This window comes from Cyanistes caeruleus, chromosome 4 (genome assembly GCF_971803275.1).
Source record: "Cyanistes caeruleus chromosome 4, bCyaCae1.hap1.1, whole genome shotgun sequence".
NCBI classification, from domain to species: Eukaryota; Metazoa; Chordata; class Aves; order Passeriformes; family Paridae; genus Cyanistes; species Cyanistes caeruleus.
In genome coordinates this window covers 8,780,108-8,852,196 of record NC_141704.1, presented here as the reverse complement: position 1 = coordinate 8,852,196, position 72,089 = coordinate 8,780,108, and the positions used below count along the sequence as shown (strand labels likewise).

General features: G+C 36.6%; 1 long non-coding RNA gene across 6 annotated transcripts; it reads right to left on the bottom strand.

The window, feature by feature from the left end:
* Nucleotides 1–12,750: 12,750 nt before the first annotated feature.
* On the bottom strand, nt 12,751–26,394 carry LOC111923231 (uncharacterized). 6 transcript variants are annotated; one of them, XR_015286093.1, is made up of 5 exons: nt 26,122–26,394; nt 25,362–25,498; nt 13,483–13,553; nt 13,203–13,271; nt 12,751–12,930 (listed from the first exon to the last, which is right to left on the bottom strand). It is a non-coding gene; the product is annotated as an uncharacterized LOC111923231 (long non-coding RNA). The 6 variants fall into 6 exon arrangements; XR_015286090.1 differs by having other exon boundaries at nt 12,751–12,879; XR_015286091.1 differs by having other exon boundaries at nt 12,751–12,879; nt 26,293–26,394.
* Between the last annotated feature and the right edge of the window lie 45,695 nt (nt 26,395–72,089).

Below are 72,089 nucleotides of genomic sequence, written 5' to 3'. Positions count from 1 at the left end.
GAGGTTATAAGGAGTGTATGAATATTGGCTTTTCTTCAAGTAATGGAAACATCCAAGGGGATATTGAAAGAAAGAGTTTGGGGAGACTGGTGTCAGTGAAAGCCATTTTGCCTTCTGAAACTGAATGTACTCTACTCCTGCTAAGACAGAGAGGAGACTTGTAACTGCTTAAAAGTGTCTAACAGCCAATATGCATTTCTCTTGATCCAATAGGATACAAAATTCTTAGTTATATTTATCAACATAAGTTGAGTATTCTGCTGGCTTTGAGTGTGGGGGTCTATTTTCTCCAGTGATACTTTTTGACATGAATAAGACATGCTGTTTTTTTCATCTGAATTGCGTTAAATAACTGAACAGTTACTTGTGGATGTTGGATTCGATATGGGGAAGTAAGTTATGGTCCATAATTTAATACACATAGTGGATTTGAAATGGTCTCTAAAGAAGCTCAGAGGAAAACTCATATACAAATGCTTATTGGTTTGCTTTAGATTTGTGTTTGTACAGAGAAACCAAGAAGCATACATAACAAGAACTTGGTGTTTCTCCAGCTATCTGAACTAGTATTTCATTTTAAATATTTCCATGTGTATATGAAGCTGAAATATCTTTTATGCAAACAACCATGATATAATTCTCTCTTTGAAATTACTAGGCACAATAAATAAAAAAAACCCACCAGAACAATAACATAGAGAATTTGACTTTAGAATATCAGGAAACAGACATATCTTCAGGGTGGTTAGCTGGTGGGAAGGTATGGCAGAGCACACACAGCAATGGCATGTGATATGTTTTCATTCCTCCCATAACATTTCAAGTCAGTAGAAGCCTAATTTGATGACCAGTCTCCATGAAATATGGTGATACAGTAAAATGACAAAAGTGCCAACCTGATTTACAGTGAGTCACACACATTCTTTAAAAATCTTTGGGTAAGGAGACATTCAGTCTGGCTTGAACTCCTTCAATCTTTTTGAAACTTAAACATTTACCACATATAGTACGTGGCCAGTATACTATACCGTAGCCAGATCTCAGAAATTATTACTGTTAATTATCTCTGACAAGTACACAAGACCAGATGCTCAACGTAAACACCACACAGACTAACGCTGATGCTATTGACCATCCCGCCTCCACATACCTCAGTGAAATTAGGTCAGTTTGCACAAGCTGGGCACCTTCATTTCTCCTCTGCAAAATGGATCAGGCAGCATACGTATTTCATTTTACATCCTGAGTTGTGGATCTGTCTCCAGGACATCTGACAACACTTGATAAGTTAAAGATTTGGTGAGTCACGGTTGTTACAGATTGAGTATCTTAAATCCTCCCTGCCTAGAAGAGGATTGAGAAATGCCATGGACACAATGCCCATCTGTAAAGAGTAATAAAGCCTCAGCTGTTTATGTGGAGATGGATGTTCCCAACCCAGTGTTGCTGATGGTTCCATTCTGCAAGATGTCAGCAAAGTACTTGATCACTTGTGATTTTCATGAACAAAGGACAACAGAATTTCTCATCTGCTAATATGCTTTGTCTTAAAAAGCCAATTTGCTTCAAAGTCATTGCTGCAAAGTTCTTTCACTCTGTAGATGAATCAGGCACACTGAAAAATTGAAATTCAGTTAGGATTTTTGAAGGATAGAGTCAAGGAGTAAAAGAAAATTTTGGGTTTAAGGTTAGAAAAATTCTGTCTTGGTGTTATTCCTATGTGACCAATGGAGATATAGTAGGGGTGAATTTTACTTGGCATGTTTAGCCAACACTTCATCAAAAACTAATTTTCCTACATCTAATCACCCAACCAGCCTCTTTCAGTTTTTATGGTTAAAAAAAAGGGAGCTGGTGTCACTGACATCATAGATTTTCTTCTATAGAAAAGGCAGGAAATTTCACCTCACTTCTAACTTGCTGTGCAATAATCACAAAGTGTCACTTTGTTTATTAACTGTATGTTGATGTACAATTGCAGTGTGAGAGTGACCCCACAGTCCAGTCATAGCAATCACTGGCAGGTTAGATTTGGCTTAAATAATGCCCCTTCCAGTGCTGAAAACAAGTGCAGCCCCATCCAATTGCCAAACTCAACACTCTGCTGCTAAAGACAAGCTGAATGTTGCACTGGTGTGACAAGGGGTAAGCCGGAGAACTTCTAAGTAAATAATATTAATTGTAAACAGAAAGGCATCTTAATGAGGGCTACAGGGTTTTGGTGGTTCCATAGCTTTTGCAAGGCCAGCTCTGGAAATAATATATAGTATTTACTTCAGAAATCAAAACAAGGGCTTGTTCTTATGGTTCTTTCTTACAATTATCATACTAGAAAAAATTATGAAGAAATAGTGACACAGGAAAAAAGTGTATTTTCTGCTGTGAAGATGCAGAAGGGCACAGCTGGGTACGAAGCACCAGAGAGAACCCTGAGTGTCAACATCTACACTCTTGCTGTTGCAGTCATTGACATGATGCAATTCTCTTGGAAACTTGGTAGGCTTCACATTAAAATTAGTTGGATTTTTGTCCCCTAATATTTGATTTTAATTTTTTTCATCATTCTGTTTGGTATTTTGTTTCAGTTGTTTCAATGGTAGATTCCAAGCACAGTGAAGTCAAGATACTACTAATTTTTCTTTCAGAGTGTCATGGAATAACTATTTCTAAAATCTGGTATTATAATTAATTCAATAGGTAAAAATACAAAATTAAAGCAAAGGAACTTCATCTTTACACTTATACAAAACATCTGCTCTGAAATTCCATGAAAATACTAAATTTCCTGTATTAAAATTGGTACTGACATTGGGAAATAGGAGCTAAAATAGTACAAGAGACAATTTCTAAGCATGTATCTATACTGTGTGAAATATGCTGTTCCCTGGAGCCCTGATTCCTCAGCTGGCTACTAAGCAAGACATTGCAGAGCACACCATGACTCTGCACTGTTCCAGACGGATGTGCTTCCTTTCCAAGGAAAGCATGGCAAGGAAGGAAGTACGCTTGAGTGTCATCTTCATATGGCTCTGATGTTTTAGACAGAGATCATATTAACTCTGTTTTCCCAGATTTTGTTAGTTTTGTTTTTCTTCCTAATACACAGTGGCATCTAAGCCACTTTTCAGATTAAAATTCACTTTTAAAAATAGCTTGGTCATGTGGGACCACACTCTGGCCATATTACTTAGTTTTTGATTACCCTTAAAAAATACAGTAATCAGATATGTTCTTAAGAGTTTAATGTCTGACAACAGAAAAGTTTCATATTCCTAAGGACCCCATTTTATGAATTCTTTGAATTTTATCCTCAGGTTTCTATTGTGTCTTTCTGAATAGTTCTTTGACAAAAGAAGTGTTAGCAACTGTATCTAAGGGTCTGAAGTAAAAATGGGATTCATTGCTGTATGTGGGGTTGTGGTATTTATACAACCACAAATATCTGAGTGAACAGAACCTTGATTTTAGAAGACTTAATTCTTTGTGTTTGTACTGTGTCTGGTTATTACATTGTAAAATGTAACCATAAATTGCACATGCCCTGAGAGTAGGGTGTGAAGCTTAGTATTTTATCTGCTTCAAGTCACAATTTTTTGCTTTCAAATTTATATTGTCACTACTATTGTCAATAACTACGTGATCCTCATGATTTACCTTTACAGTTTAGAAAACTTGTTAAAAGTCTGTCAGAGAACAGCTAAGTGATTTTTATAGACTTTAAGTTTTGGAATTTTTCGCTCTTTCACATTTTTAAGTGAAAGATTCCCTCCATTTTCTTAAGATTAATTTCCATTTCAAAATCTAGTCTTCTACAGCTAGCCACCCATCCTGTAAGTGTTTTAAGAAATCAGAACTAATTTCAAGGAAACACTGTACAAATATTGCAACAATGATTGTTCATTTATCCAGCTGGACTTTCAATATAAAATTCTAGATACATTGGCCTAAAGCTTTTGACCAAGCTTAAAGAAAAAAGTTCTACAAAAATCTTAAAAATTATCACTGTAAGAGAACTTTATTCCTCCAGGCTTATTAATTCAGCCTGGTCTTGAACTCCAGAATTCCTTCGACTGGTAGCATGCAAAACTCTTTCAGATGTTCCTCCCCATGAGGACCTTAGCTCTGGTTTTCAATCTGTCCCAGCAAAACTTACTTGAACCATACACCTGAACCCCTTCAGACCATCACGGGTCACTAGCCCTGGATTGATGGCAATTAACACATTCAGTTTCTCACTTGAGCAGCTACAAAAATATCTCTGTATTCCTTAGAGGTAACTGGTGGTAAATGCCTGAGAAACCTCAGGTCATTGCCATCACCATCTGCTTGCTGCTAGTGCGATGTCAGGGGCTCCAGCCTCTGTAACCTGCTTGAGGATCCTGCAGCTGGAGAATTCAGCTGGACCTGAGCTTGGCTGGGAAATAAGATGGGGAGCTAAGAAGGATAGATGGGGTAATAGGGCTGTATCGATTTTTAAGAGGCAAAACAGTTCAGAGAAGATGATAGAAGGGAATTGGTGTCTTGGGACAAGGTGGGGACAGGGCAGGAGATGACCTTTCTCTACCTGTGTGCACACAGCCCCAAAAATCTGACCAGACTCAGGTCCTTTGTTTGTCACTGGAAATGCCACGAGACCATGTATTATTCTCTGCTGTGCTGCTGCAGAATCCTGCATTCACATATCAGATGCAGCCCTTTCCTAAGAAAAGGGTGTGCTAACTAATCCTTCTCACTTGCTGCTACTGATCTCAGGCTACAAAGCTCATTCTCAAGAGAGAGAGAAACAGTTTCACCCGTTCTAATTCTCCTAAACTGTTTACTCCCTCAGGCAAAATAATCAGCTAGCACACCTGTGGAACATGAGTGTGGAGCTGGGGAAACCCAGCAGGAAGCTCCCTGCAGCCACGGCTGCCTGTGCTGCCACTGAAGTGTGCCCAGGGTGCAGTGGCACCTTAGGTGGGCATTGATCTCAGCCACTTTATGAGGTCTGTTACACAATTGAATCACTTGCTGCTGAACCCCATGGAGCAGAAATTGCTGCTTCCTAAGCTAATCCATTTGCAAATTAGCTTCCAATGGTGACAGATGACCTCACTGAAAACCAGTTTACCTAATTGCTAACACTCACTAAGGGAAGAGAAATCAATCTTTATATCTCTTTCTTTGCTCTATTTCTCTTAATATTTATCGCAGCTTCCTTTCACACTGCTCCAACAGGGAAGACAAGCTTTATGAGAAGACTAAGATTTCTTAATTGTCTATTCCAATTCAGAAGTCAAGAGGAATTGATGACTGCCACTGTTTCACTGACAGGGGAGTTGAGAATGCGTATGCATTTGTTTGAACAGCTTTCTTAATCATTACTCACCATCTATATCAGACCAAGATAAAGAGATTTCTGCATAAACAGACTGTTTCTTGATCATTGTGTCTTATTATAGACAGTTTATTTCCCAGTTTGTAATTGTGGAAAGGAAAGAATTGATTCTCATTTAACTGTTGTACAGCACAGCCAAAGCAATCACAGGTTGCCTCATATATCTGTTCTACCTGACTTTCATTATGAAAAGTGGAGGTTGTTTTGGTTTTTTTTCCAGTTTCCAAGGTAGGCTATATGTAGAGATGAATAAAGAATATCCTATAGAAGTACACTTCAAACTGAAGAAAATACAAAATCAATACAACTAAAATAAGCACATCCCATAAAAAAACCAAAAACAACTACTTGTAATAGTTCTTTTTTAAAAAATCTCCCTATATCTTATTGCAGGGACCATTTTCTGGTAAAAAATAGTATCTCAGTTTGAATCCTCCCTAATTTTGATGACATTGAATTCCGAGCATATACCTCTTCAAAGAAAAGTGACATATTTATATGTGATATATATTCTATGTGATAGTATAAATTACATAACAATGTACAATACAAATAAGCTCTGAGTACTGTGGAAAGTTTTCAATATTTTTATGGTATTATGAATCATGTAAAACTAAGAAAATGTGCTAAAAAATTGAAAATGGAAAAATTAGGCACTTAACAAAAATTCAGTAAAAAAAGTCATACAGACCTATCCAAGCTGTTCTTCAAAACAGTCAACACAAATTTAACAGCTACGAAATTCATCCTACACTGTCTCAAAATAGCAGGCAGGGAGAGAAGGATGTCTGTGCAGCTGAGTAAGGGACAGTCCAGATTTTCATTTTGCTATGTCAGCTGGCTGAGAAACAAATCTGCATTTCCTCCTGGGAAGATACAGATGTACTTTTTAAATAACAAAATAGCCAATATGTCTCTAAATATGATTATCATAACCACATATAACTTGTTGTACAACTACGCTCAGCTTCATAGGTAGGGCAGAAAGCCAGAAAATGTGGTGAACATATCCTCTTCCTCAACCCCTTGACCTATGGGTGTGATGTTTATCTTCATGCTGACATTCCTAAAAATCTATATTTCCCCCTTGAATCAAGCTACCATATATTGAGAACAGAATAGCAACTTATGTTCTTTTGGCATTTTAGAAACATTTTTTTGTTGCACACATTGCCTTGCTTTTGCTTTCCTTGTGGATGCCTCTGTCCTCATTGAGTCCACAGTTTATTTCTGACTGTGTGACTCTGCAGCCATTCCTGGTTACATGTTAGAAAGAATCCCAAGGAAACCTTGTGGCTTGTGGTTTCGAATGTCAGTTTTACTGTGTCCCTGAAGCTTAGACATGAATGACATGTTGACCTTTGAAGTAGCATTGTCCTGGGACATAGCTGAGATTTTCTATTAGAGTGAGGTTTGCCTTTAACAGAAGAGGAATGTTCAGATAGCCTGATTGGTACTTGGCCCCTGGCTAGGCTAAAAGTTTAGCTTCCCCTCTCAGGCCTAATTCCTAGCACAGGAATGCAAAGACAAAACGAAACACAATAGGGAGATAAATCTAGCAGAAGTTATTCCAAGCAACTTTATAGAAGCTGTGCTCTAAATTGGAACACATACTCCTTCCTTTGGCTATTTCATACATTTTTGACTGCACTTAATATATCATTAAAGCTCTATTATAACATTTAAATGGATTGGTAAGTGTGTTTTTCTTAGGGGAAATGTTTTGTGAGAGCTCCAAATTAATTGGATAATGTATAGCTTATTTGCTTTAGTGTTCTCTAATTAACATTCGTAAGGAGCTCATATTCCAAAATATCTGGACCCCCACTGGAACAACTAGAAGTGTTGTAGGAAAAGAAATGCACTGGTGACCTCATAGCAATTTTCAATATTCTTAAGTGTTGCTTCCAAATACTAAAATCTTTTGAAGTGATGTCTAGCTATTTTTCTATGGTATCTGGGGATAAACTCAATTCTTTATTTATCTAAGCAGGGGTTCTCCTTCAGTGAATTTCATAATATTGAGGAAGCTAATTGAATTAAGTAATTATAAAAGGTACTAGAGCAAACCCATGAAACCAAACTCATCTGCTATTCAGAATGCTCAATGTCATTGTAATTTTCCCATCTCTTTTCAAAAAGTCTTCAGAAATGAGATTTAGTCAATGTTCATGCAAATTTAGATTTGAAATAGGAACTTGAACAAAGTAAGCAAATGTGGTGCATGAACTCCTATAATGAAGTAAAAAGATACCATTCAAATACATTAAATACTTGTAACTGTTTTCTGAGAAGCACTAATGAATCTGATGGTGCACAATGACCTGAAATATTAAAGTCTTTTCCTATTAGCACTACTCTTCTTCCATTTCCCAAATCCTGGGAATAACAAATACCATACCTAAACCAAACATTGCACCACAGATATGTGACCTAAACAACCAGAAAAGTAGAAAGTGAATGTCAGCTGGAAGAAGGAGAAACAACATTTTATGGAATGGCAGCAGGATGAAAGGACCCCTAAACTACTCCCTGCAGAGCCACATTAGTCCAGAAACTCACTTTGCACAAATATCTCCTCAATTAAAAAGAAAGGAAAAAAAAATAGAAAAAGAAAAGATGTGGTTAATTTTGCCACTATCCATTTGAAAATTAGTAAAATGATGCAAAGGTGTGATATGTAAGAGGAGAGAGAAAACAATGATTTCTATCCATCTACATATTATTATCACATCTTTTTTTTTCTGAGCACAGGCAGTGGAGCCTTAGACTGCTAATTCTAGGAAATGATTTCTCAAGAGTTTGTCACTCATTAACCAAATTAAATCATCAAAAATCTCTGAAATGGAAGAAATCTCAGAAACAGAAGTCATTGACTCTTTAGTGTAAAAGAAACCTTCAACTTCCAGCATTTTCAATAAGCTGAAGGTTAGGGAACGGTGACTATGGCTTTGGTGTAAGAATTCTTCCCTTCTAATGGCAAAGAAAATACGAGCTTGCTTATAAAGCTAAACTTCACTGAAAGATAAAGGTCTGTCACTAAATACAGCAGCCCTGCTCATCAATGCATGGTACTATGGAGGACAGTGATTCTGTGACCCTTTCTTGCCTCAGCCTCAGTGCCCTCTAAATTAATGTTCTTTCCCAGCTCTTTCTCATGGGAAAGATAATGAGAAAACTGAATATTTGCAAAGGAGAACTGAAAATGCTACTTTCTCTGAAGGTAAAATAGCATGTGTTAGAGGACTGAGTTTTTAACATTAGGATTTTTTAATTAAAAATCTCCAAGCAGCAACTAGCTTTATTCTCTTCCATCACTGCAAATGGTACAAAAGCAGACCTAATTTATGCTAACTTTGAAGATATTTTACTATCTCATACTGATGAGAAATAAAGCTGAAAATCAGACATGTTATCATCTCAGTATAAACTGTCTACTAGAACAAAATATATTTTTGCTATGACTGCAAAACTTTCAAAAAAAGGCACATATCTGAAGGAATTTACAGAATGGATGTCAAGATTTTTTTCATTAGACATTATCTGACTATTGACAGATTTCATAATCACATCATGATTCTGACTGGGATCATGGAGTACAAGTCTGCCAAGAAAAAGATGCATCTGCATAAAACATGGATTATATATTATAACATTAGTAAAATGATAAATTATCTACTGCAGCTTTATAGGAAAATATGAATATGTAAAACTGAAAAAGTGCAACTTCTGCTTAGAACAGTTTGAAAAGAATTGTTTTTGCTGGAGTTCAATTTGTGTCTCTTAAAGTTCTTGGAATTAAGTGTAGTACTGTACTAAGCATAGCCAATGCATATGATGGTGAAATATCTATATTATCTTTTTTCTCATAAATTATCATGAACATACCAAGATGATATGCATACAAGAGAACAGAAGGAGAAACACAGTATCTACTATGCTGCTGTCATGAGTGACATTTTAATTGGCTCACAAGTGAATGGGGACTGCAGTATGTTTAGACTTAATTTCCACATGTACAGTACAGCCATTACAACTAGACTCTTCTACATCTGGGAATTAGTTTATAGCATTGCAACTGCTGCTCATCTGCTCTTCTGCTGTCTCTGCCATGAACATGAGTCTTGACAGAGAAACTGTGGCTGGATGAAATAGCTATCAGACATTAAAGCAGTCCCTTCAGTATACTAGCAGAGAGCACACCTCTGTAAGCAGAGGGAAGTCACAGTGTTTAGAATGGGAGCCAAGCAAAGCAGGGGTGGGGGACTGAATGCTCCTTGTTCTGGAAGGGGAAAGGCAGGGTGGGTGAAAGGTACAGTGGGCACAGTGGCACAAACACACACCTGGTTCCTGCTGGAACCCACCTCAGGAGGATTTACTGCTGTTCCATGAAACTTTCAGGATGCACACCCTGAACAAAGGCCATCTACATTACAGGTGGATGGGACTACTCCAGGAAAGTCCATTTCCTATCCAAAAATTATGATTTGCTAGAACATTTTTTTATTATTGCTTCTAATGAAAATGAATAGATTTGAGATTTGTGTTTGAAACTTTTCTCAGATAGATCCATCACAGACTATCCCAAAGGAGTACGCTTGCCTTGACTGTATTTTCACTTAGACAAAACATGAGGATAGAGAATTAATGTGTGTCATGGTCCAGTGAAGATAATTTTGTATAAATACACCATGACAATCAGAAAGACTGTATCTCTCCAAGGATGTAGAGTGCACAGAGTGACGTGCTTGGAGACACTTCATAAACAGGGTTTTACTTCACTGTCCTCTTCTTGAGGGATGACCATGAACCAAGAAAATGGATGAGATTTGAGCCATGGTCTCCCACATTCCCTGAGACACAGATAGTTGCCCACAGAAATTTCATTTTTATATCCCCATCAAGCCATCGGGTCTATTTTCCAATATTTAAGTATTTGCACAAGCCAAAACAATTACAATAAAAACAATGAAAAGAGACTGATTTTATCCTGGTTTTTATTGGAGACATGAGAGAAATAGAGTTTTGTTTTGCTTTTTAATCAGAGGTGATCTTCATTACAACTGAGCTATTTTAGAACATTAATATATCAGTGTTTTTAGGAAAATTAGGCCATAGGGGTTGAGGAATTTTTTTCCTACCCTGTTTTCCCTTTAAACAATTTGATTTAGCATGATGAAGGAAATAAAACAAACTTCTAAACCCTGAAATCTTTCAGAAGCCTGAGTTCTAGTTTTCCAGCCAGCCCTCATCCACATGGAGGCCAAATGCTCTTGTCATGTTATTAATTCAGTCTGCACAAGGGGTTGTGGTTCCCTTGCTAGAGGAGCTCTGCTATGAAATGTGGTGCCAGAAAATCTGACAAGTGCCTTCCCTCCCAGTACAGTATTTTGGAGAGAGGAAGCCCAGGGCAGAAGGCTCCCTGCGGGTTGCTGTGGGACGGTTTGCATAGCGCTTACACTTCTTTGTGATGTGGTTGCAAGGGGAGAAAGCTGGGACATTTCAACAGCCCTTCTCCCTCTCTGTCTCCTGCAGTTTGCACAGCAATGACAGAGAAAAACTAGCAAAAAAGAAGAAACCAGTGTTGTGGCTTTCCTGCCTTTTCTACCACCTTAGAATGAGGTCTAGCAACAAATCCTGGTAGATCATGCATTACAGCCAGTGTCTGGGAACACGTATAGGGAACGTTTTGGCAAGTACAATAAACCCAAATATTTCATGAGAATGAGTGCTTAGTTTCAGATGTTGTCTAAAACCACATTCAAAAATATGATATGTGTGGTTTTCTGTTATTGTTATTTTCATTCCCCCTTCACCCCCACCTCATTTTAAATACCTGAGAAGTATCTTTAATACTTCTTTCCCATTTCAGGTAAATATATTAACAGTCAGATTGAGGACCATGAGTGCAAGCATAAGATCTTGGGAAGATGATTGAAACCTTAATAAATTTGAAACCGTTTTCAATTAGTACACAGGAAATTTACTTTGTGAGCCATGACTTGTTTTATTAGTGCCCTGGAGGGCAATTTAGATTGGAAAAATCAGGACATCACCGTTTGCCAAAAAAAGAAAACAGATACTTAGCTTCCATCTATAGTCTGGGATGCAGCCATGAAAATGGGACTAAAATATTATTGAGAATCAAAAAATATCTATAAATTGGGGTCATTCTTAGTTCCAGAGTGTTGGAAATGACATTCATCCCATCCTAAAGTGTGTGGTTATCTTGGAAGTTTGCCACTTGCTAACATACTGCTTTTACTTTTAAATGAACCCAAAGTAAAACCTTCATACTACACTTTTAATAGGCTCAATTAAGAAATGGAAATAGTTGCTCAAGAAAGCAGGAACCCCATTAAAGTTTATCATACCTTTCAAACTTTAGTCATCTGTGTTTTCTGTGGGATTATGTCTTATACCCCACTTTTAATTTTTCTTCTCTGCTATTGTTCATCTTCTCAGCTGGCCAGAAATGAAATACTTATATCAAAGACAGAGAATAGAGAGAACTAAGTACAGGTTATGTATCAGCAGAAGCAATCCCTTCTAAAATTATGAATAGGGAGATCAACTTCTATTACTGCAAAATTTATTCTGTCAATTGTAGTCTGGCCAGTAAGGTGAAGGAGAGGATACACCCGATGAAACAACTCTTAATATGCCTTTGCCTGACGTACACAGACATTAGCTACAAAAATGTTCCTTGTGTATTAACCTGCCTTGACCTCATCCACCTGAATAAAGGCCTCTTGCAGTGTGGTCTATAATTTTTCAATACTTTTTAATCATATCCACGTCACTGCCTTTCACACTCCAACAAGCTCCTTCAAATGATGCCAAACTCAGATTCAGCAGCACTGGAGCATGGCTTAAACACTTAGGGCTAAATTATCATAACTCTTGCTTGGTTGTGTAAGGGAGGGAGAAATCTTCTCTCCCTTTTCCCCCCACTGTGAATGTAACTCCAGGGGTAAAGGACAGAAATAGGAGAAGACCTTTGTGTACCTTGCTCCATATGCAACAGCTGACATGGAGTGGGAAAAAAAATTCTCCAAGGAAACAGTGAAGTGCTTTAGTGTTTTCATGGAAGCATATACTGGAGTGATGCAACTCTAAACAAGTGTTTGCACCATTTAATATCAAGTTGCATCTGTACAACAAGCACAGTGTAATTAGGTAAAAAGAGGCAGCTCCAAAAAGAATTCAGAATATCTCAATAAAACCAGTGCTCAAAGACAACCTCTGTGAGAAGAGCCTATAGAAATAGTGATTGTAGCTACTCCAGAGTTCACACAAGGAAAATTACCCCATGGTCAGTCACAATTCCTACAAAAAAGAGAGCATTAAAAACCACAAGAGCACTGCTGTCATGGATTTCCTTTCCCATCTGAAGTTTTGTTTTAAAAATTTGTGCTGGTCAAATCAATAATAGGTGCAGTAAGTGAGCTCTTGTACCCGAAGCTGTTTCAGACATTCAAGTATCCAGCTAAAAGCTGAACCTGCAAGAGTGGTCTCTTGTAAATGATGCTTCTTCTAGAACAAGAAGCCTACTGGGTATGAAAACAACATTTACAGTTCAGAGCAGTTGTGTATTTACCATCCTATCACACTTTCCAGAGATGCACATGGCTGACCCAGAGGCAGAAATACCAGTCTCAATTCCCAGCTCCCTAGGAGAAAAGGCCCTGGTGTGGCCATCCACTGAAATTTCCCAAATAAATCAAAATGCACTGTTGTGCCAGGTCCCACCTCAGCAAGCAGGCTCAACATTGCCAGGACACAAACCAAGGACCAAAACTATAGGGCACATCATGGGCTTTACCTGGGCCTTATTACAAGCATAGTATCTATCTGTCTCCATCAGATCAGCAGTGTCTCGATGAACATCTAGCTGTGGTTTTAACAGAAAATTAAACAAAACCAAAATTCAAATCCTTTACATTAATTTTAGAGTACTACTTAGGCTCTTTAGGGAACATATTAAATTTGCACAGAATTCTTAATCCCTGGGAAATAAATAGGAAGGAACTGTTAGCTTTAACTTATTTAAGTTCTTGCCAAAAAGGGAAAAAAAATAAAATAAAAAGAACAAGAGACCTTACCTCACACAGCCACAAGTATTTAATGGTCAAAGTAAAATTATCCAGTTTGATTGATGTCTCTTTTGATACTCCTAAAGGAAAATAATTTTATGTTTAAAAAATACAACCTGTTTGCAAAAAACCCACATAAAAGCTTACCTATTTCTGAACAGTAAATAAGAACATAATCAACTACCACAGCATTGCATTAAAGCATCCAAAGTCTTGACTATGTAATACAGACCATTCTAAATTCAATAAGATTTGGGAAAATGTATGGCAGGGGTCTTGTGTTGAAACACAGTCATATTGCACTTTTATCAAGTATCAGCATTTTTTGCTGTTATGAAGTGACCTTGGTTTGTAACTGGAGTTTGTTAGGATTGTCTCATTAATGGACAAAAATAAATAAATAAATAAACCAAACCAAATTAACCTCCTCCATCCCCCCACCCCACACTTCTAAATCCATTGATTTCATTGGAATGGAGTTACATCTCCTCATAAAGGCAAGCCTAGATTGATAATATTGAAATAAATTCGTTTCACTTTTTGAAATATTACAGTGCAGTTTTACTATGTCCCACTCAGTTAATCTCTCCCAGGAACCAGTCAGGGAGAGAGAGGACGTTCTTTTGGAGGGGGACATGCAGGTTTTCAGCAGTGCAGTCCTGCAGGCACAACCCCATGGCAGAGGCAGCCAGCAGGACCACGGAACCTGCTTTGCCAGTAGCCAGAACTGCAACACAGAATGCCTGGGGGCCACACAGAACTCTGGGCACTTTTTGGACTTTAATAACCAGACACGTATGTGGGCATCCACAAAGACAAACTCCAGCGAAGGAAGTTGATCAGAAAGTTCAAACTGTAGTAGTTCAGAGCAGTTAACTTCAAACTTCAGCTGAAAAAGAGACACACTTGACTGGAAAAACACAAATCATTGACCTTTCTACAAATATATGAATGTTTATTCTCCATCCAGTCTTCTCTTTTTTATTTTTAACCTGAAAATGTGCAAGAAGATAAGGTAAATGAAAAGATATTTAAGGAATTCTCTAACTAATTAACAAGAAATTTGCTCACATAAATGGACTTTTCAGGCACTGGCACAAACTTAGCACTGTGATGCTTATCACATGAACAGACACCCTGGGATGTGTTTTCCTGCTCCAGGACCTAGAAAACACCCTGGTTGTCAAAATGCTTGAGAGTGACAGGGCCATGGATGAGCAGAGAAAAATGCTTTTCAATATTCTCTGTATGGAATGTATCCATGAAGATCAAGTCCAAATGGAATTAAACCCAGTTGGATCTACAGTTGACTCATGGAACATTTAAAATTAAAGATTTCTGTTTGGAACACATGGACTGTGTCAGTTAATTTTGTTATATTTCTGATGGCAGATGCTATGGGATCATACAGATTTCGAGGATACAGTTTGTATTTTAATATGTGCTTGCACAATGCCTAACATTCCTTGGCAAATCAGCTAGCAACATTCTCACGTAAAATTAGGCAAGGTCTTGTTTGTTAGGGTTTTGAAACTTTTTCAAAAAAAGTTTCTATATTTGGATCATGATTTACAGTTTCACTGAAATGCTCTGGCTTCCTAAGTGTGATTGACACAGGAGGAAATATGCTACAATATTTTAAAATAAGGAAGAAACAAATGACATTACAGGACAATTTTCTTGTGCAAATGTATTATAAGAAGTTTGCTGAGAGACATTCTAGCCTCTAGTTTTAAAGAGATGGTAGAAAAACTCATCCAGTGGAAGAAATCAGTGCTGAGATCTTGCCCAAGTCAATTGTCAAACAGAAGCCAATACACACAATGGAAGTAAATAGGAAAAAATATTTCAGTATCTCAAAAATAAAAGTGTTGATCTGCAGCCTTGACTGTCAGTGATTCAAAATTAAATAAATTACTTAATCTGTTAAAGGGAACAATAGCTGCTGATTTACTCTTTGGAAGTAAATTATTTTTTTTCTCTCCTTTCCTACTGGTGTTCTTTACAGGCTAGAGACAAATTTCAGACCTTATTCTGCCCTGGACAAAACCCAGTGAAGAAAGATATTTCAGTGGATTGTGGAAATATGACCCAAATTTGATGCAAAACCATGGAACCTAACAACCCTAGATGTGAGGAGGCTAACAGAGACCACTTCAGAAGTAAACTGATACAGAAGCCATAAAAGATACCTCTATAAATTCTTATGTTTTATCTTTTCTTAAACTGATTCTAATCCATTATTTGGGAAAAAAAACATCCCAGAGAGTGTCCTGAGTACTAAACATCATTGCAAGTCTGCTGGAGTTTTCCTAGTCACTATACAAACTCTGTAATCATCCTGCTAATCCTGTACAGCACCCATCCCAAAATAAACTGGTTTTAAACCACTTCATATTCAAAGTTTCTCTATTTCCTGCAATTTGTATGCAGTTAACTAAACTATTGATTTAAGCATGCAACAGCTGAATAAAGCATATTCTTAATTATAGCAGGATTTGAGTGATAATGAAATATTATTATTGTGATGCTTCTGTCACAGCTCTATCAACATTTTCCTGAGATATAATAGCATTTTTATGTTTTTTTATGTTTTTATAATCTGGCCAAAAGAAAATTCTCCATACAAAAGTTTCTGGTTAAAACTCAGTGTTAAAAAGACTCTGCTTTTTAAAATCAGTTGTGGAAAAGGTCTGCAGTTTATCTCTAAGCCACAAAAACCCCGTTAAATAAATTGAATTATTTAGTGTTGAGATTTGTTTTTCCTCTTTTTTTAAACTGACTTTTTAGCATCACAGAAAATACATAAAAAAAAGAAAAGGTCAGGCTTTTTTAAGATTCTCAGGAGGGGCATAGAGAGTTTAAGCGCCCAACATTATTAATCCCTTGTGCAATTAAGATTGCTGGTGCATGAGCTTCTTTCTAATATATAAACATCCCAGTAATAAATGGAACAAGTACCACTGATTTTCATCTTTCCCAGTCATCTTGCCAGGACTGACTGGCAACATTCTTGTACCTCTTTCAGATATTTTACTTCACAAGATCTTTAATGTCTCAGGTATGGCGATGTGAAGATCAACCCGCGCACCCACATGTACACATACAAGTGTGTGGAAAGGGAAACTAATCTTTATTAAAAACTTTGTAGGATCCTCACTGCTTTTTCCTTGCATGCTCCCACAACTTCAGGGCCAATCACAGGAGCCAAACTACCTCCTGCTGTTTTTTACAGCTAAGGTTTCTCAGTCCTTTATAGACACCGTTTGACCTCTTTCCAGCTGGCTCTGATAATCAAATATGAGCAGCCAAGTCCAGTTCTAGCTCCCTGCACCCCTAACAACTTCTCTAGACTGAAAGGAGTAGACCACCCTGTTGAAGCAGCAAAAAATTTAATAGGAAATTCTGTTCACTTTATTATTTCTTACAAGACAAAAAGAAGAGAGAGAGCAGAGAGGAACTTTTTTGTGGATGTGATTAGCTTTTACTCAATTGAAAGTCCAATTTGGAAATAAATTGTTCAGCCATGAGTTTTTGCAGACATACAGCAATTTTAAATTAAGCAGATATTTCAGATACACTTCACTAGGTAAATTTCAACTGTGGAATACTCCACATATGAAGTGTTAGTTTTGGTAGCTCTTTTATTAGTGGGCTCATACACACTTGAAATAAATAAATTTGGATGAAACATCTCTTCCTTGTTTGAACTTTTATTTTTTCATTCCATGATCATCATATTTTATATACAATGTATAATTGAAAGGTCTTAGTGATAACTATGGGAGAATCCCACGAGCTCACATTGTCTGAAGTACTGAGCTTGAGATGAGACAGGAGCCCCTGGAAGGAGATAGTGTTTCCTGACAGTGAATGAGGGAGTCTGTACCTCTGCCACAAGCTCAGAGAAGTTCTCTGGGTTGATGGAAGAAGCATGAGAAGGAAGACTGAGTTTGTAGCATGGACTTCTCAAAAAAGCAGAGAACAAATATGGAGAAAATGGAAAAGTAGTTTTGTCCCAGCTAACAGGAATCCCTTTGCTGACTGGGAACATGATCTTGATCTGAAAACTATACTGGTCAAGAGGGAGACTTCAAACCAGCTCACTTTAATTTCCTTCACCTAAGATCTGTGAGCTTTCTCCAAGTCTTTTTTTTTTAGGAGATAGAAAGTTATGTAAAGTATAGTTTTGTCTTCTGCAAATATAAACTTTATGCCAGACATAATAATTACATGAAGAGTGATAGCATTTGAATGCAAGTACTCTAATAATGGAGAAATAGCATGTTATTGTATATATCATTTTTACTCCACAAGTCACCTGAAAAGGTGTTTTTCTAAAAACATGGCTTTTCAAAATTAGACTCACAGAAGGGCAAAGTCTCAGTTTGTGTTTGGAGAAAGTATATAGAATTCCTGCTAATCAGGTTTTGTGGTCTCCAGTTGACATAAACATTCTCAGAAGCTATATTATGCATACTGCTCTGTGTGTGCATAAATTTTTGGCAACCCACCAGCAGGGAAAGAGATGTAGAAGCACTTCCTTGTCTTAGAACTTACTGGTGAAAATGAACACAAGCATTTTCAGAACTGAACTTATTAATCAAAGCTTTTTCTGGCTGGTACATGTAAGGACAAACATATTATTCCCAATAAAAAACATCTTTGTAAAAGTGAAAGAGGAAACTTCATGGGTGGTCTTCTAAGAATATAAAAACCTGTTTTATGTTCTAGATGCATTAAAAAAAAGAAAAAGAAAAAGAAAAAGAAAAGAAAAGAAAAGAAAAGAAAAGAAAAGAAAAGAAAAGAAAAGAAAAGAAAAGAAAAGAAAAGAAAAGAAAAGAAAAGAAAAGAAAAGAAAAGAAAAGAAAAGAAAAGAAAAGAAAAGAAAAGAAAAGAAAAGAAAAGAAAAGAAAAGAAAAGAAAAGAAAAGAAAAGAAAAGAAAAGAAAAAGAAAATTAGAAAAATGAAAGGAAAAAAAAAAATAAAAGGAAAAATCTAATGGCACAGGAGCAAGTTGCCATGTTTGAGTCCATGAGGAGCTATATTCCTTCTGCCTTTGGATTGCTGTGGAGCAATGTTGTGCATTTCCCAAATCTGACTCAAAGTGAATGAGATGGTTCTATGAGCTTCATTCCCTGAACTCACTCAAGCGAGATTGCTATGGAGATGAGGCACAATTGGAAGTTTCTTTTATCAGTAGAGTCTAAATTGACTGTAATAGGTTTTGAAATATCCTTGGACAGAGGTCTTCACTCTACTTGATATTTTGGCACTGGCAGTAGCCCTCTCTTACAATTGAGCAATTTAGACTTTTCAGAATCTGGCATTCTGTGTCTAATTCATATTTTTAAAATCGCTGCCACTGCTACCTGTAAACCCTGTATTACTCTCTCTACTACTACATCTTTACTATTCAGATATACACACATTTCTCCTCTTTTTAAGATGTGATGATTTTCTGGTATTTGGGAAGGAAATAGAGTCATCAATAATGCCATTGTCTTGTCATTCTGGTATAAATTTTATGCCATTTCAGTACAGTGGCAAATAATAGAATTTGGAGATAGACGAAGAAGTAAAAATCTTCTCCAATGATATGTTACAGATTTTAAAAGGCTAGAGAGTAGTTTCTAAACAGATGTCTTTTGTTTAAGTATTTTAACATTTATTTTCTGGTGTTATATAGAAAAATAATTTATTGTGATAAATAGTCTCTTTTGATCTCTTTTGGTTTATGCCTTCTTAATAAAATTACATTGAGAGGAGCAACCAATTCTGGTCCCTCAGTTTGGGAAGGACATTGAGACGCTTGAGTGCATCCAGAGGAGGAAACAAGGCTGGTGAGGGGCTGGGAACACAAACCCTGTGAGGAACAGCTGAGGGAGCTGGGATTGTTTAGCCTGGAGAAAAGGAGACTCAGGGTGACTTTATCACTCTCTGTAACTCTCTGAAAGGTGGCTGTGGTCAGGTGGGGGTTGGCCTCTTTCTCCAGGCAGCAGCTGACAGAAAGAGAGGACTTAAACTGTACCAAAGGAAATATAGGTTGGATATTAGGAAAAAGTTTGTCATGGGAAGAATAACAAAGTACTGGAATGTTCTGCCTGGGGAGGTGCTGGAGTCACCATCCCTGGAAGTGTTTAAAAAAAGCCTGGATGTGGCACTCAGTGCCATTGTCTAGTTGAGGTGTTAGGGCATGTGTTGGATTCAACGATCTTGGAGGTCTCTGCCAACCCAGTGATTCTGTTGAATTCTGTTGAATTCATTACTTCCATATGCAAAATTTCTTAAGACATTTCTGATCTCTCTGTGTAAAATTTTGCAGGATGAGTGAAAGAGATGCAGAAGCAGATACAACTGTAGATTAACATAACCTAATGCTATGAGGTATTTGACTTGAAGCAGAGGCAGGGCCTGAATCCATCCCCCTTGCCTCCCACTCTTTTTAAGCTTCCTCCAGGCCCATCTAAATCCAGTTTTGTGTAAACATCATCGCATAACTTTGTCATGACTGTAGAATTACTACTTGACCACTCTGTTCTCACTAATGCAAGATATTCCCTTTCTTTATTAAGTCACCTTTCCTGCCAATAGATGTCATAGAACACGCAATTTCCTTCTGTAAAGGCCATTAAATGTGACAAATACATAAGCACACTTTGCTTCCTCCCTGAGGCAGGGATCCAGAGACTTTGCACGGGAGTCTCTTTTATCCAAACTCCCTGCCAGCCAGTTTGTCGGGTCCAGCCACCACCAGTAGCATAAATTGACTTGGTGAGATATACCTTTGAAAGTGATTCATTTCAACTGTAAACAAAAAGCAACACTGGGGAAAAGATTTTAAGTTCTTCACTGAGTGGGTTTGTGTTTTTAATTCAGTGGAATATTCTGCTATCATACCATGTTATTTCCTGTGCTGCAGGGATGGTAAAAAAAGTTTCAGTAATAGTTTCAACCCACATTAATGACCTTGATTTAAATTTAAGTTGATAATAAGACTGCAGGCCATTGGAAAACGTTAAATTACTTATTAATTTACTCTTGAATATAGTGGAAAACTTGTCACTGGATTCAATGTAAGGGTATCCAACCCTTCTGTTCTAACTCAAGCGATGCTGTATAATTAATCTCCTTGTGACAGTTTAATAAGGTGGTCTCCATTAAATTCCAGTACTGATAATGTCCATGTTGTCTTTACTATGGCTGATATTTTCTTGGAAACTTTATCAAATAAACATGAAGCTGCAACCCTTTTTAGCCCTTTGAAATGTCCTATTTAGAACTAAGAAGCATTAAAAATGTATTATAATAATGAAAATATCTTGCCTTATTTTCATACACTAATCATTTTAATAGAAATAAAAAAGATATTTTATTTCCTTGAAATTTAATTCAGAATTATAATTACATTTTTTAGGAAGAAGCTAGCTCCTTCTTTTGTAATAAAATAGGTTGAATCATTTCTCTGCTCATGAACAACTCTGAGCTTCTATATAGAAGAGACTGGTAGGAATTTCTATAATGACTGCCCAGAAACTACAGATAGTAGACATATAATAACAACTCTGAGTGAAAAAGAAAATATGGGAAAAAAAAATCTATGCTTCATTGTAGAGCAGAATATCCTCTTACAGGGAGGATTTTTTTTTTTTAAGAAAAGAACAGTTTATTCTCTGATTGTATTCTGTCATAAATCATACAGACAGATGTGTGCCTTAGTCACGCATCAAGGTTGATTACCATTTCTTTAAGTTTATATAACACAGGCTAAGGATTACTCTTTTTTATTGTAACTTTTTTCATTTTTTAGTAGAGAAAATGTAATATTGCATGCATTTTTCTTTGTTACAGCACATCTGTACAATAAAAACAATATTTACATCATGCAATTTTCTGCTCTTATGAAGAAAAATCTAATCATAGCTGGGTCTGCTTGTTCTTTTTCTAAGAACATATTTTGGGGGAAGTCCTCATGTGGGCTAAGATAGTGATAAAAATTTTTCATTGCATATTCTGCTACCCACATGTCTACATTTTATACTTTAAAAAATATTTGATAAAAAAAAAAATCTTAGAATTATGTATAGATGAAAGTATCTGGATGTATCCCAGTTTAATAATTAAGCCCTGTTGAATTCTAGCCTTGAGGTCCATTAAATATCAGGATGTGTACAACATTTTTAACTTCCTTGCATTCAGGCCAGCCTGAACTAGAAGTGGGATTCTTCCTTAGTTCCTTACCAAAGGAAATTCTGTGAGGAGAGCATACACATCATGGATAGTGATCTGACCTCAGCTATTATAAAAAGTCATAGCTGGCATCAAGAAGAGATCAACACAAGGTTACTCAATATTTCTATTAGATAGAGTTCAGATTTGACATTAGTCATGGGTATAAAGCAAATTTTGACTGTGCTTTGGAATTCAAGCTCCCTTCGTTATTTGTCAGTTCCAATGAACTTACAGAAACAAGGTTGTTATATTGCACAAAGGAACAAGCACATGGCTGAGACAATTGAAATCTAAGATTTGTCTGAGGAACTCATAGTGAAATGATCTATGTCCATCAGTGTTTAAAACTTATCAAATTAAGTTTAGCTCCTTAAAATGAAAAACAAAGGGGACATCTAATTCACCACTGAAATAGCAGCCTTCTAACTCAGCATATTCTGTTATTTCTGGAGGTGACATGGTTCTCTCAGAAAATCCCATGACAAATGATTTGTATTACTAACATCTTCATAAAGGTGTCTTCTCTTTCCACAGAAAAGGACAAAAAAGATAGAAGACGTGAATTTGCTTGTGCAAATGTTACAGTGTATCACATTTGGTAAAGAAGAACATTTCCTCTATCAATCCAAAAATATTTGAAAAGTTAATAAAATATGATACAAAGTACTTCTGTCCTGTCATAATACAATTCACAGCATAGAAGATCCTGGCTCATTGGTATATCTATAGGAAAAATAACACATTTATCTTTAAAATTTACTAGTGTGTCACAAACTGTGTTTAGTCCTCTTATTTTCTTCTTCCAGTCAGAAGAGAAATGGGAAAGCTATTTCAACAGTTTGTGGTTTTGTTCTTAGTAAATATTAAAAAAATGTAAAAAAAAACTTGCAAAAAACTAAGGGTTTCTTTAATTGTCCTTTGCTCCTCTCCCCACCCCCCACCCCATGGTACATTTTTCCATGTAGCTGTGATGTTTATGTTCATTCTGACTCACATTGGAAGGAAAGGAGGTGCTAATATCCATGATCAAGTCAGTTCATAAATTTACTTCATTGCCTTGTCACACCATCAACACTTGTTTTTCCACTGAATTTGTTTCTCATTATTTCCTCTCCTCTACCTCACCCATAAGTGGTTTTAAACCAATTGAAACCAATTGAAAAACATTTACAAAAACATCCCCGTGCAAAAAAACATTTTAAAAGTAAGGTGACTTACCTTGTGAAAATTCTCCTTCAAAATGGGAGAGTTTTGTGCTCTTTTTGAGCAAGAAACTCTCCTCTAAGGCTCTTCCCTTTCTCTTCCTGTCCTACATTGTGGCTTTAACCTCTGCCATCATTATAATTTCCCTAACCAAGGACTATGATGTCACAACATTTTCATGTTATGATGGACCTCTTTGGGTTCTGGATATAATTACTACTTCTCTGGGTGTAGCTATGCAGTTGTCAAATTAAAAGAGATAATATAAAAATAAGGAAGGAAACTACACTGCCTAGTTCCTGGCCTATTTTTTCCTTATGTTGATGTTCTTGGAATACCAAAGTCTCTGGTACCTTAACCACTAACATATGGATGCATTTTGCTATCTGAAGGAATCAGAAAGTAAACAGGTGATTGAGTTATTTCACTTATCCCTACTAAAACTTCTTATTTGTTGAAACACAAGAAGAACCGGTGTATCTACTGCATCTCATTGTACTACCTAATCACCTTCTTTCTCTGTTCAGCAAAAATTGAATATTAAAATTGACAACAGTGTATGTCTAACTGATGATGCAGAGTATATAATACCTATTTTTCTGGCATTCTTTGTGCCAGTGAATACACTTGCCTGGAGAAATGACGTTTGGGCCTACAAGGTCACTGAAAATTTTTCCGGCAATTGGAGCTCTGCTGAGAGAAATATTTTATTGCAAGTTTGCCATTGGAAGGAATCTGAGCAATCTCAGCTACTTCAGATTTTTAAAGATAGATTTCCAAAGCTAATTTCATGTTGGCTAGGGGTGAGGTCTCCTAAAAGAGGAATCCTAAAGAAACCAGCTTCTCAGTCTGCTAAGCAAAATAACAGAGCCAAGTGATCAAGGCTGAAATCAAAGCTCCGCTCAGGTCAGGAGAGTTTAACCAAAAGTAACATTTCCTCAGTGAATGCCACAGACATTTATTTTCCCTGCTGGAGTTCTCCACATCTTCCCCAAAAGCCATAGATGAGATGACACTTAGTTCAAGCAGCTGTGCAAAGTGCCATGCTAACAGCGTTTAATCCTTACTGACAGGCCCTGGCAATGAACACGTATCTGAGGGCAGCCCTGTTTCAGATAATCTTATGCTCTGACCTTCCCTCTCTGTCCATGCTGCTGAGAGCAGCACAGCTAAACACAGAGTAATCTCTCTCTCACTCCAACAAGGAAAAACATCTCGGTGCACCTTACCCTGCAATAAACAGAGTCCCGCCTGGACAGTAACCTGTGGGTTGGGTCTGAGTGTAGTCAGAGAGCAAATGAGCCCTGTGTGGCACAGAGAGCTGATGAAATCATCACCAGCAACCTGGAAATGAAGGTCAGGCATTCAGTCTTCCCAGAACCCCATGAAACGATCTCAGTTTACTTGAGGTGATTTGAGTCACGGGGTGTCAGAATGAGAGCACCAAACCCTGCAGCAAATGATCAAGTCCAGAGCCATAACAGCAGCTCTGTGGGTGCCCAGATACCTTTATAGTATTGACACTGGGCAATCCTTACTTAATGCAGCCAACTGCCATACAGGGAACTTGGTTTTGCCTAAAAAAATTGCACTTGAAATATGATGCAAGAAGCAAGCTTCGCTACCAAACCTCTGCCTGTTGCATGAGTAATGGTTTTATTGCTATAGCACACAAGCCAGTAGGAATTTCTTGATCTGTCAGCTTGAATTAAAACTTAGGGAATCTAAATCTTTACTGAACTTTTTGAATTTCATGGCCCTTGCTTTGCTTTTTTTTGGGTGTTTTCAGATTGATGACTTAAAATACAGAGGGTGGGTGTGGTTAAACCCTGTACTCCCACTCAGTCATTCCTAAAATGTATGTTCATGCTGTGTTTCTCCAAGGTTGCCCTGGATTTGTGTCACTGCAGAAGTGGTCTGCCAGCTCCACAAGCTGAGAACAGGCATCCTGCTCTCAATTGCACATCCCCTGAGATGTATGGTAACCACTTTGTGGAAGGAACATTCTCTCAGATGAACTTCCTTCAAAAATTCTTACAGAGCTTTGCATCAAGCTTTTGATGCCTTGGACTCTGTCATATTAGAACAAATCCTTCCCCAGACTCCATCCTACCAGTTCTAGGCAAGAACGTTGCTGGATGCACTATACTATATAAAGTAATTTGCTTTCTTTGTAAAAAATACTGCAATAAAATAATGAACATCAGATGTCTATTTCTTGCCAGTGTGCTGACACTGAATAAAAAGAATTCTTCAATTCTCAGCCCAGAGCAGCCTTTCCTACTCTTCATGCCACAGACCCATAGAAACCACAATTTTCAATCCCATATCATGAAGCATTCTGTCTTTAGCTTAGACTTAAATAGATGTTCATATCTTCTAATGAAATTTATGTAACCAATGAACAGATGTAGACTCTCAGTCCATTGCAAAAAAAAAAAACAACCCCTTACTACTAGCAAAATACTCCTTCAGTTTCTCCTTTTCTGACTTCACTCTCTTCAGAAAAAGCCTGTAGGGAGCAGATGATTTAATCTCTGGCTTCTCTAATTTATTTTTCTCCATGTTCCTTTTCATCTTGACATTATTTCTGGTGGGAATTCAATGAAGTAATAATAGTAGAGACATAGAATGATTTTGGTTGGAAAAGACCTTTCAGATCATTGGGGGCAACCATAAACTTGTCATTTCCAAGCACACTACTAAACCATATCCTGAAGCACCCCATAGCATCATGGAATCAAAGAATGGCTTGGGTTGCAAGAGACCTTAAAGATCATGAAGTTTCCATCCCCCTGCCATGGCCAGAGGCACCTTTCACTAAACCAGGTTTCTCAAAGCACCATCCAACCCGGCCTTGCACACTTGAAGGGATGGGGCATCCAGAGCTTTTCTGGGAAATTGTTCTTTAAATGTCTCCAGTGATGGTGACTCTACCACTTGCATGGGCAGCTTGTTCCAATGCTTGTCAACCTTTTTCATAATTGTTTCCTAACACCCAATTTAGGTCTCCCCTGGTGTAACTTGGGACAATTTCCTCTCATTCTATCTTGTTATTTGGGAGAAGATATTGACCCCCACCTTGCTGCACCCTCCTTTGAAGTAGTTGTAAATATTAATAAGGTCCCTCCTCAGCCTCCTTTTCTCCAGGCTAAACACTTCCAACTCCCTCAACTGCTCCTCATCAGAATTGTACTCCAGACCCTTACCCACCTCTGTTGCCCTTCTCTGGACTATATCCAGCATCTCAATGTTTTTCTTGTCACGAGTGGCCCAAAACTAAGCACAGTTTTTGAGGTGAGGCCTCATCATTGCTGAGTACAGGGGCACAATCTTGGTCCTGCTGGCCACACCAGTGCTGACACAGGCAAGGATGTCACTGACCTTTTTGGCCACCTGGGCACATCTTGTTCATGTCCAGCCACTGTTGATCAGCACCCCCAGAACCTTTTCTGCTGAGAAGCTTTCTAGTCACTCTTATCCCAGGCTGTGGTGCTACCAGGGGTCATTGTGACCCAAGAGCAGGACCAGACACGGTTTTGTTGAACCTCAGACAGGTGGCTTCAGCCCATTGTTCCAGCCTGTCCAGATCCCTCTTCAGAGCCTTCTGACCCTACAGCAGTTCAGCACTTTTTCAAATGGGAATGTAATATCCTTTCTGCACACTCTGATCTCATTATTTTAACCTGCAGGGTGAAGTTTGTAATGGGAAAAGAAAGCATTAAGCCACTGATTTTGTCTGTAGTTTTGCCCTGTATTTTTCATAACTGTATTTCAAACCATGTTTGTTCACTGCATAAAAGCTAACAGGAGTAAATATCCTGCAAATTTTGACAATTTCAGTGCTCTGTGATATGATACAAAAAGACAAACCTATTGAGCTGAATCACTTCTAAAGTATGCAAGAGGATATCTGTCATGCACCCATCCATTTGAGCACGAGACAAATTGAAATTGGCACCAAATGAGGTATGAGAGGAAAGCCAACAACAGTTGGCAAGTTCAATGTTTGTTAATTGAAGTAAGGTGATAACTTAAGAGAACTTAGATGCTGTGATTAATTCCATTCTCCATTAAGTGCCATTCAAAGACTCACTGATCTTCACAAAACAAGACAATTTTTTAAAAGTCAATTTTTTGAAATTAACCCTGACCAGACCATATAATAATACATTTATGTCTGTATTTTTTATCAATACAGTTCCATTGGATTAATTTTTATTATATGATATTAATCTTTTGGACATACAAATGAAATATCTGGTTCTTACTTACAGGTGTCATTGCCTATTTCATGGGTTTTGATGAAGCATGTTATTTTTTTTAGTTTTATATTTATTTTCTTTGTCTTCAAAAATATCCAGGCCAATATTTGAGGTTTTATGCAATATCAATTCTGATAAAATTTGAGGACACAATCAGTGCAGGAAAATAGCATGTTTTTTCCTATGTGCAATATAAATCTGAGAAATTTGTTTCTTTCTTTGTGCTGATGTACATACTGATTAAATATTATAACTCTTTATATTTATCACAATATAATATCACAGATAAAACAAAACATGACAATTAACATGCAGACTTCTTGTTAATAGATTTTATTTACTATTTGTTTGTTTTCTTCTGAGTAAATAATTTACAACCAAAAATTATTTTAAAAATTTCTGGTCTGTATATTTTTTCCAAAATAGCAAATTATTACTGCTGGTCATGGTGCAAACTAGTATTTGACATTATTTGACATTATTTCTGGTGGAAATTCAATAAATTTTCCTTGGCTTCTTGCTTTTGTGTGTTATTCCTTCAATAAAGATTACAGGATTTTGGAAAATAAATTATCTTTTTGCTCTAAATTCATGCAGTGTCTCTAATATGATCCTAAATAAAGTATAATCTTCAGTCCTTTTAAATAGCAGTCTGCCCACTATAGAGAAAAAAAATCTTTATGCATTCCCTGCTTCAGTGTTGATATTGTGAAAAATCATGGAGTTACATTATTATACTCAAAAAATTATGCTGTAAATACAATGCAATAGTTTTGTAGCTATTAATAATAATAATTAACAATTAATAATAAGTAGGGATAGTTGTCTATGCAGGGGATATTCTCAGTCTCAGAAAGAATACACAGATCAGTGTACAAGTCACATTGCAAATGAAAATGTGCTGATAATGACATGAGGGACATCCATGGGATTGAAGGAGGTCAGGATGTGCAAAGTGGATAAACACAGATGTTTTACACTGAAAAATATCTCTGTGATGGTGAGCCACAATTTAGCCTAGGGTTTCAGTAAGATTTGGTGAGTCACAGTAAGCTGCTTTGTAAGACATGCAACTGCTGCTGCAAACCACAAGCTGGCATTTTGTCCCGGAGAAACTGCATAATTACTACACAATTAAAATTACTGCCATGATATAACACGTGATTTTTATATTCTTGACGCCATTCCTTGAAAAGTTGGAGACATTTTTAATGCATGGTTCACTGGATTTAAAGTATTTTCCTTTAATATGACAAATTTCTCCAGGAATTAGTTACTACCTATTATTGTAGCAGTAAATTATATAATAAATGGGGGGTTTGCTGTCTTTTTACTGACAGTGTCTGAGAAAAAGCAAGGTTAAAGAACAATGCTAAAAACATCATTACATAGCATATGGGATATGGTTATACTTAATCTCAGGATGAGTTTTGTAGTTTAATTAGAATTGTTTTTCTTGATGTTAGATACTCTCTCTGTAAAATGAGAATAAAAATATTAATCTTTCTGATGATGAAGGAAAGTAAACTCTGCTGTTGAAAATTTAGACATCATCCTCCTCTCTAGTGGAAAAAAGTCTTTACACATGTTAAAGCATTTTCCCTATATATTAGTCTCTGCTTAAGCATTTAATAAAATAGCCCTTGGACTCCAGATAATAATGTGGTTTTTGTAGCACGCAATAATGTCTGGTTTTGTGCAGAAAAACAAAACAAAACAAAAAATATCATTATTCTGCTCATGAGTAACCAAAAAGTTAGATTGATTATGTTTTTCATTCATCCACAGAAAAACTTGGAGGAAAGGATTAGGCTTATTTCTAGGAACAAATGTGTGTTTAACTATTCAAAGATTTCAAAACTCTTTCACCATACCTAGAAAATATGTACTGAATCACATTTTATAAGTAGCTTTTGCTCTGAGCAAGTTTTTTCTGATTTTTATAAAACTTTGTTGTAGTTGCTTGAGCTATTTTAATAATTTCATAATTTTGCTGCATTCTGCCTTTTTACACTATTCTGTGGAGCAATTTCTCCATCCCAGTGGTACTTAGCTAAGTGTTTTAAAGAGTTTCTTGAATTCAAATATAAAATGTAAATGAGACCCTTAACTAAATCACAGATGCAAATAACATCCAGATGGATCAGTACATGTATTTCAAAACAGTCCCTATCTTTGTAATGCGTTAAATTAAAATCCTGGATCCAGCACTCAGGAAGTGGAAGTTTCAGTCTTCTGAAATCCTTATTTGGATCTGATCTGCATGGCTGATGTCCATCTCTAGTCAAAAATCTCTGCCCAGGGGAAAAGTGATTCCCACTGTAGTCACAAATAAAAAAAGTTACACGTTTCCATGGGTGCTTGTGAAGCCAAAAGTTTGCTCAGGCCATGGAAGCAACCTTGTTAGAGGGAAAAATATACTGATTTCATGCTGAAATTGTTTACTGAATAAAATATTTTGAGGCCTGGCATGTCTGGACTGCATATGGAATGAGCATCTGTATGTTTATATGCACATATTTGTGTTTGTATATGGTTTCTAGTTCTAATATATATTAAAAAAATAAATAAAATGTAAGAACTGAAAGTTATGTATTTGATATCATCAACAGCAAGAATAAATGACCACTCCAGAGTAAAATTTCCACTGTTGTCAATATTGTAACAAAGATATTATACACAAATACACATTAATTTTATGTATGTATGTATGTACATGCGTATGCATTATAGAAATAGAATCTATAGAAATATATTAAAGCATTTGTAGAACTGCATAATCTGATGGGACAGAGATTTCTGAGTTGAATGTACTGCTATAGTTCCAAGGTCAGTAGTGGAAAGAGTTGTCAGTGTTAGAGCCAAAATGGAGACCCAGCAACAAAAACAATGGGAGGTGAGCAGGAGTTCTGCTGACATTGGAGACAAACATGTCTTGGTAGCAGCAGAGAGCAAAGAAAAGGGCAAACAACAGAAATTACAGCTTGGGAGGCTCAGATTAAACTTTAAGAGAAAAAAACATTTGTTAACCAGGAGGTTAGTGTTGGCAATAATCCCACTTTGAGCAGGAAGCTGGACTAGATCAGCATTTCTATGGTTCCATGATATTTATTAAAAAATGTCTGTCAGGTATCCCACCTTGAAACAAACAGCACACTGAGACAATAACTCGTGGTTTAAAAAGGCTTAGCTATGGATATTAATTAATAGAACAAGAGGTAACTCTTGTTTTCCAGGTCACTGACTTATGCCTATTTGTGAAAATATTAATGGGATATTTTAATTTATTTCTCAATAAAAAATTAGGAGAATTGACCTATAGCAGTTTACACTACAAGACTTCCCCACAGGAAACTCTAAAATTTACTTTTTCTTTGATGAGTATTGCAATGTTAAGAAGAATAGAGCAGCTGTTAAGAATTATTGTCTGTATCAGCACCTTGGATTCCATTGTCTGGTTCTACTAGTTAGCTCTTGCATTGCTCAGTTTCTTTGATCAGAAAAGATTTTTCATCTTAAATGTGCCAAAAATGTACCTGCATGTAATAACAATCATATAACCCAGAAGGTTCTCATAGAATTATAATCAAAAGTAAAATAAATAGAACTAATTTTAGTACTCAAATACAATGTGAGAAATTATTTTAATTTTTTGTTCTGTATTCTGTACCAAAACAAATTATGAAATATGTGCTTGATTACAAATTTTAATTTATTCATTTGAAAACACTTGCAAACATTTTTTCTGGTCCATTCATTGTCTTATGTAATTCTCTGCACTGTTTCATCCTTTATTTCAAAAGGAAGAATGACCTTGTACTTGTGAGATGCAGCCTCAGACACTTTCCGACACTCCCAAAAGTTCCCTCTTTTACTTGGCTTCTGCCAGAAGATTTCTAAATGCAAATGTAGGTGCTTTAAAGCATGTCCTGATTGCTTAATGATGAATAACCACAGATGACTTGAGTTCTGCTTGCTTAAGTACTAATTATAGATGTCTAGCTGAAATACACCCAACATTTTGGGTTAGTAGGGGAGGAGCTTGGCTACTATTCTGACAGGTGCTGGAATAAGACTTGAAGACTGACAGGAGTAATATAGGTAATTAATGGCTGAAAAGATTGACTGTAGCTATTATTTGCTTTGTTTTTTTACCTGTAAAATAGAGAAAACAGTATTTCTTAGGAAAGAACTCTAAAGTATTATGAGGATTTGCTGTTTTTGCAGACCACTGTGATTTTGTTTTCTGGAAGGTGTTGTGTATGGTGAGAAGAAGTTATTACTTTTCATCTGGTGTTGAAGGCACATGCATAGTTAATCATGCATCCCATACTTTCACCTTTCAACCCAAATGCAGCAAAAATATTTTTTACTTGCCTTCAGCTTAATAAGCAAAATTACTGATTTTTTAATAACTTTATGAGCCTGTGCCTAAATCCAGCATCCACTACCTAACTGAAGGTCTGGTTCACAGGACCCTAACAGATATATCTGTTTCTTTCCTAGTCACTCTGCATGAGTGTTCTTAAAAAGTCAGTGCACATTTTTAAAATGTCACTGCACTTGTACACATCAGTGAACCTCATAGGTTTGAGCTTCTGCCATACTAACCCTGAAGAAAGCCTCAACTTATTTTTGTGATATATTGGTTTTGTGGTGATGAGCAATTACAAGTCTATTTTAATTTACTTCACTGTTTGGTAAATTTTAACACCTCATGCTCATAGCCTAGTGAAAACAAAACAAAGAAAAAGTACTATTCCTAGTTAAGTTAAAAATAATTATTCTTCCAACTACCATTTTACCAAATTTACCAAGAAATATCTGTGCATATAAAGCAAAAACTCAAATGTGTCCTCCTTCCATTGCTATTATGAAAACTCCAAAGGACCTCCACCCAAAGCAAAAACCAAAAAAATTCCCTGTTGTCTTCTCGTTTCTTAATACTGATTTCTTGGTAACTTACATTGTGGAAACACACTGTCAAGAACTAGCACTGGGTATTTTTTACTGCCAGCTCTACTTTGGGAAGCAATTGGCTGTTTCTCAGTTGAACCTGCTAGAGAATAACTTTAAAGGATTTTAGGAATCAGTATTTTAGCAGCTGAAGAGAAAATTTATGACATACAGTGAGATATATTACTTGAATTTAAAGAGGAAAGTGTAATTACACTATAATTATGTGCTTTTGCCAGAAAGGAAAGGGTAAAATAAACTGTAGAATATACATTGAAATATCTTTCTCGCTTCATATTAATAGGAACACAAAAGGAAACAAAATGTCTCCATCACATTTCCAATTTCTGAAATTCAGATACCTTTTGTGTGTTTCTAAAGGAGCTGCCTGTGCTGAGAGCCAGTCAGAGCTGGGGCTGCCACGCTGAGCAGCAGGAGCACCATGTCTCTCTGAAACTGTCCTACCAGCCCAGCCTACGAAAAAATTCCTAAGAAACCCTTGATCAGATAAGAGGAATGTTTTCAAGCAATAATCATGCAAAGGTTTCCCAGATGGATGATTTTGCGCCATGAATAGAACACTGTGGGGCATTGTTTTTTACAAATAGCTTTCATCCTTTCTTTTTTATTTTTTTTTTTTTTTTTTTTCACACAGTTGTCTTTTATTTCCTTGCAATGTTGGTGGTAGGAATTGCTGTAGGCCGCACAGGGAACAGCCAGCCAACTCAGAGTTTCATAAAACTCTGTCTACAGGCTCAAGCCTGCCCACAGACCCTGCAAAGCACAGAGCTGAGCTCAGGGCAGCTGTGTTACCTACAGCCAAGATGTTTTTCACCAGTAATTCAAATCAGAACATAATCTGATGTGGGATATACCAACATAGCAATGCATCATCCTCTTTGAGATACCTCAGGAGCTGGAAAGAATACAGGTATTGTTCATAAAGTACTTGTCTCAGCTGATACAACCAATTTCTCACCTGCCTACCAGTTAGCCTAGCCAGAAAGCAATGTTAAAGGGCCTCTTCTACTCTCGGTGCTTAACTTCTTCAAATATCATGAAATAGCACAGAACTCTTACAAGCTTGTCCACCACTGGAGCTCCTGGAAGCAGTCTGAGTTACCTTGAAGACAGTGTAATATCAATAAAGAATTTAATCAAGAAGAAAGAGAAGAGAGAATTACACCCTTGTTTGGTCTGTTCCCTTTTTCCTTTCCCAGAAATAACTCCAGAGTGAAAACAGCGAAAAAAGAATCAGATTCGTGTTTCGTGCATGATTTCCAGCAGCCTCGGCAATACGAATTGGAAGCCACCCATCTAGCCGATGCACGAAGACCACTAACCATGTACTAAATAACATATTTCCATTTTTTGCTGCCTTTTTGGATTATTTCAATGGCACAGCTCAAGACAGCTGCAATCAGTGCCTAAGGAGTTACAGCTGTTCATCATGGATATGTCAAGAAGGAGAGGGTTTGGAACTTGTTTCCAAGGATCCTACTGTGTAGAAGGCTGGCAAGAGCTGTGGAAAAGAGAAGGTACTGAAAGAATTTCTGTAAAGCTGTTTTCCATAGCTGTGGCTTTGGTCACATGTGGTAAATAGTTGAGGTGCTTTTTGGTTGGGCAGCCTGGGCATTTTTACAGCAACTATCAGGCAGTCAGCATTTCAGAGCTGGTGACTAAATTATTGAGGGGTTTGTTTTTCTGACGTTTTCCTTGATATATCTTATAAGGTCAGGCATGGGCGAATGTTTGTAATCAAATAACTCATTCTTACATTTGCTGTCTCAGGTTGCCAGCATGTGAGGCTGGGTCAGACTTTCAGTCCAACTCATAATTTTGGGGAAAGTACTATTCAAAGACATGTGGGTAAGTACAATAAGCTGCTGAAAGGAGACTTCCCAATTTATTTAGCATAAGAGAGACAGAGAAGGTTCTTTTCTTATCCCAAATAAGCCGATGACTTTGCTTTAATTATATCATGGTGAAGAAGGCCCAGTGTTTTTTGCTGCTGACCTTTTAAGATCTCAAAAGCAACATTATTTGCAACTCTAGGCAGTTACCATGGTGCGGTGGACTTATTTTTAGCCAATAGCTGGATGATTAAACTTGGCAGAGAATGATGTAGATATATGATGACAGAAAACTTCTCACATGGGATTTGTCCAGAAATCTACTGGGCATCTTTTTGGATAAATATAAATTGCCTTTGTTTGATTAATGTTTCAATCTGGTCTTCTATGGTTGCCTGAAACGTGAGTGACCAACTTGAAAGCAAATTAGAAGAAAAATAAATATTTCTACATTGCAAGGAATTTTCATTTCTAGAGATAAGTGTAGAAGATGTATATTGACAATTTTAATACAAATCAAATGCTTCACAGATTATGGAATCTTTTTCCATATGGCACCCACACAGTGCAGTTTTATGGGTCTAGCTCTCCAGCTGCATCAGTTTATAGGAGGTATATATGCCTACGAGTGTCTCCTGGTGCTGAACATATTTCATCTCTCACCTCCCACCACTGTGGCAAAGGTAAACAAAGCAGGATTTAAAAGATAGAGGAGGATGAATGAATCCAGAAGTCTTTGTGTCAACTAAAGCCAGAGGATAGAAAGGAAGTGATATGTAGCAACAGGAACCTCATGGAAATTCCTGACAGTTATGCCATTCTCCCACAGATTTTACAAATGTTTTGGATAATCCTTAGTGCCATAATGACAGGGACTGTACACATGAATGCAGATGATGTCTAACAAATGTCTTTCCTCTCTCTTCCTCTGTGTGTGTACATATGCACATTCATACATATAAAATTACAATCATCTCTTAAATAGAACTTTTATTGCAAGACATATCCTAAGAAGCTTCATGAGCCATAAAATGTGACAACAAAGCAAATAGGTACCATGTGCTCTACACAGTCATGGGAGAGACATTTACAGGCACTCAGGGATCACAGTGATATACCTGCATGGATTCAGGTTATACCAAGCATGAAGAAGCTCTAGAATTGTTAGAATAGTTACATGCCTTTTCAATACCTATTTCATATATAAATTCCACATATGCCAAGACCCTAAAGTGATTTAGGTACAGTTTTCTCTAATGGTTACATGACTGAAAGATGGAAAACTAGCAATTTCTAGGCTTTTGGAAGTGGAAACTGGGGAAAATGTTAATGAAGAAGATTCATGGAGACTGATGTTAGATAGAAAGGCAATTAAGGCTGGCCTCAAGCTATGTTCAGTACCAAGAGACAAGCACTGTAGGCATATAAACCTCCTATAAACTGATGCAGCTGGAGAACTAGACCCATAAATCTGAAATCTGGCTGGCACTGTGTTGATTTCCTGTAAAATGCTGCTACCTGTTCAGGTATGGCTATAATGTGCTTGTTGAACCACATATTAATGTCTTCTAAAGCTCTCAGCATGAGAAACAGAGTGTGTGCCAAGCATTCATAATGAGCATGCTAAAATAAGATTAATAAAATAAATAAAGGAGAAAATTAATCAGAAAATATTTTTCACAAAGTAAAAATTGATTACAGAAGGGAAAACAAAGCACATTGAAATTTTAGGTAACCTTTAAAAATACCCTCACCTAACAGTTCCCTGTCACAATCAGTTCATATTCAGTGCATTGTAACCAGATGAATTATGTGGAATATTATAGAAGATGTAACTTCTGAATGTGCTTTAATAATGTACAGTAAATGCTGACCTTAGTAAAACATAGTAAACTTGTAAATAGAAGAAAACAACAGATTCAGAATCAACACCTAATTTCCCTGCAACCTACAGAAGAAAAATTCAATATGTTCTTGCTTTTGCACTTGTTGATAAAACTGTTTCTTACCACGATTATTCTGAAAAAAAAAAAAAGGATATTCTACTTTTTAAAACAATATTTAAATTTCTTTACAAAACTCATTGGAAACTTACATTTTCATTGAACTTTTTCAGTAAAACCAGAGATGTTTGCGAAATCAGCTGCATTTTTTAATTCGTTCTTTGAATGGGTGGGAGGAGAGGGGGGGTATTTCTTATATCTGCTTCTATATCTCAACTATTTTTTTGTTCCAAAAGGTCTTTGCAACTTATTACATTAATTTATTAATGGAGAAATGGAAACATGATTTTCTTGGACATTGTTTGACCAAAAATGATGAAAGAATTCTTGGATAGTGTGAGGGTGATTTAGAGGAGAAAGAAGAGAAGATCAGGAAAATCAGTGAATGTTAAAAGAGGTTACAAAACGAGAAAATGAAGATTTTAACCTTTTGCAGGAAAAAAATCAATTATGGTACTGTATTGTTGATTTGGGTTACAATTTCTTTATGCAAGTGAAGTGGAAATATATGAAGTACTAAATGTGCACCCGATTTCTGGAAGAAGTTTAAAAAACCATTAACTGTGCACTAGCAAGCTGCCAATAACAAATGAGCCCAAGACTATAAATACAATATTTGTGTTGAATTATTTGACTAGTTAGATTCAATAAATCTTTAAATCAGACCTTCCTTCTGAGGTATCTTTTATTGTGTGCTTTCACATTCATGTAGCTTTATTGATTGTATCTTCTTCACTGCCATATGTTAAATTGCAAGCAATAAAATTGAAACATTAAATCACATTCCTTTCCTTTCATGTGTCACTTACCTATTGGGAACATATGTTACACTGGCACAATAAAACTTGCCCTGAAGGCGTAGTCTGTGAACGCCAGGCTGTGAAAATGGAGGCGTATAAAAATGTCCCAGTGTCCTACCTGAAGATTAAGCTTCAATAAAATAAAATTATAAATATTTCAAACATAAAATATGACCTGTAATGATGTAGTAACAAATTCTCTAGAGTCCATGGCTGTAAAAGGAATGCAGAGGATATCTGCAGCATGTGTCTTCCAGCAGATTTTATCACCCCACCTATGATGCAGGTCACAATATTTCCTTGAAAGGGTTTAACTAAAACACTTTTCCCACTCAGTTGAACTTTTTGCCAGATTAAATTAGCTAATATTTCTTCTTAATATAATGCCTTTTTTTTTTCCTATTCATCTGAGACAACTGATACCTACACAAAGAAAATTAATAATAATTTCAATATGCTTTAAAATAATATCTAATACCTAAGTAATTGATGTTAGTGTATAAAACATTTATTTCTGCCTCCATTAGAACTAGGCTGATTGGTTGTTTCTTAGACACAGGCTGTCGAACTACATAACATTTCTGATAAAATAATGCCTTAAGGTTCCCATCTTTATAAAGAACTAGGGTAGATAATTAGATAAAAATCTAGTTTTTAGTCAATTTTTTCCTGTCTCATAAGCACCAGATGATCCTCATACTAAAGTCCCAATACTTTGATTATAAATTTATGCAAACAATGTACAAACTTACTAAAAGGAAATGAAAAGTGATGAATTTGAGTCTTTAGAAGCATGCATATTTCAGAAAGTTTTGCTTATTTCTTCCATCTTGCCTGTCCTTGACAGAGATTGTCAGTAGCAAGCAAAAACATAGCATGGTAGTTTGAAAAAAGTGAAGAGAATATTTTTTTAGAGCTGAATGCTCAAACCAGAGAGGATGTAATTGCCAAAACCACACTGGAACTAACTCACCTATTCTTCCCAAAAGTGCCATGGGGTTTTCATTTCACAATTGGTCAGTGGGACATTAGGATGTTTGTTTCATTGCAAAAGACTGTGAAATACTGAGATTGAAAGTAACTTTAATTTCATTTCCAAAAGAACAAAGTTTAACTGATATTTTCTAGATGAGTCCAAGAGAACAGCTGGAGTTTCAATAGGACTTCAATCTCCATTATAAAAATGAATTTTCTGTGTTGCTTGGGAGAGATGCTTGGTTCCTTCATCTGCTCCCTGATCATAATGCAACAGTTTGACTATATTTATCTATATAATCCAATTCTTTTTCTTCTGACTACAGTCCTTGCACATGAGTTTTTCAGTAAAAAATCAAAACAATGTCTGACTTAATGAGCATTATAAAGGAAAACAGTAAGTTCATCCAATCATTATTTCATCATGAAAAGTCTGATTTCGAGGCATTATCCATTGCTTTTATTCTCAAGCCCAGGAGGGAGCAAATCAATTGCAAATGCAAAATTTGTCCAAGGCCTTGGGCCCAACCCTTGCAGAAGAAGTACAGCCCATGCTAAATTGCTGTGCTCCACAAAAATTACAATGGGGTAGTGGGAAGGAGTCTTCAATCCTGGCCAGAAAAACTGCTTATGCAGCTGGGTCACAGATGCTAATTTAGGGGAAGGGGTACAGAAGTGAGTGCAGGCATTCTCTTTTAAAAGATTTGGTTTGCTAGATCTGTACAGCATTTCAATGTTATATATGTTCATGAACTAAAAAAATATCAATACCATACAGGGAGGATGTAACAATCTTATATAAGTCCTTGGGGCTGCTGCTGCTCAGTCAATCAACTTTCAGATCTCCAATGAATGTATCAGTCCCGTAGATATGTATCTTAGGGTAAGATATACTTCAAATTTTAGCCATTTGAGGTTAAATATTTAAGTATGAGCTGGTAACCCTTCCTCTACAACAAAGGAAGATTTTTCAGAGACATAGATTTCAATTTTAGATAAAGGTATACCAGCGTTTGGATATGCTGAGGTTTTTGTTGTTTTGTTTTTTTGATTAATATGAAAGGAATTTAGGTGATTTGACCAGAAATTAGCATTTCATACTCTTAAAATTCCATTCCTAGTTCTCATTCATTATTGTTATAGAGCTGGATTCTACAGACCTCTGTCACTTTTAAGGCAGCTCCTTCCTGGACAACTAATACCACTGTTTTATAAGAGTTAACTGGGCTGTCCTGACTTCTCAGTGAATAAGCATGGCCAAATCTGGCTCTCCTCCCAAGTCTGTTCAATAAGGTTGGCTAAGAATCCTTGATTTACTGTGAACAAATAGTTAAAGCAAAATTCAAACCAGATAAATAGATCATTTATGTAATAGTCACTCATTACTACCACCCCCTGCCACTATGACATTATGAATACAAAATATCTTTATGGAATTAGAACTGTGAAGATTAACTGCATTGAAAGTTCTGTCTATGGTTACATATGGCTCAGTTTTGTGAGTGCAGTTCCACAGGGTGCATTCATGTAGAACTATCCAAAAACTTAATAAAATCCCCAAACCCCATTATGTATGTGAAACTGTCTTTGTATTGCTTAAAGTGAAAATTTAGCACAGCAATAGACAATATTTCTGTACAATGATATTGTCTTCTCATCTGTAGCTTTGTGTATTAAAAAAAAAAATGTATGGTTGCATTTAAATCATACCTGGGCATATGAAGCAGGTCTTTAAAAAGAGCAGAGTAAGCTGTCTGCACTGAAGTTTCTGTTGCTGCAGAGAAACTACAACCAAGGGAACTCACCAAAGTTAGGCTGAATGTCTCACAAACACACATCTATACATAATAAACACATGTATACAAGCCTGTACAGACTAAAATTCATTCTTGCACAAAAGCTGTCAGAGCTTTTACAACAGGAGCCTCTGACATTTTGAAAGTACTTGGAGACAGGTAATGCTTTGGGGTAGATCTGCATATAAAGTGTGGAAGACCTAACATGAAGAAAGGCAGATTTAATTAGAATACATGTTAAGACAACTCTGTAAATACAGCTCATCACAACTCAGTCATTCATAGTACAGAAAGAAGGGTTTATGTACAGCTCTCTGCTGTGCCTCTGCAGGGATGCTCTCAGCTTCTGGCCAGTTCAGTAGCTTTGAGTTGCAGCAAAATTGGCACAGCTCTTTCTGGCCCTGGGGAAGTTTTCTTTCCTCATTTCTGATCCCTGGTTGTTTCTGCCTGTTGCTCCTCTCAGCAATCTCTTCCACTCAGTTGTGTGGGGACCACTTTATGATTTTTGACCCTTTGCTGGACAGCTTGCAGTCTCTGAAAGTTTGTACCCTGTGAATGAACTAAATAATTTCCAAGGAACGAAAATTTTTTCTACCCAGGGAGCTTCACTTGACCCAGTGTAACACATGAACAAACAAAAATAATACTACTATTCACGTATGTATGCAGTAGTAATATTTTATATGTACATATAAAATATGTACATGTGTTTGTGTGTGTGCATTCCTTAGCAACAATATTATTTACTGATCCTAGGCAGGAAAGGAAGGACACATGGAGGGTTTGCAGTACCCAGTGCAAGACTGGAAATGCTCAAAAATCAACTGACTGTATCTCACCTATGGCCAAGACTGGTTCACCTGTGCAGGATATTTTTACACAAAGCTTGGCTAAAGAGCCTAAGCAAGCAATAGTGTCTTTGTGATAATTATCCAAAATGTATCACAGGAGGAAATATTCTTCAAAGAACGCAACAAATTAAACCAGATAACCAAGACTTTGTATACTGAGAAATCCCTTCAGATGAGAAAACAAGAAGCATTACATTGAGAATATCTCTGAATTATTTTATTCTTTAGGGAACTGGCACCAACCCAAGATGAGCTTTAACTCAGAGTCTGGAAAAAACAGTGTAAGTTTCAACTTGTCTTCCTTGCAAGAAGACATTCTGAGTTTTGGTTGCTCCATTTAATTTTGTTTTGATATAAACAGGAGGAATAATAGTGGTCATATATCTTCTATTACTTCCAGGGGATTTAATGATATTTTTTAACTAAGTGTAAGATATGTCAATACTCCTGAATGTAGACTGCACAACAAAATTACATCTTAAGCCACCAGCAGCTTGATGCAGAGGAACTTGCATACAGGGAAGTTTTCTATTCAAACAAGGAAAGTCATATTTGATGACTGAGTTTCTAAAATGTGTTTTCTACTTAGTCCAAGCAAGTCACCAAAACCCAATTAGGTGAATGTAAATATGATTCTTTGAAACAAAACCCCATCATAGCATAATAAAGATCTATTCAAAATATATTTTAATGAGAGAAAGTACAATATGTAAAATAACTTATAATTTTTTTTTTTTCTTAATACTTGCAACCAATCAACTCTTGAATAGAGAAAATTTCTGGAAAATCTCCATAGCCTAGCAATACTTACTGCTATTGAGTTCAGCACTCCTGTTGTAAATTTATCTTCTTCTTTGTTGTAAAATACAGAGCAACTTGACAAAAGTAATATTGAAAAACAAACAAACAGCACAACCACCCAAAAAGCCACTTTCTTCCAATACAAAGCTGTATGAAAATTTTTAGACAATAATTTAAGACAGCTACTATATGAAATCCATTTTTAGATTGATGATGGAAAAACTTTCTGACTTTAAAGTAATCGTTATTTATATTTTTTCTTGATTAGAAAAATAACCGCATGAATTTTCTTGACACTCACAACTTTTCTTGCAAAGCAGAATACCTTTCTGGTTTAGTTATGGCATTGGTGAGATAAACTCATATTTTGTTGATCAGTTTACAGCTTGAAGAATATCTGTTTGCACATTGCAAACACACATCTGCCTATTCAATTCACTCTCAGATAACAAAGGGAACAAACCATTGAGATAGTTAAAGCATTAAAAATAACAGGATTAATAAAAAATATTTTCAAAACGTTGGTAAACCTGCTCCCAGAATGGAATAATGGAAGTGTTTTGAGAAACACTAAGAAGAAAACAATACCTCCTGTGTGGAGTTCTGTTTTCCAAAAACTCTCCAGCTTTTATGTAAAACTACCCTCTAACACTCTTTCCTGTCTCAAAGGTGCTTAGATTTTCTTGAGAGGAAAAAAGCCACAAAGCAAATCCTGAAAGAAATCATCCCACTTCATATCTTTTGTTCACACTTACCATGTAGCTCATGGTTTTTTTGTAGTAAGGCAGAGGTGTGAAATTTGCCTTTTGTCCTGCTTCACCCAGTCAGCAAATCAAACCATTCTAGGCAATGCTCCAGGAGACTAACCTCCACAAAAAGTAAATCTGGTTAATATTAGTAGCCTAAATTTCATTGCCCACCCTTGTGGGATAGTGATGAAACCACTTTTCTCATCTGACATTCCAACATGCCATCTCAGAAATTTAATAGCTAAATCTACTTTAGAAAGATATTTCCAAGTATCCAACATTCATAGCATTTTCCTGCAGGCTGAATTTATTTTTAAAGTCTCTGTATATTTGCTTGTCCAAGAAAAGGATGCCAAATGCCATTCCTATCAATTACTAAATACATATATATGATCCATTTGGAAGGTATTGCAAAAATTTGGAAGTGTAAATATCTTTGCAAGCTGCAGAAAAATCAGACCGATATGCTTAAAGGTGCTATGTGTACATGAGTGCCAGATGTACTGGGCTACAGAAAGCATCACTTCTTTTTGTTATTTACTCCTTAAAATCCACTTGGCAGGCTATTGGTAAAAAATCTGTTCACTAAGGGGGTTTGCAAATGATGAGTGGTGTCAGCATTTACTGAGATAGAAATAGAGAAAACAAAGACATGTCAGTGTTTAATATGATCAAACTAATGGCAGCACAACTTTGAATTTATAGAAGTTCTAAAGCACCTGGTTTCCACAAAATTGAGCTCAGGGTGGAATTATTGTTCTGGTTCTCCTGTAACACTGCCATGAAAGAGGATTGGATTTCCAAAATAAATATAATGAAAACAAGCATGGGCTGTTGTGTATACCCAAAACACTCTGCAGGACAAGGCACAAATATGAACAAATGGCTCAGATGTACACTTTATAACCCTTGTGGTTATTTTCTGCTGAATTTAAGGGGGAGAAGTAGTAAAGCATGTATTTTTGCATAGCTCAGAAAATATTTGATACCAGTCAACCTTATCTCAAGCTGGTAGATCTTTCATTTCAAATCCGATGTATGCTATCAATTCCAGTACAATTGCTGCATTTTACATGATTGTATGTGGTCCAAGTTTTGATTATGGTCTCTGGATATCCTTGCAATATGAATTGATTGATTGTACAGTTCTTTAGTTATAATATGAAATATGTAAGACAAACTAAAACCAAGATTATAATTGCAATAAATAGCACAAAAAATTCATAAAAACTATAATTACAATATTGAAAAGTAGGAGAGAGAATTGGAGAGTAAGATTAATAACTGAAATATTTTTTCTTTTCCCAAGTAAATTTGGACATCCATTTGTCCATAACTTAATGATATGCACCAGGGATCACTGAGATTGTTCTTTTATCTAAGCTTGGATTCACCTCCTCAAGATGCAGCTGTGAACAAGGCAGGTAGCAAGTTAATCCAGACATCCCCAGTCTCACCATGCCTGATGCAAAAAGCTAGGGCCATTTTCCCATTTCTTTTAGGATTGAATGAACCCTACCTATGGGCATCAGTCTCTTCTCCCACATAACAGGTGACAGGAAGGGAAGAATAGGGCTCAAATTGTGCTGGGATTGGGGGTCTAGAATGGATATTAGGAAAAATTTATTTACTGGAAGGATAGTCAGGCACTGGAATAAGCTGCCTAGGGAAATGGTTTTCCCTGGAAGTGTACAAAAGGTGTGTGGATGTGGCACCTGGGGACACAGTTTTGTGGTGAGCATGGCAGAGCTGGGTTAATGACTGGACTTAATGACCTTAGAGGTCTTTTCCATCCCTGATGATACTATGATTCTAAGAGCTGGTGAGAAAAAAATTGATTTCCTTCTGTATGAATTATCAGGATGGGTTTACTTACAGCAAGCATTAATTTAGTGATTCAGTATTTCTAGTTTATGTATTCAATGCATTTTTTCAGATTTTAGCTGTTCCAGCTCTTTAGATTATCAAAGAAAATTTTTTTATCCAAAGGACACAGGTGTGAGGTATATCAGCAAGAAGTTTTGAAGGCTTTCATTTAAATGACATAGTAGACTTCTATCAGAAATCAGTAGATTTACAGAATATTGTTCTGGAGTTTATAATTGTATTTTCATTATTAATAATGAGTCACATTTTCTTCTGGCATAAACTGGCACATCTCATTTGAAATCAAAGACACTATGCCATTTTATTATAGGAGAATTGAGCCCTTTGCACCAGTTTCTGCTTGTTAATAATCTGTGAAATAAAAGTGCTTTCATTTTGAGTAGAGCCCTCAGGATTGCACCAAATAGTCTGGCAATTTTGTATGCCAAAGCTGTGGGCTGTTGTTGTTGTGTGGCAAATGTGTAGATATACAGTGGAACTGGAAACAGAAAGAAATCTCTGCTTGAGCTATTTCATCCTCCACATGTGGTGTCACTTTAGTCAACAAAAACAGTTTATTTCTTTATGTGCATCCTTCATTTTGTCTTTTCTTGCTTTATTTGGGCTATAACAATTTTGAAAATGTTGTTTTAGTTAATTTTTTGATTGAGTGCCCAGAAGCTTTTGCTCTGAAGGAAGAAAGCTTCAAAGTGTGAAAATTTTAGCATTTAAAATTAAGTTTCTGTCTTACAAATATTTGCAAACATGCTCAATTCAGAGGTAGTCAACCTAAAATTTCTGAACTACAAATGTTTTGCAAGCATATGGTATGAACAGATGATATAGAACAGGATAATAGGAGTTTGTAAAAACAGCCTAGCAATATCATGGCTGAGTTCTAAAGTTATCCATCTAACTGAATCCAAAAAACTACTATAACTTGCTTTTCCATTTGGAGTTACTCTCTATATAATCACTATAACCGTGGTTATTAATTTACATTTAAAATAAAATGACTATATATTTAGTCTAAGTGATGTGTTTTGGATTCTATTCAAGGAATAAAGACTAAGATTTTCTTTTTTTTTTTAATTGTGCACCACCTTTTTAATTGTATAGAGCTAGGTATTGAATTCGTACAAGAACCAGGTGTTTTTGTTATTGTTGAGCAGAGCTTACACACAGCCAAGGCCTTTTCTGCTCCTCACCTCACCCCACCAGCAAGTAAGCTGGGGGTGCAAGAGCTGGGAGGGAACACAGCCAGGACAGCTGACCCAAACAGAACAAAGGAATGTTCCAGACTCCATGGAATCATCTTGAACATGTAACACCAGTGGTCACAGTTATGTAATTTGTCTTTCCAAGTCACAATTACATGTGATGATGGAGCCCTGCTTTCCTGGGGATGGCTAAACACCTGCCTGCCCATGGAAAGTGGGGATTAATTCCTTGCTTTGCTTTGCTTTGCTTGGAAAACCTTTACCTATTGAGCTGTCTTTACCTCAGCTCACAACTTTTTACACTTACTCTTCTGATTCTCTCTCCCATTCCACAGAGGAGGATGAGTGAATGACTGTGTGGGCTGAGTTAAATTTGGAGTTAAATCACAATGGTGGAATAGAATAGAATGAAATCTATGCCTGAGGACACTTTGAACACTGAAACTAGAAAAGGTAAGAAATGAATGTTCACAGCTATGAAAGAAGAGACAAATGAGGCAATGAACAGGTTGGTACTCTACCATATAAATAAAATGTGATTTCTACATTTCAGATAGGAAGTGGCAATCAAAGACAATCAGGTATGATCTAATTTTTCTGAAGGATTGTTGGATATATTATATTTTATTGTATTTCAAGACCAGTAGAGACCACTACTGTTATTCATTTTAAACTCTCAGAAACAGAAGAATTAAGCCAATGATTTTGCACTGTCTCCAAAATTTTTGGCTGAACCAGTAAACATCTTTCAGCAAGGTATCCTAAAAAACTCATGATGAAGAGCAATACCTAAGTTATTAATAAACTACCCTATTGAGCTATTATATTATTATTCTTACTACTTCAGCCCTTTTATCTAGTCACTTTTCCCTCTGGATTAAAGACTGTCCTTCAATTTTAGCAATGTCACAGTCCAGTAATATTTTCTGATGACCTTAGAGAAAATGCACCTAGGACACTAAAAAAAGACAGTGTGGAACAGCAGATTTAGGTAAATATGAGGACTCAAAAAGAAATGAGAGGAAATATGTGATGTCAGTTTTGTGAAATAAATTCTCATCACAGGAGAAACATGGCAAAAGAAATCACATTTTTGCCAGATGCATGAAAAGCAAAACATATGGCTTGTTTGTCTCACATTTTTCACATATTTCTTCTGTGTTGACAGACAGGTTTTGGGAAGATGGAAAATGCCTTTCATTTCAGCGAAAGGTTCTTATCTTTTTATCTTTCTTATTTCTGTGTTTGCCAGCTTGAACAGGACTGTCTCAAATGGTTAAAAATTATTCCAAAGAATGTTAAAACCAGGCATATATTGGAAAAATTAAAGAAAAATCAAGAGAAATTTTGATAGAGTCCCACAGTTTTATAAAAGATACCATTTTTTTTCCAAATTCCTTGGAATAGGATTTTAACAATGAAAGGAAACAGTACTTAAATATCCCTTTATTTTTTAAGATAGAGGAAAATCTGTTAAACCTGGTTAAAAAGTTAAGGTAAATTCCTTATCCACCTGACCAACAGTAAAAAAAAGAAAAGTAAACCCCCAGATTCTTCTACACTCATAAGTGTGACAGTCCCTAAATATAGCTGCCTAGTGCTGGGAATAGACTTCACAGATGGGCTCCCAAGTTTGTCTCAGTCAACAGAAGCATTTTGGCAGCTGAGAGTGGGCTCTGCAATGCAGAGTGTATTGGGCAATAGGACAGCAAAACACACTGAGGAAATCTGTCCTCTCCATGTTCTGGAGGATGTCTGTCCCTCGAGCAGCTGGTCTTGCTTCACAGATCCTAACCTTGCATCTGTCCTGGGAACATGACACCAGGATATCAAAAGAGTTATCAAGTTCAAAACACCTCAATTTCAGCATAAAGCATGGTTATATGAGCCCATACCTATGTTCTTTCAAGACCTTCCATTTCAAAGAAATCTTGTTTGCAGCTGAATGCACTTGGCTTAACTCCTTCCTCATTTTAGCAGGCTTTGGGTACTGCAAGCAAGGAATGAAGGTGCAAAATTTTTCATAAAGAAGCTGTTGAAAGGAGAACTTATCTATAAATAGGATTTTCATAGCCTGTTCTTTCCTTTTTTAAAAAAAAAAAATCACTACATTTTTTCTCATCTTGCTATTTTTGAAACATGATTTTTTGTTAAAGTTGTGTGAAACTGCGACTCAAAAAGGTTCAGTACCTTAGTTATGGGTGTCACTGTTCTGGTAGTTAAACACAGCAGTTTAGAGCAACATGTCTTTAAAAATGATCCCAGAGTGGTGGCATCAATGACTTTTGTTATGAAATGGAGATGAGAAATGATAATTAGTAATTAATCTCCAACACATAGGTTGGCAGTTAAAGAATTACTATGGATTAAAAACCAGAAGAATTACACAAGTCACATAACAAGGGCAGAATTAGGCTGCACACCAGGAAGGTATTTAAACAGGCTTCTGACTTAAGAGATGACCTCTCAAATGCACAGTTTTAAAGCAGGAGTGCAGTGGAGTCAGTGAGATAAAATAGCAACCAATAGAACTATTCATGTCTATAAGTGTTTAAATATTTTGGGGGTAACTAGGGATATACTTTGCATGAAGAGAAACACAGAATTCAGTTAATGATTAATTCAGCAAAATATTTTAACAGTGTGCAGCAACTATAATAAGAATCTTTCTGAGAAGAAGTAGTGTAAAAATTGAATAAGGGCCCTGAGACGTGTGTCTTTGTACAATACCTTTATAAATCACTCCTGCTGAACCAAGTCAGCATCCTGCTATGCACAGCTGCTTGCCCAGAGAAGTTCAAATAGAAAAAAATTTTAAAAAAAATTAATGTGGAAAAACACTATACAGCTGAAAAATTAGGCAAGCACAGTTTGTACTGGATAATTAGTCATGTATTGGCAAGTCCTGATTATTCAGGGTGTCACCAGCTCAGAAGTCATTTGACATTCTGATTTAGCCTGTAAATATCTAGTCACATGCTAAATAAAACAGTTCTTTTTTGCTAATGCTGTTTTAGCATAAGCTTCTTTATCTATTTAGAAACTCCTGCCAGTGTTTTGGAATTCCAGCATAAGAAGAACTGGAGAAGCAAGTCCTTAACTAAGCCACTTAGAAATTTCTCTGCTCTTACAAAAATGGTTATCCATGAGCAGTAATCTATCCTATTATAGTTGCTCAGACTTTGTTGAGCTGAGCCAAGAAAAATACAGGTAAGATACAGAAAGGCAATGGTAACTAAAACAAAATTTGTTGGATTGCAATTGAAGGATAACTAAGATTAAAACAAAATTTCACAAATAAAAATGACTCACTCAACTTTGGTCAAAAACAAAAAAGTCAGTTTCAGAGAATTCCCAAAGAAAATCCTGTTCCATGAAAAAGTGGACAGAAATGGTACTTTTGGAGTGAGCAAAGGAGCTTGACAAATGGGCCAGGTAATAATAGTATCCAAACAGTTAGATAGATTTTGGAACTTAGGAATCACCAGAATGCTGAATTGAAATTAATAAAATCCACTCCAGTGCACATACAGAGAAGATGAGCAAGGAGTGCTTTATCCATTTACAAAACAAATGACTGAAGTTTTACCATTTCTCCAGATGCATTAGATTAAAAGGAGATCAAGCCAAGGAGATGGTTTCAGACTGCTAAGAGCAAATACTCCATTAAAAGAAGATTAACACTGAAAGCACAATTGTTCTACACATTTTTCTTATAGATTTTAGTGTCACCTACTAGGGTGCAAAATACAGATGACGACTGGAAATTCTAGGTCAGGGACTAAAGGTGAATTCAAGGTGAGAAATGTCTTAAGAATAGAAAGAGAGGAAGAAACACTAAGTATATCCAGCCAGAAAATCTATAAGATGAATTGGTATGATGGTGTAGTTTATGCTTTCCCCTTAGGGATAGTGTACTTAGCAGTAAGTAGAAGATATCAATGCCAGATCTGAAATGAGTAAAAGCGCTTTTGCTTTTTCTCTGTGAGCAGAATTTAGCAATATTTACAGGGAAATACAAGGGTCTAGACTGTATTTATTGTAAGACAGGAAAGAAATTGAAAGTGGGACAATATCATAGATTCATGACAGCTGGATATGTAGAGAGAGATGATAGGTTTTCTTGCATTTGCATTCTTTAAAACACTTCTCTAGATTAATAGGCTTCTACTGCCTAGGGTTTGACATTCATAAATATTTACATTAATTTTCCCTCAAATATTTAGAGGATAGTAAAGAATTACTGAGATTTCATGTTATTGGCAATCCAAGAACTATTTCTAAAATATTGGAATGTATTCTGTGTTTCAGGAAGAAATCACAAGAGCAGGAAATCTCATTGGCAAAGTATTTTTATGGGAATAACTGAAAAATCTTTTAGTCTAAGTAGAATTTTTAAAATTGCTTATCTGCCTCTAGATAAAAGGTATGCTGTGTCTGTAGAAATAGGGAAGGAGAAGAATATGGAATAATACTTGAAAACAAAAGCAGTAGACAAATAGCTACTGCACTATTCATGAATGGTCATTTGACTCAGAGGTCAGAATTTTGATCTCCATCCATGGATTGTTATATCTCAAACAGCATCAGCACACTGCAATCACAGAGTAATATGGCAGTAAAAATAAAGCCTACTGGCACTTGACAATAGTTTGGAACAGTAAAAGTGGTACAGTGATATGGCAAGTGAGGTCAATGTCTAGTTAGGAGCTGTAATTGTTTACGAGCCTGTCTGGAAAAGCAGGTTTTGATGTTTATGCTCAAAGTTCTTGGTGAGCAGAGATTTGGCCAGACTAGTGGAAAAAGTAATGCTTTTTAAAAGAAGCTCAGCTTTCAGAATGGTTTCCAGCCCTTATATTTTTGTTCATCAAGGACAAATGGCCACTAGGACTGCAAAGCAGTCCTTGAGGTTTGTGATTTAGGCATAAGGACAGCTGACAATGCAGCTGCAGGTCTAGTAGCAGTGTGTTAGCAGCAGCAGATTTTAAGCTGTGTATTTCTTATTTTGGCATGCTCTCAAATATGACTTTTCTGACCAGACACTTAGTCAGGTTCTTTAGAAACACATACCTATTTCTCCCTTTTTTTCTGTTTGGTTACAATGTTTGCTTTAAATCCAAAAAACACTATAATGCTGATTCTGTCACCTGTGACTCAGTAGATGGGCTTAAGCAGTTCAGTGAATGTATATTTGGAGCGCAGACAAAACCTCAGTGGAAACAAAACTAGACATTCAAAAGTCCATGCCATGTTTATGTAGTATTTTCTAATATTTCACATGCAATTACAGTTAGTGTCTGGCTGCCCTCTAACTTACCTGCCTCTGCTTTGTGGTTTCCCTAGTCAATAATTTAAACATAAAAAAAGAAGAAATGTTTTTATCACTGTCTGTTTTATGGATTTTAGGAGCTGAGTCAAAGTGAATTTACCAATGGGCCAGACAGGGATGTACAAAGATGAAAATAGATTTGAGACCTGTTATTTAATTCAGGAAGCATTTGCAGGTGGTAAATATTAAATATTTTCATCTATCCTGAGTGTTACTAAACTACAGATTACTTTTCCTTCTGTAGTGAAATTCAAACTTCAGCAATCATGTCTATTGTAAGCTGAGGTCTTCTTTTTAGAAAGAGATGACCCTAAAAATTAAAATTTATTATCAGATCAAATTTTTTTGCCAAAGTTGAAGACTTTTGGATGTGTACTTATATTGCTTGCAACAGAATTTGAGTCTGCCATTAAGTTCATGCATGGATCCATATCACTGTTCTTCTGAAGTATGAGGATATCCAAGTTCATTCCTCATTCTAATAAATAGGAAATGATTGTCTTATTTTCCCTTAACTGTGTATGACTTGGCCGTAGCTCCCTTTGCAAGAACAAATTGTTTAAATCAAATTATGGTATGTATACCAATAGCAGTGGTAAAGCTGCTTCAAAGTATGTGCAGAAAAATATCTGGCCTTCTGCCTTTTCCCCGGAGTAGATGTGGAACAGCTGCTTGGCCGGGGAGCTCCGGCCGCTCAGCTCAGAGAAACACGCAAGGATTCCCGTAAAGGTGGGAGATACCAACGCCACAACTTCTGCTTCTACAAACTTACTTTGCCATGGCATTTGTCTGTTGCAGGAAGCACAGATAGGTGCCTTTGGCTATCAAAATATGCCTCCTGTTTGTAGCTTATGAACAAATATTTCTGCAGTCAACACAATATCTTGAGACGTTCATGATTGGGTAAGATTCCTCTTAAAGCTAATTTTTGAACTACTAATAATTATATTGTGTTATGGTCAAAAGGAAGGAGTAGAAAGTTGTATCATATGAGTAATTCTATGGTAAATATATTCTTTAAAATAGATCAGATAAATCACTCTCTAGAAGTAATTTTTTTTTTGTCAGTCTACAAAAGAAATCTTGACATTAGTTAATACACATGTATCCACAATGTAAGCTTTTATTGTTAAGTCAGATGAATCCCAACATTTGTGCAGAAAATGTTCACAGTGACTTAGAATAATTTGATGAGACTGGAAATAAGTTGAATTAAAGATGAGTGTAATTATTCTTTCAAAAAGTAACACAAAATAGCTATAGAAAACCTAAGCCTGAAAGTTTAGACAATGCAGATACTGTAAGTGCACATTTAAATGCCAAATGTTTTTATGGTTGTATGTTCTCAACATGGGTGCAAATGTTGGCATGCTGCTTTAATCCAACATCTAGCCTGGGACTTTGGATGAGAATCTCACTTAACAAAGGAGGTTCACAGCAATTCCTACTGGAGTTGTGATCTCAGTGCTCAGGAAAGAATAAAGGTTAAGAAAATAAACTACTAGACTACTTGCCTAGGCTTTAGTCTTGCTGTTCTTTTGTTAATTCCTCCATGCAAACAGACATATGAATATGCAGGTTTTATATTGCTGTATTGCTGTATTCATATTGCTGGTATGTTAATACTGCTATAGAACTTAATTAAATAAATAAACTAATTGGCTGAAACAGTGATATGTTATTAACTACCATTTGTCCTCTTTGATTAGAAAAAATGCAGAGTTCATAGCCTTTAGCTTGTGTGAGGTGGTAGTATTAGAAATGAGTTAGTGAAAACAGCTTAACTGTCCTCTATATAAAGAATAAAGTTGGTAAACAAATCCCACTTGGAAAACAAGCACACTGCAGAGCTTTGGCAGCCTTGCTTTTGTATTATTTTTGCCTTGTGTTGTTTTTTTAATTAAATGAAGCAAGGCAGAGCATTCAGAGCATGACTCAAGCTATTGCTAAAAGTATTAAATTAGATTAGTTTGGCATTTAAGTCCCAGCAATTTTGACTCAGATTCTTGGACTGTAAAGAAGGGAAGCCTTGAGGAATCAGGCTGAGGTCATTCCTTCTGAAAAGTCAAGTCCACATAAGTATCAACACAGAATATTCCTTTTAATGCTATTTCTCTCTCATCCATGTGCCTTGGTTATGCAGTGTGCCTTAGCAAGAGTTTATTAGATGTTTCTGCACATAATTTGGGAGGGGAGAGGAGAGAGGAAATTACAGGACATTATACATGGGGTGTGTGTGGGGCAAAGGCACTGTGTACATATAAATCCTTTGAGGTTTTTTCATGGTACCAAGTGTCCTTTTTCAGAATGTTTCCATCCACTGAGCCTTTTCTTCCACACTACCAAGAACTCGTGTTGCCTCTGCTCCGCTCTATACACACAGGCTGCAACAGGAGGCTTCCCTGAAAGGGGACACTAGCTTCATCTTAGGGCTGGGGGACATACCCGCACTAAAAACTATCTAGAATAATTTAAATTTCACTACAAAGAACTTCATAAATTACAAAGGTCTTCTTCTGCCTGTGTGGAGACTATACTTCTTTTTTTATTTTCCTTTTGATTTTCTTCCTGGAGGATGTTAGCTCAAGAACTGTAGTTTTAATATAAGGTGAAGAGGCAGAAACATTTAGAAAAAAACAGAGAATGACACAAGGCTTAAAGGTTAAGTAGGTTCAGTCCCTCTGATTAAAAAAATAAAAAGTCATCTACTTTATACAGGAACATAATGACCTTTCATTTATTTACCACTGTCTGACAGCAAACCCTCTGTGCCTTCAGATGTTTGCAGAGTAGAGCACCCAGCTCTGACCTCACTTCTTACTGAGACTTTCCTGTTATTCTTATGCCAATATTTGCCAGCCATGGCTACTGATGCTTGTAAGGACATGTGCTTTTTCTGCAAGGAAGTCTGTCTCACTGGGGAGGAAAATTGTATTATATTTAAAAATTTCCACTGATCTGAATAAATCTAAGTGTGGATAAAAAACATTTTTCTCAAAAAAGTAAGTTCCTTATACATATGATCTATTTTTGAAATTACATCCTATCATTTCCCATGTTCCTTCTTGTTTAAATTACCTTCTACTAGGAATGTAATTTTACAGCCTAGGTTTGTGACAAAAGTATTTTAATTTATTGTATGCCAATTGTAAAGTACAGGTTGTTATCGACAGTAAGTAACATATTTTAAGATGTCCAGTGATGAGATTTTTCTATACTGGATAAATTTTAAGTATATCCCTTTAAAATACCAAAACCTTAGGCTTAGTCTCACTCTATCAGAGGTGTAAGAAAAGTCAGTATTCATACACAGGAGTAACAGGGAAAAAGAAAATAGAAAAAGAGATTACCTCCCTCCCTTGCCCTTTGAAAGTTCACAGACCAAAGTATTTAAGTGTTTCCTTTGCTCCCTCCCCAGCAGAGCTCAGGACTGAGTCCTACAGCACACGTCTGACTCCAAGGATGCAACCTACAGGCAAAGAGTGTTACATTTCCACATGATAGCTTCTAAATTTCCTGGCTGTAAAATGCAAAGCCATAACTGCATAAGCATGGATTACTGAAGTTCTGGAGCAGATGTTTACTTTTCTGTCAAGTTCCTCCTCTTAACAGTCTTCCAGAGATGCAAGTAAAGCACAAACGAAACCCAAACTTGCAGAGTTCAGTTTTTGTAGAAGAAAGATTATTTATTTATATTTTTTTAAAAATAAAGATGCTTTTAGAACAAAAAAGATTACTAAATCCTTGAAAGATGAAAAGGGAAAGAAAAAGAAAACAGAAATCCCACAAACAACAAACAACTAAAACTATCAAAAACACCAAGCCAAAAAGACCCGTCAACATCAGTGACCATGGTGGGAAAGTCTATTTCCTTTAACCACTGCCTCTTCAGCCATACCAGCACATCAGTGTTCAACTTACTCTGTTGAAGACCAATTTTTTTTATATGTAATATACTACTGTTGCTCTTTTCACCCTTAACAAATTATGCAGAAGTTAATGTATTCCAAACTACACTAGTAAAAAAGATAATCTTGAAATCAGGATTAGACTATAATCTAATTGTTGGGCCAGACTAAAATTAAGAAAGTAGCATGCATCCAAAAATATCAGTTTGTTATAAAACTAATTTTAAATGAGTCCTTGAAGGGCTATTCCAAGAGGGTTTTGGTTTTTTTTTGGCACATGTCAGAGGCAAGCAGTTTATTAAAGAAGGGGAAAACAATTCAAGGATTGCAGCAAGTCAACATTTGTTACCATAAAAAATAATGACAACAAAATCAAAACAAATCTTAAAGACTAAAAAAAAAAATAAATAAACAACTCCACTTTGCTCTCCCCAAACCAATGCCACCTAAAATTGAATCAAACAGTAAGACTTTGGCACTAATTCTTCCTTTATGACTGGACTTTAAAAATAAATAAATAAACAAATAAATAAAATGTTACAGCAGCAGAATGGTACTACTGAAGGAATATCTTCTTCAAAGTGTAGATATTGAATATTCTCATATATGATAACCCTGAACTAATATGTGACATATTCCTTACTCATTTATACATAAAATTTTTGCAATTTTCTACTATCTCATAAAAATCACGATTTTTTTTTCACAGAAATGTTCATCTTGGCATTTTCCACGAAAAATAACTGAGAGAAAATAATAATATTTGTTGTCTCCAATTTTTTTAAAAATTGAAATTATTTTTACTGTTGTCATTAGAGGCAGTTTCCTTCTTTCAGCTGCCTACCGTTGTGGGAAAGAAAATTAAGAAGTATCAACTATCAAAATTTGAAAAAAAATTTAATACTATTTCTACAAAGTTTCAAAAAATTTCACAAATATGGACGATGAAGTTATAATCTAACACATGCAATGAAAATTCTTTAGCTGATACTTTTCTAAATATAACTTTTACTTCTTAAAAATAAAATAAAAAGTTTTAAAATTCTATTACCACATGAATTAGCTGAAATGGCATCTTCAGTCTGAGCTAAACATGTAGCTGTGACTGTCTCCTGTTCAAGGCTGTCTGGGATGCAGAGTTTAGGCAGCCATACCTGAGCTATGGATCCCCACAGACACTCTGTGAGCAGCCTGGAGCTGAGCATGAGAAGAGGGAGGCTGGTTTTTGCCATAACAGTCTCATGGCTACATTTCTATTTTCACTGGGGAAACTTGGATGCAATCCTTCCTTATCCAGCAGTTTGAAATCTGTTTCTCACAGAGAGGTTGCTAAGATGTGATCTGTTCTGGAGCCTGAACCCCTCTTGTGCTGTTCCCTGCTGTGCTGTCAATCTCACACGGTACCAAGCACTAGCAGAACTCTAATGTCAATGACAACCAGAGAATCAGCAAAAACAAAGCTCAGCTATGCACCAGTTTCCCAGTTAAAGCAGCATCCCCACCTTGGCAGCCTTCTAGGGAGACTCTTCAGGTGGATTGTAATTACATCCAGCCCGGTTTTCCTGCTCCTGGAACATACTGCAGGGATAGTGACAGTGTTAGTGCTGCAGAGTGAAGGTTCCTTCATGTGATGGGACACCATGCATTTTTCTGGGTCAGTGCTGCTGAAGGACCTGGCCTGGCTCAAACAAGAAATTCCAAGAGCAAGTGCAGCAGGCACAGTGGTGATGGGACACTGTGTTTTGCACTGTGTCAGGGCTGCTGAAGGACACAGCCTGGCTCAAACAAGAAATACGGGATGCAGCCTGTCTGATCATCCAGCTGCTGCCAACAACCCTCCCTATGCAGGTAAGCTACTGGCACTGCTGCTTAGAAAACAGTCATCATGGAATTACCCAGAAACTGCAAGTCAAAAGTACTCAGTTAATAAAAGAAGCATGGTTAAATTAAATCTAATAAACGTTCTTGCTAAGACATACTGCATAACCAAGGGCAGGTAGTCTCAGCACCTCTAGCTGTGTTGTTCTCTGACTGACATATACTATTTAAAAAAATCATACTGCACTGTGCACAAAACGAAAATAAAACTCAGTACCTTGAGAGAAAATTAACATACAGAAAATTACTCAAAATGGCTTAGCTTTATGGCAGGTAGAGCTTCAAACTTTTTAAATCAAAGATTACATAAGAAAAAGCAAAAAAGTTAAAAGCTGAGATGAGATTAATAAAAATTACCTACTTTTACTTCCATTATGACAAATCCTCAGCTTGCTTCTGGAGCGATCTAATGTGTCTGAATGCTGTGGGGTAGAAACTGTCTCCACCTACACAAGGAACACTGCAATGTGTCTAGTGCAGGGCCATTCTGGGCGCTGACCCATGGTGCAGGTTTGCTCCCCGCATCATCAATCAAGGAGGCAATTTGAACACCAAGGTGGATGGACAGCCTCATTAACTCCCTCTCCACTGGAGCAATTTACTAAATATAGACATGTACCACATTTTTTCTTTGGGAATTTTGGTGGTAAACAGAGAAACACAAAAGCCACAAGTAATGGTAAGTGTTTTCAGTCTAAATTTGTGCACGGCTATTTTTAACTGAGGCAGGACTTGTTTTTTGAAAGTAAGGAAGAGGAAAATGCTATAAAGAGCCACTTTCTCATTCAGAGGAACTAATGTGAAAAATAATTATTCTTCATCTATACTGAGGGTGTACTCAAATAAAAGATTTGATTCTGGAACTGAAGTCCACATTGAGCTAAGGCAACTTTCCCTGAGTAACCTTCTGTACTCATCTGGTTGAGAGAACAGGGAGAGTGCTTCCATTAGCGGAGAAAGTTGGATAGAGATATTGTGCTGGTACTGATTGCTTAGGTCATTAGAGTCCTAATGTCCTCCAGTCCAACTCCAGCGATCTCATAACAGTGCAAGCAAGCTACATTCAGGCAGTGTACCACAAAGAAAGAAGTCAAGAAGTCCAAGATTTTTTTGGTAAAGAGCTCTATGTATTTTGAAAAGAAAGGGACACTGTATGCCTTTTCCCATTTCTAAAGATTCATTGTACTGTATGGAATGGATTTTGCTGTCTTAGGCATCAGTATTACACCTACATAATTCCAAAGTTGTGCTGGAGTTCCACTGATGCTGATGCCAAGAGATTTGGGCCCCACATCTAAAATCTGGTATATTCCTGACAGAGAAGTTCTTAACTTCCAAGACGTGACTGTGGCTGTCTGTAAACCAGCTGTCTCTGCTGTGTTGGGCATAGCACCATCACTGCCTGTAGAGCTACAGATGCTTCCTCAAAGTGAAGATCTGATTTCCTTTTGAGCAGAGATGAGAGCTGTTAGCTTGTGTATAAGAGGTGGGTTAGGCTACAGAAATGTTTCTTGGCTCACTAAAGGGAGATAAATTATTTTGAAATTATAGAGCCTAAATACTAGGATTTAGTACAAGTGTCACCGTGAACATTTAAGGATTCTGAGCATTATTCTGGATAAACAGAAGTTTATAGCCTGGATGACTAAACCAATCCTATCTCATAGAAGGCGTTGCCTGAAAAAAATACTGAGAAGGAATCCCTCCTCTGGGACATATAACTACTGCACAGACATTTTCCCAAGGGGAGGGTACAGACAGATGGATGTAAATCCTCTGGCTTCTTTCCCCACGAGCCTTACTTCAGACTCCAGAGGAATCTTTGCTTGAAGGCGAATTGAGCAACTGCAGAGCTGCACTTTTCCTTGCAAGTAGCTGTGGAGCACAGCTCCTGCTCCAAGCGAAGGGAAGCACATGGTTCTGCTGAATTCCCAGCTGTCCATCAACTTTTGGTTTAGGCTGAAGAATTTGGCTCTGAGGAAATGTGTTTAAGTTCATCCTATCCTCTGGTGGATAACAACAGCCATGGCTGTGTTACCTTGTGTAGTAGAGTAAATAATCACTGCAAAGCTGGCAATTGTTGTAGTTAAGTAAAGGGCAACGTTTTTAGAGAGAAGAAAAAGCTGATGACTTCCTGGCCCTGAGTTTTGTATATTTCTCTACATTTATTGCTCTGCTGAAACATTTCCCCAAACCATAATGATGCAACACATAATCTCTTGTTCAGCTGAAACCATAGATGGCAGAGAATACAGGGAACACAGCTCTAATCAAAGAAAATAGGAGTAGACATTGGATCTGATCGGGCAGTCTGGTTATTTTATAGCTACTCTGGCCTTAAGGAAACAGATTTCTTTCCAAACAGAACCTGTTAGAATACAGACATTTTTTGACATGCTGAAAGTCTGCATGTGTTTGATCCTGACCAACAATCCAAATGTATATCAACAGAAGGAAAGCACACATCTGCAACAACAGGCATGTTTACAATCATTTTAATGACACCATTAGATTCTGTTTTCCAGTGTTCGCTTATTTCAGACTTTTATACAAAAACCATGTGAGATAAGTTTACCACCTGTGCACAATGGAAACAACCCATTTAAATGAATAATTTTAATTGCAAACATAGCTCAATAGTTTTCTTCTGTTCACTAACATAATTGTGGGGGTAAATTTGTGTTTACCCTGAATACACAGAGTTTTTGTGTTTCTGCAGAAGGTTTCTTTTCCATCAAGCCTAGGCTAAGAATTACTCTGAACAGTACTTAGCATGCTTGAAAAATAAACAAACATGCTTTAAAAATGGGTCACTTTAGGAAGTTTTTCAGGTGACAGGTGGGATTAGTTTTAAATGGGAAATACAGTCTTAAAATACATCTGAAAACATCTACGTGATATGTTAAGCTCTTCTGGATTTAAATGTTTTAAGAAAGTTAAAATGCTTGTCTTTGAGGGCTTGGTATTGTTCCAACCGATGTCACAGGGAAAATTCACGATAATTTCTAGAAATTAAAATTTAAATTAAAAGTGCATGGGTGGTGAGACACAAAAAGACAGAGAGAATGGAGAAACAGTCACAGCAGATGTGATAAAATTCCTGATTTTTTAGTTAAGATAAACAGACACACACACACACATCCTCCTCACTCAGAGCTTCTTTGTACTGTTACTAAATACACCCACAACCCAGGCATCAGCTCTGCCTTATTGTGCAAGATAATCAAAGGGGAAAAAAAAAGTCAGACATAAAAAAAAAAAAAAATAGCTTCATGTCTATGAAGATGTTTAATTCTCATTGACTGGATGGATATTTATAGTCTAATCATTAAACATGTAATTAGCACTCCTAGAGAGAGAAGAGAACAGGGGATCACAGGTGATACTGCTGAGATGTTAGAAGAGATTGTGTGCTACAGTCCAGCTTTTTATGTAAAGGAAAATATGACACTAATCCACAGTCCAGGTCTGTGCTTTTCTTTGCACATGGGCTCTAAAGAAAACCTTTGCAACACAAACAGCAGTGGTGAAGGTGTGAACTGCACACAGGTCAGCTGCCCACATCAGCTTCTATCAATTAGAAGAGAATAGTAGATTATATCAATTGATATTCAAGAGAATATCAATTAGTAGAGAATTCAGCTGGCATCAGATCTGTACTAACATCCAGTCTCTGTTAATTTATGTGTAATCTATGCATGCCTTTTCAAAAGGAACTTCATTTTCTACAAAGATGGGGTTCAAAATGCACATAAAATAGCCATAGATTGATATTTCCACCTAAAAACTGTGGGGTTTAAAACCACAACGGAACAGAGTGGAGAAGAAGGTTAGCTAAACCACAGCTTTTTGTATTTTTCAGTTTTAATAAATGAAGTTCAGGGAGCACTTCTGAGATTTGGGGGTTGGGTTTGGTTTTGCATTTCTTTCAGTTTTTGATTTTTTTTTTTTAATTGCTGGAAATTATAAGTTTTCAATGTCCACTGAAAAATTCAAAAGAAACACCCCCCCCCTTTAATTTATCCACACTATGTTTATTAAAGCCAGGCTAAGAAAAGAATAATTCTAAACCTTTCTTCACATGAAACTTTGAATCTCCTTTTCTTTCTGTCTCTTATATAATCTTTCATTCCTAGCAATTAACTCCACTTATACAACCCAGGAATGGTTCCATCTTAATTTTTTTTCTGAAAAAATATCCACATTAAATGCACAATGGGATTTTACTGTTTTGTTAAGAATCCTGGTGAAAAATGACTGTGAATTTTACAGTAGTAAAACTAAACTTTAAAATATACTCAAATACAGATCAAATCTTCCATGTAATCAGCATTTTAAATTGGTGCCATTAAATGCAGCAGATAGCTACTGGTAGTTACATTTACAATCCATTTCTCAAATCATAGCATTATTTAGCTTCTTGGAATATCTGGTGTCTCAGAAATGTCAGGGGCACCTTTTCAGCAAAGCATTTAATTGCACAATTACACGTGTTTTAAGTACCACTGAGGTATTTGAAAATGAATTAAAACAAGGTTTAAACATGTAATTACATTTAAGCATAGTGTTAAGCACAATATTGAGCTGAGCTCTTTAACATTTCTAGTTTCCAAACAATCAGTAAGCCACTCTGAAGTATTTAAGGATGTTCTTTCATATTTCACAGGTGGGTAGTCAAATAAAATGGACTTTTTTTTTTCTTCAGGCTCTTTTAAGTTATTTTTATAAGAAGAATTTTATATGCACTTCGCTGAGCAAGTTCAGCAAGCTGAGCTCTGACACATGCAGTGTGTAAGCCAGGTGCTCATGTTTGCCTGCTTACCATGAATGCAGGATTTGTTAAGAAGCTGGAGTGCCCATCACCACCTCACATGCAGTAAATGTTACAGTGCAAATAAATTAAAGTTCTGCAGTCAGTTTCTCACAACACCATTTTTTAATTAATGCCAGTGGCCTCTTGTCCTGTCACAAGGCAACACTGAGAAGAACCTGATGCTGTCTTCATTCCCCAGCCAGTTATTCAGTCAGGCAAGGTCTCTCTGAGCCTTTACTCCTCCAGGCTAAACACCCCCAGCTCTCTCAGCATCATCAAATGACAGACCAGCCTCTTAATCATTTTCTATGCCTTCCATGGTTTTGCTCCACTTTATGAGTATTTTTGTTGCACCAGGGAGGCCAGCATTGGGCCCAGCATTCCTGATGTGTCTCACCAGTGTTGAGTAGAGGGGAGCAATCACTTCTCTGGTCCTGTTGGCAATCCTTTGCTTCCAGCATCCCTGGAGGCTTCTGGTCTTTTCTGCCATAAGAACTCATTGCTGGCTCGTGTTGGGTTTGCTGTATGACCAAACCACTGGGTCCTCCTCTGCAGAGCTGCTTTCCACATGGCTGGTCCCAGTGTGCACTCATACATGGGGGTATCCTTCCCATGGGCTGGACTTGGTGTTTTCCTTTGTTTTTTGAAATTTTTTGAAATTTTGTTTTGAATTTCAGAAGGTTTCTGAGTACTTGGTCTCATCAGCAATCTCCTTAGGAAATAGTAAATCATTTAACAATTTTTGCCCTCAAAGCAATACTTGGGTACAACAGTTGTGATCCTGTAAGTTCAACTGATTTCCAGTCCACCTCACTTATGTAGAATACAATTGTGCAGCTTGTCTGTGAAGATATTAGGGGAGATAGCAAAGAAACACCTTATCAAAAGTGAAGAGAATCCACTTTCTGCTCTCCCCTTATCCACCACGCCAGTCATTTTATTGTTGAGGTCACCAAGCTGGTGAAGCATGATTTCCCCTTTCTAATTTCATACTAACTGCTCCTGATCACTTTCCTGAACTCCATGCCTGGAAATGATTCCCAGCATTATTTGCTCCATCCCCTCCCAGGGTGATGGCAGGTGAGGCTGACCAACCTGTAGTTCCCTACGTCCTTCTTCGTGTCTTCCTCAGAACAAAGAGGGATTCTTTCCTTTTTCAGGCCTTCAAAAACCTGATTATCAGAATATTTCAAACATAATCAAGAGTACCCTTTTAATGACATTTACCCGCTCTCTTAGCACTTGCATAAAACTAATTTGGGTTTTGAAGCTGAGTCCATTCTCAATTTTTAACCTCTCACTTATCTAGTTTAATCATCTGTCCTAAAAAATCACTACTTTATTGTAGAAACAAACATTTCTGTTTGTTTCCAAACAACAAAATAAGGTTTTGATTTAATTCAATGATATTGTAAGCAAGAAAAATCATAATACTATAATAAAAATGTCTTTCTTACTGACTAAATGAATCGTAAAAAAGAAGAGAATCAGAGAAACACAGAAAATCCCAGGTTGGAAGGGAACTTGAAAGACCATCTGGTCCCACCTTTTATTGGAAGGGAATCCTACATGAGATCATCTATCATCCTGTTCAGTCATCATGAAAACTTTCATTGGTGAGAGGTATATCAAATACCTCTGGAGGTTGTTCCAGAGATCGATTGTTTGTACTGAAAAAAATTCTTATATTGAGACGAAACTTGTTCCAGTGCAATTGTACCTATCAGCTCCTTTCCTGCTTAGGACACATGAAAGAGATCATCACTTAGTGGGAAAATTTTTCCCTCTGTGGATTTATCCCATATAGAGAACAGTCTGCATGAGATCAGAGGTCAGGAGTCCTAAGCCCAAGGTCCTCTTTTTAAAGTGTATTTAACTCCAGGGAATTGACATGGTTAAATGAAATGCAATTATAGAGTGTAAGCAGAGCAAGACTTTAAGGCAGTGTCTGTTCCATACAGGCAGAAAACAGTAAGAAATAGCAGTTTTGCTTTTCTGTTTTTCACCTCCTCACACGCATTAAATGGGCATGACTTATAAAGAAAACAAAAGTATCAAAGGGAAATAAAACCAGAAAAGTGAAATCAAAGTATTGTACACACTATAATTCAATACAACTATTCTATAAATGAACTCATTCAAGGCTTTGCTTCTGTGTCTCACTGAATTCACTGTTTGTGTTTCTTTCAGTTAAAACAACTACTTATTTTCTTACAGGATTTTTATTGTTTATTGCTCTAAGAGAGAAGCATCTTTACCATGAGGGGCCCTGACTCCTCCACATTTCCCAGCTGTTTACTATAAAACATGAAAAGAGCCCAGAGTCCTTCCCATTCTGATTCTGTGTGCCCCAGACATCCGTCACTGGTATATATGTTTCTCTCTGTTGCAAGATGAACCTGATTTCTATCACTGTTGGCTACAAGTAGGATTTAAAATATTAAAATCTGCGTGTTTGTTTTTCAGTATAGAGTGCTGCAAAGTTCTGACCCCAGTTCACAGTGTGCCAGCTTCAAAGTCCTGTCAAAAGATTTCTAGTGCAATAAAACCCCCTTTCCATGGTCAGTGTGAGCCATTGTCGCAGCAACTTAGTCACACACAGCCACCCACTCCCTGCTGCTGGGATGGGGGAGAAAACCAGAATAAAAGCTAGAAAACAGTCTGTGTGTTGACATAAATACAGTTTAATAGTCAAAGCAAAAGCTGCATGTACAAGCAAAGGACAAGTAATTCCTTCACCCCTTGGGGAGACAGGTGTTCAGCCATCCCTGGGAAAGCAGGGCTCCATCACACATGATAAAGACATGGGAAGACAAAGATATCACTCCAGATGCCCCCCTGCCCTTCCCTTCTTCTTCTGCCAGCTTTTTTACACTGAGTATAATGGATCTGGAATGTCCCTTGGGTCAGCTGGCATCAGCTGCTGCCTGTGTCCAGTTCCTGATTTTTGTGCACCCCCAACCTACTTACTGGTGGTGTGGGGTGAGAAGCAGAAAAGGTTTTGATTGTGTGCAACCACTGCTTGGCAATAAAGAAAAATCCCTGAATTACCAATATCCAGCACAAATCCAAAACACAACCCCATCCAATGTACTCTGAAGAAAATTATCTGTATCCCAGTTAAAACCAACACAATCAGAGAAGTTCTACATCTGGTCTAAGTTTAAACTTAGCAATCCAGATTCAGATAAAAAGTTTTGGCACATCTTGCTGTATCCTGAGGAAACCTGAGGGACATGGGAGGCTGGATCTGTTCCACACTGTGCTATCCAGTGCCACATACAACTTTCATTGGAAAAGCTGTAAACCAAATTTTTCCTAAATAAATTGAGATATACATTCTTTCCAGCCTTGTATTTCTGCAGCGACAGCAGATAACAGATGGATTATTCCAGACAACACTTTGGTAATGTATTCTGACTTTTATTAAAGAAAAGAATATCAAGGGCAAGTTAGTAGGAGACAAAATGGCATCACCTGACTTACCACAGAAGATGAAAACTAATATATAGGGAGAAAGAATCCTATTAAAACTATAGTCTATCCAGGTTGTCAGCTTTTTATGTAACACAACCGTGTTTTCTTGTGTCCCTTTATTATATGTTAACTTCTTTCAAACTTTCCATATTCCACAAAACGTCTGCACCATTTCACCCTGAGGTTTTTTTCCCCTTTCTTTAAAGAGCCATAATGGTCTTTTTCTTTTTTAACTACGCCTGGCATATGTTGAAAGGTATCTTCTAAGATTTCATTTATGATAGCTCAAAAAATGTATGTCTTGCTAAGACTACAAAGCAAGCTAATGGTTTTAAAAGCACGGCGATGAAAAGCCTGGCAGGGGAGTCCGTGCTAACTACATACACGGATCATGGAAGAGGGTACAAGAGGTCATTTTTTTCCCTCCTTCTCTTTCTTTTTTCTTCCTTTTTTTTCCCCTCCAGATCTAGGATCAGTTTAGGTCACATTGGTTACAGCCAATTGCACAGTGGCATTCTTTGCCATTCATCCTCACCCAAATCCTTAATTACGGTCCGTACAATCAGAGCTGGAGCAAGAAGTCACAGCCCTGTATTGTTCCATGGCAAGTGCTAAGCAAAAAGGCAGGAATCTGATACTTGGTCACAGTTTGCAAACACTGTGGCTGAACCACCTGAGAGGGTCATGTTTTTACATTCTGAGACAATTTATTAGTAACGGTGCTTGTCACTTGGAAATCCCCCTAAAACTCCTTTCTTTGCATCAGCAAGCTGAAGATAGCTTTTGCTCTGCAGTAGTTTAAGCAAGAGGTGAATAAAATAGGTTTTTATGAACCAATGTAGACACAGAGTATCCTAATCTTACCCTTAGATATTGTCTCTATAAAAGCTTCAAAACTTATTGTCAGACTCCTTGGAATGAAAAAAAAAATCCTGACTGAGACATTCTTTCTTTTCATTCTGAACCAAATGGGCCTGATGAAAACTTGACTGATGTTACTATACATGTTTTTTTTAATCCCCCATTAGGCTTCCAGAGTCAAAAGGGGAATAATACATATTTTTCTTATATGACTTGTGTGCTAAACACTACCTGTTGGGAACGTGGTGTACAAAACACAGAGAAATGTAAAATTTCCAGTCCTGAATCAAAGACCTACCTCAGCTTTTCATTTCATTTTAAAAAGACAAATAAAAGAATAACAAATCAGTCAAAAATTACACTTAGTTAAAACTTGGTTTGCATTGTGACACAAATCCTTCAAAGTGTCAAGGAAATTTGAACTTATTTATACTTCTTGAAATTTTTGAAGCAAACTTGGGGAGAAGAGACTCTGAAGTCAATATAAACTCCTGGTGTTTTGAAGATGTTTGAGATCTAGACATGTATATATAAGCTGTTATTGAGTGTGTGCCAAGATGTTTCCTCTGATCTGCAACATTTACTCAGTAAAAGTAGCTTTGTTAAGGTGAACAGGTCTGCTGAAAACAATATTCAAAACTTGTGATGCCTGGTCTGCTCGAGCCCTCTCAAGTCAAGGAGTATTTGTGTTTGTCCAGCTAAAGGTTACTCAGTTCATGCAATTATTTCCCAGAGGATCCTTCCAGTCCTGCAGAAGGTGTCAAAATACGCTTTGGTCAACATATATTTAAACTGTTGTGAAGAATTTAAGGAAATAAAATTCACCCCTTTTTACAGAGCACAGCAGAAATAAGGCAAAGACATTTGTCTCATACAATTTTGTCCAAATCTTTTCTTAGAAATATTACCACTTTAGCCATTTACCTGTTTTTTAAATCAGGCCTTTTTTTTTCTTTTCATGTTCTCCTGGCTGCTATTCAGGAATTTATCATTTTATAACATTTTATGACAAGACAGAGTGTATCACCATCCAGGCAACTTAACACTGGCCTCTCTCACAGCCAGGCTGCTTGACCTTGTTGTGCTCATTGGGGACTGCGTGGGCGATTTGAAAGCTGTGAATAAGAGAACTTCAGGTAAGGACAGGAACATACAAACTGTCCAGCAGTGAAACACCACTTCTGAGGGGTGATAGCTGTTCAGAGTGCATTTTAAAAGAATATCTTTTCAGCAGCTTTGGCTCTGTGCTTGATTTCTCAGGTGGATGAAAAATCAGCTTTTAGATAAAAGATAAAAGGACAAAAAAGTGATGCTTCATTTCTTAAAATGTTTTCCATATTTCAAAACTAAAAAAAACCCCAAAACTCTCTACATTTAAAACAGAATTCACCAACTTTTTAAATGTATGTTTTAATAAAATGTAGAGGGAAATATCCTAAAGAATCAGATCTTTAACTGGTGTAGCTCACTTATTAGAGCCAGTGGGGTAGGCAGTTTATCCAGTTAAGTTTCTGGTTTAGACAAAATATACAAAGTAATAAATAAATAAAATTATACTCTGATGAATTTACATGTCTTGGGAAAAACAAACTTGTGTTTTCTTTTATATTCTCCAGAGACAGTTCATCTCATATTGTCTGAATTGGCAATTAAAATAAATTATGGTGCCTCCCCCAGCCCAAGCCTAAACCCCTGCTATGCAAAAGAATGACCCAATCCTGCTGAAATAATGAGCCACAGAACCACAGAACATTCTAAGTTAGAAGGGCTTCACAAAGATCATTGAGCACAACTCAGGTAAATGGCCACCCACAGCCTTGGCATTATTAGGTCCATGCTCAAACCAGCTGAGCTCATGGTGTTTGTATACATTGTAATTTCACATTGATTTCAGCCCTAGAATCCTCAATAAAATTGTGCTGATATGTAAATTCATAACTGCTATATTAAACCTACTTTTTGCTTCTCTCCTGTACAGATGCATTTATAGTTGGGAACAACATTCTAGGGTTTCTACCCACCTCATGTCTCAACAATATAAAAACAGCAAGAAAATAATTAAAGCAACACATAATGGCATTCTGGAGGTATGCCTTATTATCTTGGAAAGATAATGGAAGTTCAATACTGTGTTTAAACCATTGATTTATCTTCTTAACATTATGCTTCCTATGTGATCAGAAAAACAGTGAATAAATATGCTATGGGGAGAATATTTATGTGTTACTGAGCTTCTTCTTTGCTCACAAGCAAGAATGTTAACATCCCTTATCAATCATTTCATATGGCATTGATTTAATGACAGACATCTCACCAATGAAGCAAAGGATTTTTCAGCATCTTTTATACATTTTTTTTTTCCTGTGGATATGGATGAGTTTTTTGTCTGATTATTCCTGAGCCCACCCAGCAATTCTGAGTCGAGTATTAGAACAAAATATTTAATACACATTATAGAGTTTAATCTTTTTTCCTGAAAGTCAATGGGAGTTTTGCCATTGACTTGAATTACAGTTCAGGTTGACACATAAAAGGACAGCACTTGAAATATGCAATAAGTATTTGATTTAGACTATGATCAGTTTTACAGTTCAGAGTCCCTGATGGTGCATTCAGCAGGGAATGCTTCACTTCACAAGGAAACCTTTTTTCTTTTTGTGGTCAGTAAGACAAGGGGCAGGAGATTAGAGATTCCAAGTAACTGGACTGGAACACATTGTAATAGACACCAAAATAATACTTTCTGTGTGTAGTGAAATTATATACTCATAATTATGAAAAGGTCTTTAAAATTACACTTGTTCTTCTATTTGTTGTCTCTCAGTTACTTCCAGGTCCACATAGTCTAGTTCATACAGAAAAATCAGCATATTTTCAAGAACAGTGCTGCAAGGTAGCAATAGTACTGGAATGCAAGGCATGGATGAATCCTGGTTATATGATAATAAAAATTTATTTGTCTACATAAAAAACAGATGAAAAAAGGGAGGTTGAATCCCACTACATAGGCATTTTTTTGTTAATAGTCATACTTTGAATCAAAGCTGACATACTCATAATTGAAACAGCAGGGCCTTGGTTAGATATTGTCTTTTAATTTCCTGGTCTCAGTCATATACAAGAGTCATAATTTCCAATTCATTTATCAGTCTACATTTTGCAGTGCCTGAGTAGCTCTGGGCGTGCTATAGTAATCTGCTTTTCCATTGGAAAAAAAGAAAGGGATCTTATGTAAATAAAACATACTCAAATATTAATATTTACACATAAATGGAGTCAATTCAGGAAGCACACAATTAATAACATTTACTCTGGAGCGTCACTTAAGCCTGAATTGGCTTTATTAAGAGAAGAAAAATTTTGTGCTACCAACATAACTGATGATTAATATGAAACATGTAATTTCTCTTTTTAGTCACACCTGACTTAAGAACACTCTCTTAGACTTCGTTGCCACCAGTGCTTTAGATGATAAAAGCATTATTAGGCAATTACTTCAGAGTTTGTTTTACTATTAAGACATCAGTTAGGACGTCCCCTATACTGTAAAGACATGTTCCATATCTCTTGAATGTGCCAGACATAAACCAATTTGGAGACTATTTATTAATCTAAGCACATATGGGTCTTCCATTTCCACTATTTCATGCTAATGTAAAATCTAGCATTAAACAGACATGACTCCAGTTCTCCAAGTGGATTCAACCACAAGCAATTAGACTCATTTCCATGTCAGACCATGTGTTTTCAATTACACCATAAATTAATCCAACTTATTTTAAAAATTTGGTGGTTTTGCTCTTTTGTTTAGAAAATGAAGTCTGCAGAATGTGTTATATTAAGACTTTGGCCATGATAATTACTGACACTTTTTTTTTCAGTGTGATTAGAGCAAATGCAATAATAGATAATACAGTGATTTATAAGCTAATTTTCTGTACTGCAGAACAGCAAGTGGAAAGCATTTTTGTTGAACTCTGGATGTTGCTACCCTTTCCTTCATTTTCCATTTACACTGAATCTTATGGATGTCGCAGCTGATGTAACACAGTTTGTGTTACTTCTCTACTTCTTGGCAACTGTTTGGTTTATAAAATAAAGTAAGTTTTCTATATTAAGCCTGATCTCAGAGATTTTTTTTCTTTAATACTAGTCTAAAGTTTTGTTGGGTTATGACAAAGTGAATGCAGAATAACTCTTCCAACACTGAAGGAGTTACTCAGGATTCTTAGCAAGCTACAGTTTGAGCAGGATGAGGCTCTGTGTCCTTCACTAAAGGGAATATTCAGAGTGATGGGGTGAGAGACTGCAATGTTCACCTGCAGACACACCAGTGTTTTATACATCAATAAACAAATTCCTGGTCATTAGTAACTTTTCTCACAGTCAAATTGCAAAGTAATATTATGCTCACCTACAATAAAATGGTTTTCTTTGGTACTGTTTGATAAGTGACTTTATTGTCTTACCCCCATATTTCCTTCCTCTCATTTAGCCCTACATTTTTCATCATTTCCTCTGTCCAGTAATGCAATGTAATGTAAAGAGAATTACCATGAAGTATTATAATTCCATATTTGTTTGCAATAAAGAGAAATATTAACCTTTTGTCTAGTTTTACATATAATATCTTTTTGCTGGTAGTGAAAAGGAACTGAAATGAAGATGAACTCCAAGACTAAAAGTAACCACAGAAGAAACTGAGCTTTGTTTATAATTGTAGACACATTCAGGTGAGATGCCTTAGAGACTCTTTCCTCCACTGAGGAACTTAAAGAAAAGAAATCCTGGAAGTGGTCCCTTGGACTGAGAGATAAAGTTTTGAATATGGAGTTTGAAGCTTTCCACGAAACCTTGGTTATTTGCAGCTTCAAAGTTATCAAAGTTGAAGGGAAGGAAAACAAACATGCTGGAGATCACACTGGGGTCGGTTTGGACATCTCAGATATTGGCAGAGTTTTGCTTGAGTCAACACAGATACTTCAAGTTGAGTTCACAGCAGTTTTCAGAAAAATATATACTTTTTATTAAGTAAAATATACTAAATCAAAGAAGATCAAATTCCATCTTACATCTCAGCAAGCAGCTGGCCCTGGGAATTCCAGGTTTCAAAATGCTACAGAGGTACCCAATATTCTGAAGAATAACTTGAATTTTGTTAAATGTAACCTCAAAAGAACACACAGGAAGCCAGAATACGGTTGCACTTTCTCTTTGTGGTGGTGATGCTATTATTGTGCTTAGGATGAAATGTTATATTCTTACTGGGGGAAAAGAAGTCTTATGTCTTCAGTGAAGTCACAAATGTGCTTCTGTCAGCTTTAAAAACTTTTAGTGCAAAATCCCACGTAATTTCACTCCTCTTATTATTAGGTTCCCTGTACTGGGAATAAATGTATTTTAATTTTTCCCTATCCATTTGGCCTACCTCCCTTCCTCACCAGTTTCATCTTGTATTTCTTGTCCTCTTTGACTTATATTGCCCTCCAAATGATGTAACTTCACTTAATTTCTTTCTATTTTTTTGTACACCTAAATATACCAGCAAAAATCATATGGATGCATGTTATCAACTGCTATGATGATCTTCCTGTTTATGTGGTGGCCACTCTGATTACGTCTAGTCTGGCTTGCCAGCTGTCTGGGGAGCAGTAATAGATCTATCCTATATTTAAACACTGTTGCAATCAAGATACTTCTGTTTTTGTCAGCTGAAAGCACTGTGATTCATTTAAAAAAACCATTCTTATCCAGAGAAACACTGGCATATTCACTTAAGCACCTGCTTAATTTCAACAGAAATAAAAAAATGTAAATATGACTGTAAACTGATTGTGTGATTAAGTGCTTTCTATACTAGAATAAGAGAATGTCTGTGACATTAGGATGTATATTAGAATTTTGTTTTCTTTATTTTTCATTGGGTTTGAGACAAACTGGTGTGTAAGCCACAAGAGATATTTTTCATTAGTCAGAAGATACAGGAACACTTGAAAGGCAATTAAGCCAACTGTTTATAAGAACCAGGTCTAAAGGAAAGCTTAGACCCATAAACTATTTATACTAAAATGTCTCTGAATTCTCAGATTGCAATGATTAACATAGCCATTTGTAAACAGGATGGATGATCAAACCCTTGTGAAAATTGAGCGAAGCAAGTTTATTTTTTTGTTTCGTACACAATCATTTTTTCTAATGTTATTTACTCAGAAAATATAACAGATATAAATATATTTCATAACTTTAAACAGAGTAAAAATTTGAAAAAGCTGCCTTCCCTAGTATCCTTCTGCTTGTGTGCATTCGTGAAGAGATCATGAAATTTTCATTCCTTCCCTAATTCAAAAATGTTCACAATTTTTTTCCCCCAGAAAACAAGCCATGGTCTGCAGTTCATTTATGACCAGTTCATTTTGGAGATCTTCAGTTCACCACGTGGTATTGTTTCTGTTCCAGGTGATTTATGCTGTGGTATGTACCTAACAAATGCAGTGTGAAATGTGAACACTATGAATCTTGTATAAGGCTGGAAAGAAGCTCTCAGTAAAGATGAGAATTCTCAAACTTAAGGCAAGAGTGCAACTGGCTTTTTCTAGACTGCCAAGGTCCAAACATCCTGTTTAAAGATGTGTTATTTCTGCATGTGTGAAATCACAGGTTGCTTTGCACAATTTTCAGTGCAAACAGCATCTTGAGGAAACAAGTCCTGCTCTGTCTCTCCGTATGTACTGGGACAAGCAGGCTGCCAATTTCATCTCAAAGATGTCCAAGGCTCTGCAG